General features: G+C 32.4%; 1 protein-coding gene across 1 annotated transcript; it reads left to right on the forward strand.

The window, feature by feature from the left end:
• The first annotated feature begins 613 nt into the window (after nucleotides 1–613).
• On the forward strand, nucleotides 614–47,677 carry LOC139518667 (cyclic AMP-inducible protein BP74-like). The gene is made up of 4 exons (XM_071310141.1): nucleotides 614–620; nucleotides 1,743–1,974; nucleotides 46,333–46,670; nucleotides 46,998–47,677. Exons 1-4 carry the CDS (start codon nucleotides 614–616, stop codon nucleotides 47,675–47,677), a joined length of 1,257 nt encoding a protein of 418 aa, XP_071166242.1.
• Nucleotides 47,678–72,089: the final 24,412 nt, after the last annotated feature.

Consider the following 72,089-nt stretch of genomic DNA (forward strand, 5'->3'; position numbering starts at 1 on the left):
ATTGATAATTTTTTAATAAGAACTCTTATAGTGTTTTTCATATAATTAGTACTATCATTTTATATTTTTTTTTTATATTTTTACAAATAGTTTCTTTGAAAGCGATTTTGAAAAAGTAATTTATTAGATTTTGAACTCTAGAAATATTCTACAAATTTAACATGCAGTTTACGGTATTGTAAATATGTACATGTATGCTTTTAAAGTGTCTCATAAGTCAAATGTTTGGCTGGGCATTGATTGAATTTTAAAGATGTTACTTAATTTATATGTATATATGTAGTGTATCAATCGATGTGTGACACTCAAATAAAATATATATTTATTTATTTATTTATTATGCATTATTTGTGTTATTTTAGCCCTCACTATCGCTCGGGCAAAAATAATCCCGAATATAATACATACCCAATGTTAAAACTACAATAAAGTTTAGCTTGCATCAATTATTTCTTAAATAGAACTAAGCATGAAAACGGTGAATATGTCTTTTATTGCATTATGAATCTTTTAGGATTGGTATTAGCATTATTAGCAGCCACTAGTTTTGCAGTTGTATATGAGGTTCTTGCATTTTATATACAGCTCAGGGAATCTTTGATACAACAACGGAATGGCAAGTAAGTACACAATTATCTGTAATAACAGTTATCATGATTAAACATATTTTTTTTGGTGTCAAATTTAAACCACACCATACTTTTCCTATGAGTAAAATTCCATCTAAAAGTAACTGCAAAAATAATGTATTTTGAGAGATGTTTCTGGAATCATATAAGTGAAGTTTCTGGACCTATATCTCGTTTTGAGTCTGAATAAATGACTGACAAACATAAAATAACTCATAAAGTGATCTTTATTAATTTTGCTGAATTCTTTGTATTCTAGTCTTCGGTGGAAAGTTGTTACATTGGAGACAATACCAAGCAAAATTGATATTCATATTAACTCTTTTTATCATTCAGTTCGTCATCTGTCTTACTAGAATAACTTTAATTGCACAATAACTATATATATGAAAGAGTCATCGGGTTCAAAATGAAAACCTACACAGAAGTGTATTATTTATAATAAGTTTTACAATTGAAGGCCGAGTCAAGACATTAAGGTTGCACTTCATTCAATTTAGACAAGTCCATATGAACTCCCTTTTTCGGCTTAAACTGTGCCAATTTTGCTATGAAGTTTCGTAAAAAAATTATATCCTGACTTCAAAAGTTATATATATATATGAAATGATATTTTTTTTCAAAAGTAAAAACATAATTTTCAGTATATCGAACTCATTCACGCTTTTGATGAGTTGAAAGTTTTAATCCATATTTGAAAAGGATATGTTAAAACTGACTGTTTTTTTTCAAAGCGATTATGAACAGGTCAACAACATTACACTTCAGAACTAAATACTCGAAAATGCTTGTAAAACGCTTTTAGAAAGGTTTTGATAAGTTGATAAATGACATTCAAGCTATTCTATTATAATTTACTGTAAATACAAAATAAATTGAAGAAAGTCACTTATTATTTGTTATTGAGACATTTAAGTTGGCTATGATATATATGCACAGCCTTTCAATGTGACCTTGTATTTTAATGCTGTTCCTTCTTTATTTCCAGGTACACATTTAAGTCGTTTATAGGAACCCATTGTCTACTGTCAGTCGTCCGTATGCTGAAACTGTTTGTCGGGTACCTTTTAATGATGTGTATTATGTCTTACAACATATGGATGTTACTTTCAGCAACGCTTGGTGGGGGTATTGGTTATCTTTGTGCTAGGCCTATCATCAACACATGTTTCTTCAGAAACAGATACAGCTACAGTGTAACAGCAAATATTCGAACAGACCTTTTACCTATACGTCAAAAAGCAAGTGAGGATTACGTCCCCTTTGGTTTATACTTCAACACTTCCGACCCATGGAGCAGTGCATCAACCAGACCAAACAGTATCTATGAACCGGAAGTAACCATGTACGTCTCTGTGCTTTAAAAGATCGTGATGATGTAAAATATTTAACTGATGATAGATTTTGTGTTGTATTTGTTTCATGTTTGTGTTGTACTTGTTGCATGTTAGTGTTTAATTTACTTGTTGCATGTTCGTGTTTTAATGATCAGAAGTTATGTAGTGCTAATATGTATAATAAAACTTTTACTGCAGTTAAATGTGTCTGATTATGTCATTTCCTTAACTTTTTTCATTGGTATCTTCCATTGTATATCCATCTGAAATGAAATCTGCTAATTGTATCTGTTTTTTACCACCTGTTTCTTATTTCCTGACTATTTCCGGAATAATTTGAACAGTAATTACTGCACCGACTGATCTACTCTACGATCATTATCAGAAATTTATCAGAAAGGATATGTCTCGTAAAAGCCCACAATAAGTAATGATTTATACATGACCTGAATGTAATTCATCCTTATTAGTAAACGCGGTATAATATTAATGGCAATAGCACATTATATTGAACTATAAAAAGAGTTTTACTTGTTAACTCAATTATACTAGGTACAATACCTCGTCAAGTCATCTGGGTACTTTTTAGCAAACTATACAAATCAAGGCTGATCTGATTCTACTAAGTTAGTCTAAAACATATTCTAAAGGTCACATTACCTTTAAATGAGACAACATGGTGTTAGTGTTAACTATTTATGAAATGATATTTAAAAGCTTTAGTTTACAAAAGGTATAAGACCATTATGCTTCTTCATACCTTGTTTTGCAGATGTCTTATGTTACCATCTGTTATCTCCCTTGTTTTGCAGATGTCTTATGTTACCATCTGTTATCTCCCTTGTTTTGCAGATGTCTTATGTTACTAAGTTCCCATCTGTTATCTCCCTTGTTTTGCAGATGTCTTATGTTACCCATCTGTTATCTCTCCATTGTCCTTGACCATAGTTTTATGATTAATTTGTTTAATAAACGATTGAAAGATTTTAAGAACTTGCACAGAATGGTCTGAATGTAAACGTCACATAGGTATAGTTTTAAATAATTTTGTCGTTCAAAGTATGAAAGAATATAGTCAACTGTTCTTTTAGACATACCCTTCTGCAGATTGTAATTTAGAAGTTTACCTTTCCTTCTTGCCGCTTGTCTATTTTTTTTGTAATTATTTTATTTTTGATGATGAAACATGTGAAATTACATACTACAGTATTCGATATGCCGCTTGTCTATTGGCTTATTGTGTATTTTTTCTATAAATGAGCAACGTCATTGCGTATTAAAGAAACCTGAAATGGCATATAGACAAAGCATAAGCAAATATGAAAGACCAGAATACAAAAATTATAATAGAACAATAACGCAATAGCAGAATATTTAAGTACAGAGCTACGTCATATGTATCAAAATAACACAAAAAGTCACACGGACAAAGCAAAAATGAAAGATAATACAAACAACAGAATGACGGGATGCATAAGTACAGAACCACGTCAAAAGGATTTGCCAAAAAAACAGACCAAACAGTAAAAGTAATGTTAATAAAGACAGAAAAAAGAACACTATCATACGTATTAAGATGATAAACAACGACAGTATGCAGAATCTATACTTCAAGACCATCGTGTATTTTTTGTGAAGTTGATACGGAATATTTATCAACAAGGTCTTGGTACCTTCCGATGAACTTTTTTAAAAAGGGACGAGACGTTCTTTAACATACCCTTGGTTCATCAATTTTCTGCTCGGGAACTGGTGACGTTTAACACACTAAGAGTAGGAACAGAAAGCTCTTGAATACCGAATAAATTGGAAAATGTGTATCCAATATGCAGGTGAAGTTCGTATATTGCTTTTAAAGTGGGGAAAATTGATAATTTCAAAATTAAAATTGTCTCGTTCTAATACTGAAATGACCGTGTATGTCAAATTCGAGGTATAAGTCTAAAAATGAGGCGGATGAAGTCGTGTCTGTTGTTTCTTCAATTAATTGTTCTAGGGGATAATTATATTAATGGAATCAGAAAAGTGAGGATTGATAATGGAAAGAACATCATCAATATATCTGAAAGTGAAGTTAAATAACCTGGCTTCTTTTATTTTTCTTGTTTTTGACAAGTGTCTGAAGGAACTCCGATTCTTATGAAAATAAGAAGAGATCGACAAGGAGAGGCGCACAGTTCGTTCCCATAGGAATGCCGACAATTTGTTGAAAAAGTCTACCTCCAAATTCAACAAATATGTTGTCGATAAGAAACTCCAGCAAACGGATCATTTGTTTCTCTGTGTAGCATGTTTTACCCTTTTGTTCACTATTAACATACTGTGCCGTATGGTATATCAGAGTAATAAATTAATAGCGTATGCTCCCATTCTTTGTTGACAGACATTGTGGATTATTTCTTTTAGGCGATGTTTTAATTTTTAAAGATGTACATGTTGTACAAGTAGGATAAATCCGACATGACCTCATTTTCATAGTTCATCGGTTAATATCAATTTTTTGTGGCTATGTCTGGATCATAGATGCTTTAAACAATTATATGTCATCTATATCGAATGTATTGAGTTTTTGTGAGGCGAACCTTCAGTCTTCAAAGTTCAAATGACGAGGTGTCATGCAATATACTAATGTGTATGATACATGTTTTACTCTAAGACTATTTTACATCTGACCAATGTGACTTGAAAAATAACAATAAAAAATTAAGCTCATGTGATGCTAATTATAAAAATTGTTGAAAAGAGGGCTTCTGAGAGCTCGACCAAAATGATCCCTACCAGCTTTGTTTTTATAATATAGAGTATAAATACAAGTTTCTGTGTTTGGTTAATGAAAAAAAATTGCTGAACAATTACAACAGAGACATGAATTACTTTGAATGTGCTGTACGCTAGCACCAATTACATCACAAAACCATGACAGTGCCATTAACATTATTTAAGAATAAACGCTCTTAAAACTTTGTGTTGCGTATGTACTGAATGGGTACATTCGCGACAGTATGCACTCTGTTATAACATAATGTCTTAAGAGCTAGTCCACGCGTGACTGTTTTATAATTGCAAGAGACAACTACATGAATACATGAGAGTGCATCAGAGTGCATGTATCACGAAGATAAATTATGGACAATTAAAAGTAAAACATACGACATTCATCATTAATCAAGACCTATAGACTTTACATACATGTACTAACACCTTTAGGGAAATAACCTTTGGAGATAATAAAACCGCTAAGTTTTTTACTATAATCTGAATTTCGTTACATGTAGGTTGCATAATAACAGTTCATAGGAGAACCGATGGCATTACAAATGTACCAGTATTCCCAATAAAGACACATCCAAGTTACATTTAAACGGATATTTTTGTGCAGAATGTTGATAACGGCCTGATTTATAACAGCAACAACTAAAAAAAACCGAACACAGACATAAACCAACGAAAACCACTATACTACAGACTTCTAGCTTGAAAGCATATGAAGAATAAGGCAGGGTTAAGAAATATGTTTGAGCGTTCAACACTATTTTTAACCCGAGACAGTGGTGTAACAGCACAACACGAAAACGTTATCAACAAACTATAGAAATCAAACGCCATTGGTTGAACTAAAAAAAAAGGTAATAGACACAAAGCATCGAAGTAAGAGTACTCGCAGTTACTGATCAAAGCATACAGTAAGTTTAAACCTTAATGAAAAATTCAAATGTAAAACAATGTATATGAAAATAAACATAAAAAACTGATACAAGTTATTTTTGCATAGAAAAGCGATCCTGACAGGTATGTTTTTTTCTTCAAAATTTAGAAATAAAGGCAACAGTAGTATACCGCTGTTCAAAAGTCATAAATCGATTGAGAGAAAACTAATCCGGGCAACAAACTAAAACCGAAAAAGAATCATTTTTTTGGCGATAGTTCGTGATGCATTTGAATACTTTCAAAGCTGGAAAATAAGCTGACCTATAGAGTTTAATTTTTGTGCCAATTGGGCTTTTGTGGAGAGTTGTCTTATTGACAATCATACCACATCTTTTTTTTTTGGATATAAACAAACTTTATAATATATAACATTTGATAGTTATCAAATAGACCAAAATGTATTTAAAATATCATCTGCATGTTAATTACTTCAGTATAAAGCTTTTATGAAGAAAGTATTGTCTATTTTTATAAAGAAGAGTTATTTTTATAAACGTATGTATCATACAATTCAACATACACCTAGATTGCTGCTTAATATCAAATCCGTATCTATATAGGTTACAATGTACCAAATAAAATTACATGGGCGCAGCCATTTTATGAATAGAACATGACATAGAGATAAAAATATATGGCTCTCTGTGATTGGTTGTTATATCATTTATGTATATTTTTTCTGGAAAGCATAATGAATAAAGTTTTATGCAAGAACATATGTGTCCTTAAATGTATAGGATGAAGGGTAGGATTTTTTTTTTAATGTTGATCAAAATTACGGAAAATTTAATGCAAAATCGTAAGGTATCGTAAAAAAACCCAAAATACATCAAGAAAAGCCATGGGACCATATATATTCAAGTGCGGTAAAATCACAAATAGATATCGAGCTTCAATATTTTTTCCATAATTAGTTTATTAAAAACGCCATTTAAGAAAATAATTGCTAAAAATAGCATTGCCGGTAATGGGGCCCCCATTTAGTACTTTATATTCTATAACATACCAGAGAGCTATTTTACATACTTTAGGAATGAGGTAAAGTGCTATCACAACTAAGCTATTTTGTCGATGTGACTGGTTGTTTAACGGAATGCCTTTTAGTTTCCCTAAATTTAACTTTAGAATGAATTTTCCACCGAACCCTTATAAGTATTACATTAAGTAACCTCTTTCTCAGTAAAAAACATTTTTCACTGTACAGTGAAAATGCTGTAAATACGTGTGTGCATATATTTTAGTTCCAAATATGAATATTTGTGTCGTCAAGCGTTCAAATTCGTTCCTTCCAGAATTATAGATGTGTTTAAGATCAATTTTATTATCCAATAGTCCAACTTTAATCCGTATCTTAGAAATTAATATTTAAACGATTTGAATAAAGTGAAACCCAATGTCCACGGCTTCCCTCTTTATCTTCGCACAATTACTATCATTGTTTTTATAGAACAATGCAAGTTTCATGTTCGGAACCATATTGAAGTATGTTGATTTAACTAATGTCCTGCAATTATTTTATCACAATCGTTGTAATCTACAAATATGTTTAAAAAGTTTGTATGATATACATGTATGCTATTTATAAATTATACATGTTTGCATCAATCCTACACTAATCTAGATTTTAGGCGGTATTTTTCATATGATGAATAAAATATTGTTATATAGGTCCACCATCATTAGGGATTGTCCTACAAATGTATATATTTAAAAAAAAAAAGTTTATTGTTCCTTTACCTTGGTCGATGTCAGAATATCTGATAAATATCTGTGCCTTTTATAAACAATCATCGGTGTTTTTGTGAATACTTCGTTGCACACCTCATTATCTCGTATGAGATGCCAATGTTTCAGAAGGTGTTTCCGTAATTTGCTTATGCAAGGATTAAATCTAGTAGCCTTTACAGGAGGGACATGAAAATGCCTACCAAGAGATAGTTCTAGTTATAACTACCATAGTATTCGTTTACATTGTAACTCAAACTACTCCAGTGAGTTATACAAAGGAACGATTGGAATTATCACAAGTTCTTGGGTCATCGTCATGCCATTAGTTGACCTCTTTATGTGAACTATGAATTTGTGGTTTGGGCTATGTTAGAAATAAACGTGAACATAAAATAAGACTGACTTGGTGCCTCGATAGAACACGAGTCTCCTGTCATCATGGTCATGAGCGAAGTTATAAACGCTGTGCAATTCCATAATCAGTATGACGTTATATAAATTATTTATATAAAATCCTTTCTCATAAATGATATTTTGCACAATATGCTTATTTGTAAATGAAATCAATTTGCGTGTAGAAATTAAAATAACCAAAGATGAAATATTCTATCTACAATTTTTAAACTCTTATATTGATAACATGGCAGTTAAAAGATTATTTTTAATACAATCAGACATATTTATGACTTCAAACACAAAAATTACACCAGTCTAGATGAAACATTATCTTTTTCCTTTTCTGATTGAAGGGAGTAACTGTTGACTCTTCATTTAAAAACAAAATCATAAAAAGTATACAAGTTTATACCTCAAGCTTTGAATTAATAATCATTACATTTAGACATATCATTCCAAGACCAATACAAAAACAGTGTCAAAAACTTTTCTTTATTTATAAAAACCTGTCACAAACCCGATGTTTCTTGATTATGTATTTAACACAGGGATTGCCTTGTGCAATTACTAAGTGCAAAATGTGTTGTTTTGTATTCGACATAGCAATAAATCTTTCGTTATAAATCCATGTAAAATTGAATGAACTAGCTAGAAGGATTTGTGATAATAGCCACTGAAGTTTTATTTAATTCAAAGCTCGAATATTGACAGACAGGAAATTCCAAAGGCTATATTGAACATTCATTAAGAATATTGCTGTTATGTTTTAGAATTTTTTGTTTGGTTCAACGTATTTAAATAAATTTTGAATGAAACTGTTGAAAAAAGTTCGTCTAAAATTATATGCATTTTTTTTATTTTTTTTTTTATTAAAGTCGACATAGAACTGCGACATTCACAATATGAAAATAACCTATATTAGAAAAAAAAAACCTCAAAATTAATTCAGTCACTCATTGGAAATTATCTGAATTTTTTAAATAGATATAAGAAAGCCTGTTTTGTTCTATGATTGGTAATGTCCTATTTTATTTTTATTTTTTAATTTCTTATTTTTTTTATCATTTGATTATATTTTATTGTTGAAAGTATTTATTTGACTATAACATTTTTTTAAATGATTATATGGCCAGCGGTACAAGAATAGGACCAGAGTCAATCCAACAGACATACCTTAGGAAACACCTGCATGTACCAGTATTTGCTATTTGCCAGGAATGACAGAGATGATGTCGGATAGGTTCCTAATGTCGTAACTACAATCCCGTTACCTTTTCACCAATGTGACCTACTGATTAAAGATTATTACCGGTTTTTTTTTTAGCCATGGCGTTATCAGTTTATTTTCGATCTTTGAGTTTGAATGTCCCTCTCGTATCTTTCGCCCCCTTTCCAGCAAATTTCAAATACAGGTGCAATGAGGTAAAAGATAGTTACATAGAAAGGATGAAAAAAGAGATCGGACCAATAAGAAGGCGTCAAATATATCATCAATGTCAGATCAACATTCACGTGTGCAAATAGAACGTGACAAAACTGCAAACAATCCACGAGGTCGTCAGTAACAGAAAGATATGCCATATGCAAATGGATCATGGTCATCACTAAACAATTGATAGCAAGACACATAACAGTCATAAAACATTGCACTATGTTATGATTATAATGACTAGACAATTCAAATTCGTTTTGCTTTGGAAAAAAAAGAGTGCTCGGTTTAACCTTTACTTTCTGTTGACATCATACAGTGTATCAAATCGGAATAGAAAGTTGAAGATAAAAACAACTAAATTTGTGAATTCACAATATTAAAAGCTTTGATAGAGTTAAACATTCTTATAAGAAAGGTACATGTTTAGCTAATAAACATAGTATTTGTTATTATAAAGCCATGCCAATTCACAGTGGCCATCGGTAATGCCGGAAACACTGCAACATTGTAGATTTATCTTATTCATAAACTCCAAACAAATGTGAACTAAAATAGTAGTCAGATCTCTAGGAACTATATTAACCAGGGCATCATTTATGTTTATAAGAAAGCCAGTCACATTTTCAACCATTTAATGCGTACATTTCATTCCACCACAACAGTTGACCTGAATATTCGAGAAGACGATACTCTTTTGAAGAAAGAGAAATTATATCCTGCTTAAAGATATCCGCAGCTCTTACGACACAATAACTTACATTTATTGAAAACAAAATTATAGGAGAAAATCAACAATTTACAGAGTTTCCGGCAATGTTGTACGTGCTTAAATTATAAATCAAAATATATACGAGGTGAAAGATATAGAAACAAATCTAAGTTCTTAAAGGGAAAACAGTAGTATTATAGAAATGATATCTTGCATAGAGATATCCGCAGATCTTACGACAATTTTTTATTGGAGAAAATCAAAATATTTTAGAGTTTCTGGCATTATTGTTGTACGTGCTGAAAATTATAAATTAAAATATCTACGCTGTGCAACATATCAATGTCCTTAAAGAGAAAAAAAAGTAGTTTCACATTTTCCGGGATTTAGGTTATCCTAGTCAGATGAAGGAAGTAAATTTTGGAGCGATGTAGTAAGACGTAGAGGCACGATGGGAATATAACTTATTATTAATCTATGAATAACTGGAATTTTGAAACCAATAGAAATATTTTCTTGAGAATTATTCAAAAACACTTCCAATTTATTATAAATCTGGTGTAAAGTAGCGATGGGTATCGATAACATAAACAAGCTCCTGATGAAGTTGGTCATGACACTATGTGACTTCAATTTCTAAAATAGAATAATATATAATAACGATAGACGAATAGAACAGTCACATGAACCAGCTTAGATACATGTAACATTGCAATCATAGAAAAAGGTATTAAATATTATGATATGAATCATAAATAATAACCAACGGTAGTTATTATAATAGAATCATACATTATAAGGACTAACGGTAGAAAGAAGAACGTTTTACATTCGGAATTTGATAAACAATTGTTCATGCTATTTAGTCACAATGCAGGAGAGGGTATTGCTTGTTTGCATTACTACAAAAAGAAGACCAGTGCATTCCACAATTGGGATCCGAAATTAACAAAATTGACTGCATGATAAATTTGATACGAAAAAACAACTAATAATAGCCACTGATGTTTTATTTAATTCAAAGCTCGAATATTGACAGACAGGAAATTCCAAAGGCTATATTGAACATTCATTAAGAATATTGCTGTTATGTTTTAGAATTTTTTGTTTGGTTCAACGCATTTAAATAAATTTTGAATGAAACTATTGAAAAAAGTTCGTCTAAAATTATATGCATTTTTTTTTTTTTTTTTTTTATTAAAGTCGACATAGAACTGCGACATTCACAATATGAAAATAACCTATATTAGAAAAAAAAACTCTCAAAATTAATTCAGTCACTCATTGGAAATTATCTGAATTGTTTAAATAGATATAAGAAAGCCTGTTTTGTTCTATGATTGGTAATGTCCTATTTTATTTTTATTTTTTAATTTCTTATTTTTTTTATCATTTGATTAAATTTTATTGTTGAAAGTATTTATTTGACTATAACATTTTTTTAAATGATTATATGGCCAGCGGTACAAGAATAGGACCAGGGTCCACCCAACAGACATACCTTAGGAAACACCTGCATGTACCAGTATTTGCTATTTGCCAGGAATGACAGAGATGATGTCGGATAGGTTCCTAATGTCGTAACTACAATCCCGTTACCTTTTCACCAATGTGACCTACTGATTAAAGATTATTACCGGTTTTTTTTTTAGCCATGGCGTTATCAGTTTATTTTCGATCTTGAGTTTGAATGTCCCTCTCGTATCTTTCGCCCCCTTTCCAGCAAATTTCAAATACAGGTGCAATGAGGTAAAAGATAGTTTCATAGAAGGATAAAAAAAGAGATCGGACCAATAAGAAGGCGTCAAATATACCATCAATGTCAGAACAACATTCACATGTGCAAATAGAACGTGACAAAACTGCAAACAATCCACGAGGTCGTCAGTAACAGAAAGATATGCCATATGCAAATGGATCATGGTCATCACTAAACAATTGATAGCAAGACACATAACAGTCATAAAACATCATAAAACATTGCACTATGTTATGATTATAATGACTAGACAATTCAAATTCGTTTTGCTTTGGAAAAAAAAGAGTGCTCGGTTTAACCTTTAATTTCTGTTGACATCATACAGTGTATCAAATCGGAATAGAAAGTTGAAGATAAAAACAACTAAATTTGTGAATTCACAATATTAAAAGCTTTGATAGAGTTAAACATTCTTATAAGAAAGGTAAATGTTTAGCTAATAAACATAGTATCTGTTATTATAAAGCCATGCCAATTCACAGTGTCTATCGGTAATGCCGGAAACACTGCAACATTGTAGATTTATCTTATTCATAAACTCCAAACAAATGTGAACTAAAATAGTACAGTCAGATCTCTAGGAACTATATTAACCAGGGCATCATTTATGTTTATAAGAAAGCCAGTCACATTTTCAACCATTTAATGCGTACATTTCATTGCACCAGAATAGTTGACCTGAATATTCGAGAAGACGATACTCTTTTGAAGAAAGAGAAATTATATCCTGCTTAAAGATATCCGCAGCTCTTACGACACAATAACTTACATTTATTGAAAACAAAATTATAGGAGAAAATCAACAATTTACAGAGTTTCCGGCAATGTTGTACGTGCTTAAATTATAAATCAAAATATATACGAGGTGAAAGATATAGAAACAAATCAAAGTTCTTACAGGGAAAACAGTAGTATTAGAGAAATGATATCTTGCATAGAGATATCCGCAGATCTTACGACAATTTTTTATTGGAGAAAATCAAAATATTTTAAAGTTTCTGGCATTATTGTTGTACGTGCTGAAAATTATAAATTAAAATATCTACGCTGTGCAACATATCAATGTCCTTAAAGAGAAAAAAAGTAGTTTCACATTTTCCGCGATTTAGGTTATCCTAGTCAGATGAAGGAAGTAAATTTTGGAGCGATGAAGTAAGACGTAAGTGCACGAAGGCAATATAACTTATTATTAATCTATGAATAACTGGAATTTTGAAACCAATAGAAATATTTTCTTGAGAATTATTCGAAAACACTTCCAATTTTTTATAAATCTGGTGTAAAGTAGCGATGGGTATCGATAACATAAACAAGCTCCTGATGAAGTTGGTCATGACACTATGTGACTTCAATTTCTAAAATAGAATAATATATAATAACGATAGACGAATAGAACAGTCACATGAACCAAATTAGATACATGTAACATTGCAATCATAGAAAAAGGTATTACATATTATGATATGAATCATAAATAATAACCAACGGTAGTTATTATAATAGAATCATACAGTATAAGGACTAACGGTAGAAAGAAGAAAGTTTTACATTCGGAATTTGATAAACAATTGTTCATGCTATTTAGTCACAATGCAGGAGAGGGAATTGCTTGTTTGCATTAAATTTTCTTGGCCGTGGCCAGGGGAACTGAATATGAGTCTAGAGCAGAAAGTGTCGATCACTGTCGCCTATATATGTTCTTTGCTTACTGACATGCAATTGTTGTCTCTGGCGTTTGATATCAGTCTCATTCAAGGTCCAATGGATAATAGCGCCGTTAAAAGGTATAGAAGAAAATTCTGATTTATTCTAATAAAAAGCAGAAAAAAACAGAATTCTAATGTTTTCTTGTAGACATTGGAGTATCCAGCTTTGCTTTCGGAGATTTCAAGATTGTTCTACATTTCTTGTAGGATTAAGGGTCTTGTTAATAAAACCTATTGAATTTGAATGTACTGATTTTATTTTTCATTATTTTATTTATACAGATTGCACTTTACAAGTTGGAAATTAAAAAAATTATACTGAAATGCAAAGATACGATTAAGACAAAATTTTGAAGTACAACTTTATTTTGTTTTAAGAAATAATAAAAGCTATGAATTATTATTTGGATTTAAGCATTGAGTATGGCCCGAATTTGTCACATTTGGATGAAGATAACATCGCTGATATATTATTGACCTGGAAGACAGTTTTTCAACCTAATTGAATCGATATTGTATTGACCTTCGATTAATGTCATGAACTAGAGATGTGTTACGCATGTAGAAGTCACGTTAAGACATCAAAAGGATGAAAATGTCAGCAATGGAAGTGCACAAGGTTCAACCGCTACTGATTCAATCTGCTAACAAAATCATTCTTATATAAGTAAAAACAACGATTAAAGTATTTGTAAACCTATAATTTGAAATCCAACAAACCAAGAACAAAATCATATGCTCACTATCTTTTTATGTTTATGTTTATATCGGAGGTCATATCGATTGCTGGAGTAGAGTCTAGACAATAATATTCTCGGAATACTTAAACATATTGAGTCCATGCATTCTTAATTGTTTATTTTAGACATTCTTTTTTTTAAATTCCATGTCAAAAAAGAAAAACTACCAAAACTCAAACAAATAACTTCCTGAACTAACTGACATTTCTCGGTTTTAGACATGTTAGTATTTTCACAAAAATATTGTCTGCTTATTGACAGGAAATATCAAATAAATCAAAAGCACTTTGTTTCTCTGAAAATGTAAATCATGGTATTTCGCCGACTGTTTTTTTCCCGATCATATTTCGGACCCCCAAATTCTAAGAAGGCGTGCCTTATTAATCACGCACGATTAACTTTTAGTAAATTGAACCTCAACATTAAGACTTACACCGGGCTAATAAGTTCGAGGTACAATAAGTAAACAAAATATATTCTTTGCAAAATGAGATCGTCCCAAGCATCGTAGATAATTATTTTGCCTTGAATAACAATAAAAAATATAAACTAAAACCGGGGGAAACACGTAAACTATAAGAGGAGAGTGCACGAAATACGAAATACACATTCAGATCATCATACTAATGATAAAAGCAATAATATATGCACAACACGGGTTTATTTCGAAATGTAAAAAAAACCACCAGCGAAAGTTTAATAGCAGATGCTCAATTCACTAGCAAATTAACTAAACAGTGTTATATTACCAGAAGCTACGATGATCTGAATTGTAAATCAACAAATGTCGTCTACAGTATACAGTGTAAACTCAACGGATTTGTTCATGTTGGTTAAACAAAAATTAAAAAAAGGCAAAATAAACGAATATGCGGTGATAGATAAGACATCAACAACAATGAAACCAACACTGTTTACAAGCATTTTAGCCAGTCTGTCATTTAATCCTATATGCAAGTTTGTATCATCGAAAAAATATACAACATGATTAACAATCTCCATCTTGAAACACATAAACAAAAAGAAGACCAGTGGATTCGACAATTGGGAATCCGAAATTAACAAAATTGACTGCATGATAAATTTGATACGAAAAAACAACCAAATCTTATATAACTTTCTTATATTTTAAAACACCTGCCTTTAGTTTTTAAAGTTAAATTTATTCAGTTTGATTGTCGTCATCTTGAGTTAAAGTATGAAAAGAAAACGTTTGATCAATTTGAGTTTTGATCGTTTAAACAGAATTCATGTGGGCAGACATTATGAGTAAAAACATAAGTGTATAAAACATTGGATTTTTTATGTAAGGAAAACATTTTCTGAGTATCATGCAGAACATTTGTGTATCATTACAGAATATGTTGATAGTAATTCAGTTGTCAATACTGTTACGTCTAAAATGTTTAGTAAATATGTCGAACAGTGGCAATGCAATTTACAGTCAGATAAAGCTTTATCTGGTAAAGGTGGCAACAAACTTCGTACATATAATCTATTTAAGAACAGTTTTGACACGGAAACTTATTGTAAAATTCCAATGCTATTTTCGCAAAGGAGTTCTTTTGCCAAATTTCGATGTGGTGTAGCACCACTAAGAATAGAAACGGGGAGATTTGAAAAAAATAATTTGAAAAGATCGAGTCTGTGATAATTGTATGAATATTTTAGAAGATGAAGCCCATCTTATTTTATCGTGTCCATTATATGACGATTTTAGGAAAAAAATATTTGATGAAGCAACACATTTTAATATTGATTTTATTTCTTTTAATTATAAACAGAAATAAGTGTTTTTATTTACAGATAATAATATGATTCGTAGCTGTGCCAAACCCTGTTATCTTATTTTAAATAGACGTAGAAATGTTTTATACTGTAGATAATGTTCTTGTCAATATGTTTTATAAGAGATAAAATTTAATGTTATAGTCTCTTGCAATTCTGTACAGAACTGCCCTCTTTCTATATCTATATATTTTTACATTTAATGTAATGTTGTATTATATATTATTGAGAGATGAGACTTAAATAAAATATTGAATTGAATTGAATTGAATTGAATAGACAAAAAGAAGACAAGTGGATTCGGCAATGGGGAATCCGAAATTTACAAAATTGACTGCATGATAAATTTGATACGAAAAAACACCCAAATCTTCTATAACTTTCTTATATTTTAAAACACCTGCCTTTAGTGTTTTTAGAGTTAAATTTATCAGTTTGATTGTCGTCATGAGTAAAAGTATGAAAAGTAAACGTTAATTGTGAAAGTTTGATTTTCTTTTTAAGGAATGACTGTTATATTTTTTCTGTTTTTGAAGAAACAACATAAAAAATTTGGTGCAAACTGAATAACGCGCGTAGCGAGTTATTTAACACTGTGCACCAATTTTTTTATGTTATTTCGAATAGACAGAAAAAATATTACAGTCATTTCTTATAATTTAATTTTAAATTCCATTTAAACCGTAGAAAACCATGAAAAAACGTTGATGTCAGACGTCATGGTCACATGACTAAATTATGTCTATCGGCTGATAACAAAATAACGTCAGCCAATCAGAAGAAGCGTTACAGGTAAAAGGTAAATTTAAATGAAAAATGGGAAAATCTTCAAAATTGGCCACTTTCGAACAGTCGTAGAAGATAAGGAAGTGCACTTTTTTTCTTCTTCACCAAAAATGTTATACGGTCACGGGTGATGTAAACCTAAAACAAATCGGGTTTGCACAAAAATGTTTAAATCTAGATTTGATTGCCTCCTCAGAGATGTACATCCTTTATATGATAGATTTGCTTACTGAAAATTTAATTAGATGATTAAATTTGTACTTTTGCTACTTGAAAGTCATTCCATTTATATACGTTTATCGAAGGTTTTTGCCTGTAGTTTTTATTAATCACAGTTTATGGTCAAACTCAGTAAATATTCGTTTAATTGATCAATTTGATAAAACTTATCGTACCCTAGATGATATTATTGCTTCAAATAATCAAGAATTCTATAATTATACTGTAGAAATGTACCACAGGGAACTAACGTTATATAAATTTAAAATCAACAGTTGTTATTGTCCTTTTCAAGATTTAGTTAATTCAGTTTCAAACGGAAACCTCTATGAATATTCTTATTTGATGTTCCTATTGTTCGTTCTACGAAGTATATATTTTCCAACTCATTAGTTATGCTCTTGTCTGAATTCAATGAACGGTATCTGTGTATGACTAATAAATAATTAAGTCAGGGGTTTCATTACCCCAAATCAGCAAAACCTTTACTAAATTCCGTCATAGATAAATAGATTTGATTTTCAAACTTGACTGTACTGTAAAGGCAATAGGCGAATAACTGTGCACAAAAATAGAAATCTTAAGACCGGGCAACACGAACCACATCAAAAACTTGGGTATTTTCAGGTGGTCCGGAAGAGTAAGCATAGTATTATTATAAAAGATGCGAATTCACATTAAGGTAAGGTTTGCATGAAACCTGGAATTTTTTCTTAGTGATATTATACCAATATGATACATCATTTTGTTCAGGGAGGAGTATCCAATCATTTAATGAAAAAAAATCGAACATCGCCCGTCCCGTTTTTTCAGGTGAAAAGCTCAAAATTCCGATTTTTGACGATTTTTAGGGAAAATTGTATTTGAATTCTTCTGAAATAATAATGTATGCGAGTGACTATAAAAAAATAAAACTAAATAAAACATGTATAAATAATTGTGGTCCATTCATTTATAATAAATTTTAATTAAAAATATCATAAAAAAGTTCCTAAAAACAAGAATTTTTAATTTTTGGGTGAAAAAAAAAACGTTGCCATGGCAACAAAAAGCCAAAAATATCCCTTTTCCGGGTCCACCGTTTTTGTAAAAAACTGTGAACTTAAGGAATTAACTATTTGCATTATAGTGAGCTAATAAAATTGGTATGTCTCCGAACTCGTTTTTACGGAAATGGCCGTTATATGTGTTCATCTTGTAATTTCTGTAAAAACACAAAAATATTTTTTTTGTTGATCTGCAAAGAAGAAAGTCATCTTAAATAGCATCTTTTTAAAAAGAATCATTTTGTCTTGTAACACTTTGGGATTGACCATAATCAATGAGAGAAAACAGTGATTTACTTAGGGATGACATCAAAAGATGAATGTAGGATAAACAAATTAATTCAAATAGTTTGGGGGTGGGGGATAAAAGTTTTGTTAATTTGACATCGATTTTACATATATCCATATCGGTTAATCAATTTTCCCAAATTAAGTTAAGAGGGGGACGGGGAGGGTCAGTGAACAAACTATGTGAATTAAGTTTTTTTTTATCCAACATTAAACTTTTGAATTGTCCCTTAACTTTTATGCCCACAACTATCAGTCGGAAAGGGAGGTGTTTAACTTTGGTCATACTTGTGTATTAATACATGTACAAGACTCTGATTTTGAAGGAAACACTTATATTCTTTCAGTGCTTCAAACTGTAATATTTTAAATCTTAGAAAAGCATTCAAATTGCCATTAAAAGTCATGAAAATTGCTTTATTGCCCCATGTTTGGTAAATTGTTTGTATGCAGCAATTGGATGAAAAGACATCAGTTTTGACTATAGTAAAGTAATTTACAGCAGCCGTGTTTATTTCATTCATTTAAATCTAGACATCAACAAATGTTATTCAAATATGATCAAATATTTATGACTAAGCAGGGTAAAGCCTTGCAGGAGAAGATAGATTACTGGTATGATTTGTCCAATTGTTACACATGATGTTTAGATTTAGGGTCTTTGACCAAACAAACAAACTACATGCTCCTATACATGATGAAAGACGAAACAGACGATGGCATCGGAATACAAATGACCAGCCGTATATGTATTGTTGATATTTAAAATAAGAAATGCAGTTATGTAGACCTATAATATGAAAATCTTCCACATACTTTCAAAAAATTAAAATCAGTTCAATGAAGTTTACAGGAGTAACGTAACTGTAGTTGAGGAATCCCACCGTCAATTGGCGATTTGATGTTCGCAAATGCAGTTTTACTGTCCATGCGTAGGGGAGACAGTAAAACGGAAATTTGCGACCGTCAAATCAAAATTGATTGTGGCTACTCTTCGACCACAGTAATGTTATTCCGAATAAAATGCATTACAAAAAGAAATAATACGTTAGAGTTTGGAATAAATGCGTAATGTGTCCCTGGGACACTGACGATGCCCCCTCTTACAAAAACATGAAACATTATAAAGCATTACGTATAAATTTTATAACATTTGGTAAAAGCAAACTAAAGTTGGAGAACATAAACGAAAATTTCAGAAAACGACCTCATAAAAATACCCCGAGCGTCATGATCTCTTGTAAACGGAGAAAGACTAGAAACTAACAATTTCCCGGATTTTATAGTGAGGCCTGTGTAGAGACACATATTACCATCCTTTTTTTAAGATAAATTGATTCAAAGTTTACTGATATGCATAGAAGTTTGTTTGATTAGAGGTTGTAAAATGTCCAGTGGCAAATACTTCAGGCATGTTCAGGATGACACAATACAATAGTTGTGTCTTAATGCATCCATTAAAAATTACTATTAGAACACTCCGTCAGTTGTAAAAGCGATGATAATAAAATAAAATATATTTCAAATGATGTAAACGTGTGCGTATTTGCGGACAAACCTTGCAAACTATACATTTGAAAAGACCAAGTTCAACATTCTGTCATTCTTAAAAATTATGCAATAAAAATATCTGAGAATATATATGCATCCTCTATAAGTAAAACACATGGCGCATTATATAAATTTTTAAACTAAATTGACTAAAAGTTAGTGTCACAAAAATGTGCCGTTTTTCTTTCAATCCTGCGTTTCTATAATTTGTATTTATACTCTAAAAAGTCGGAAACGGCGTGCATCAGACTTACAAATTCAATTAAAGAGACAGCTTAACAGTCAGTGAAAAAGCTACCGGAGTTCTTGAAGCAGAATAAACAACACTTCTATCTTGCGAAAGGACAAGACGGGGACAAGCCATAAAAACACAAGATATTAGATCGAAATCTATTGAAATGAGTTTCCCAAGCATTAGTTTTTTTAGGTTTTACGGCGGGAGACAAGAGAAAGGGGACAGGAGAATGGAGAAAGGTATCCAGTGTCCGACCCCTCATAAATCTAGAACTGTAAAAGTGACATCAAAATTCAAATCTATTCTGTGTTTTTGTGGCAAAAAGCATTGTGCATAAGTTTTATATCAGTTGGTTGAGGAAAACTAAAGTTAGAGAATGGAAACCAATTTTGTAAAAACGGACGTACACTATGATACGTACATTCGGATCTACGTACAAACAGACAAGGATATAACTCAATGCCCCCTTTGCTACGGCGGGGGCATAAAAATGTACATTTATGAAATAAAATAAAACTCCGCGAAACTTCATGAATGGTTTTTGCACAAAGACGTTATGACTAAACGTGACGTCATATAAATGAAAACTAACAAACTGAAGGTCATGACGTTACTTGTACGATTCAAATTTTGATAAAATTACATCAAAACGGCGATTTTGAGGTAGGTGTTGTTTTATTTTCGATAATATTGTAGTTATCGAACATTGGTTAATCAAAGCAATTCAAAATGGCGGGTCCCTCCTTTTTTCAATTATTTGAATTCGAGTTATCTCCCTGTGTACGCAAACCTTACCTTAAGGAAACATTAGTATATCGCTGTTTAACAGTAATAAATCGAAAAAAACGAACACAAATGTTGTTTATAAAACACGTAAATTAGAACACAACCAATGTTAAGTAATTGATTCTCCGAAAACAAGCCATTTATTGTACAATATAGGATATCATTTAACGCCGTCGGAAGATCTTTGAATACTGTTTTTATCGGTCGATTTTCATTGATTAGCATAATTATATATATATTGCTACACGTTTTTGAAACCTTAAGCTCATATATGTTCTGCCGATATTCTGTACTTATTTTTGGCATTTGAAGAGTTTAGGAGTACATTATTTATCTAATAGTTGTTATTTACTTTCAACTTAATTTCAGTAACTGCAATTTCTCTCGTTTTTTATAGTAAGATTTGTGATTCGTGTCAATATGAGGAGTCGAGCCATGTTTAATAAATTTTTATATTTTATAGTTTGTTTTTATGCGGTGCTGTTAAAGCTTATGGAAGGGTTGTGTGCTGACATGCATGTTTAACCCCACCACATTCTACATGTGCCTGTTCCTAGTCAGTAGCCTGTTAGTCAGTGATTGTGGTTGTTTCATCTGTCTAATTTGTTGAATAAATGTCGAATAGACAACAGACCACATTTCATCTTATTTATATTGTGTTGTCGATAGAAAATTACTGTTTATATAGAAATATACATTATCTTACCTCTTATACGTTTCTAGGAATGTGATTAGTTAAAAGAGTCCACGTGAAGACCGTGTATATTTGATATTAGGTTAGTAGGGAGGCGGGGCTTATTTCATATACGGTTAGTAAAATATAATGGAGTTACGTCCCTTTATATTCCATATTAGGTAGTAGGGAGGCAGGATTTATTTCATAAACGGTTAGTGGTGTTACGTCCCTTTATAAAAACAAAACGGAACTGAGAAAAAATCTTGGAAGATTTCAATAGACGAAGAAATTGATGATTAAGATTGAAATAAATTCATAAAACACATTTCAACCCAACAAGTTGTGATCGTAGGCTATTCTTGTAGGATCAATGGAAGTAGTTTCTTAATGCTAACAGTATTGAAGACTGGCTTGCTCATTTTGATAGATCACAAGTCTAATTTTTACACGTTAAGATAGTCGGTATGATAAATTCGTCACATAGTGTGCTAGTGACGTAATACGGTATATATGGGATCAGTAAATTCCAAATGGGGATTCGAGCTTTTACTTTTTCGGAATTTACTGACCCCATATATACCGTATTAAGCCACTAGCACACTATGTAACTAATAATTCAATGCAAAATGAAAATGTCATAACTTTACTCCAATCTTCATTGCAAATTTAATACTAAATATTAGAGCTAAAAAAACTCGAGGCTGTGAGTGTTAGCATGAACGATGTGTAATACTTTAATTTCCATAAACCCCTTTCTTTCTTTTTTTTTTGTGTTGAATATTTGCATAAAGTATATCTTCTGGAAATTATATTGATACGATTAAAATTACCGATATAACGATGAGCTACTCTTTTAAATTTCGTAGTTTTCTTGTTGTATGACTACGGGCAAGTACTGCATAAATGTATTAGGAATAGAACAAATTAGACAATTTTAGGTTAGCCTTTAGGAAGGATCTTAAAAGTTGATCAACAGTGTTGCTATTAGTGGGATGACAATTTTAAATATAACAACATAAAAATCAAATTAACACACAGAATAAAAGTACTATGTATTTCAATATAACCTAAGCATACTTGCGTTTGATTTTACATAGACTTGGAGAAGAAGACAAACATTTTTTTCTTGATTTGATTAGCAATGAAGCACTTTGTGTAACTGCATGGTGTGCACTTGATATGTGTATGTTTGTGTTTTATAAAACTCTTCAACCGATCAATGCATAAGAAGTAAAAATAGAAAGATATAACACAAACCTTATTTTCACCATTATCGATACCATAAATTCAATGTTAGAAAGACACATTATATATCCTTGTGATTTTAGTGTATTATTTAACAAAGAACAGATATACCTTCAATGCTTCAGAAAGTATGAAGTAAAAATAATTAACATTTACGTAGCTGTGAAGACCACATATATGTGACCTTTTTATCCCCGTTTGTTCTATATAGAGATATCTCCTATTTAGATACCTGATTACAATTGAAAACCGTTTGTCGACCTGTAGAAGCCATCTATACTTGTTCTGTCGTTGTGTTGATGTTTCGTCGATACCTACAACACATCTCTGTTTATTTTACGAGATAGTGAAATTATAATTAAACACTCATAATTTTGTTTTTGACTTAAAGACACTCTCTGTAAGTAATTACGTTAGGTGAGTTGAAAACTTGAGCCTTTGTAAACGGTCCTGAAAATCAAAATATCGTAGCTCATGAAATGTTACAGAGTTTGCAAGATGTTAGTTTAGACACAAATAATAAAACAAACTATTTTGACGGCAAACAGTACAGACAAATAAAAAGATGTGAGGTATGCATCTTTTTCTCTCTTGTGTTCCTTTTGCACAAGTTTATTGTCGAACAACTCAATTAACCTCAAAAGTTATTAGAAATGCACTGTATAAATGAACATTTATGGTGATGAGACTAACAATGCACAGGGTTTTCTCTATATATTCTTTTGCAAATTGGCAAGACAGTAGTCTATGCTACGTAATGAAATTAGCCCACATGGTTCTATTTTATTGCAAGTAGAAGAATTTATTCTCTCAATGCATCTTGTATTAACTGGTGTCTTGAAAACAATATAAATGATATATGATTGGCCTTAAGCGTCAAATGAAGACGGAATAAAACAATATTATCAATCTGGAATCAAATTTCATACTTTCGTTTCATATCTAATCAAATCTATACAGTTGTTTTTACTTTTTCCTTCGTGAATGACAATCATTCAAGTCCCTATTGATGCTTATATTTCAGGAGAAAACTATTTGTGTTTAATGGAAATCTTCAGGGATTAACATATGATACTGTATAATTCTGCTTCACTCCTCTACAATTGCATAAATTATTGTGAAACATTCATCTTGTACGTTGAAGAAGGTTAACCAGATGCACACGAATTAACATCATAGAAAAATAGCTAAATTCTATTTAAACAGAATATGAAAATGGACGCCTACGCATCAGCTAATGTAATCTTTTTACTCTTTAGGTTTTGAGTCTTCAAATACATGCTACAAATCCTTTTTTACGAACGAATTGTTTTGTTGGTTCGTAAGGGTTAGCTTCAGTGTTAACACAAAATAGTGTAGCTTTTTCCCCCCTATAATAAAATCGTTTTTATTGTGACAATTTAGTGTTTTGTATTCTTGTCTTTCATTTTTGCTAATATGCTTTGTCTTTATGCCTTTCTATGTTTTTTTGAGACATTCGTGAGCTATTTGTTTTCGCGATTTTCTGCGAGAAGAAAAAATAACACGAATATAGATAGTTGCGAAAATTATAACTTGATATCATTCCTTATTAAACTATATTAATGATTCTGCTTGTTTCTCAATATGGTATATACAGGATCAATAATTATATACGGATCTAGAGCAAGCAAATCTCGAACCCCATGTTGAATTTACTTACTGGGTTAGGGTTAGAGTTAGGGTGGGGTTAGTGGGGTTAGGGTGGGGTTAGTGGGTTAAGGTAAGAGTTAGGATGGGGTTAGTGGGGTTAGGGTTAGAGTTAGGGTGGGGTTAGTGGGGTTAGGGTTAGAGTTAGGTTGGGGTTATTGGAGTTAGTGTTAGAGTTAGGGTGGGGTTAGTGGGGTTAGGGTTAGAGTTAGGTTGGGGTTAGTGGGGTTAGGGTTAGAGTTAGGGTGGGGTTAGTGGGGTTGGGGTTAGAGTTAGGGAGGGGTTAGTGGGGTTAGGGTTAGAGTTAGGGTGGGGTTAGAGTTAGGGTGGGGTAAGTGGGGTTAGGGTTAGAGTTAGGGTGGGGTTAGTGGGGTTAGGGTTAGAGTTAGGGTTAGGGTTAGAGTTAGGGTAAGGGTTAGAGTTAGGTTTAGGGTTAGTGGGGTTAGGGTTAGAGTTAGGGTTAGGGAGGGGTTAGTGGGGTTAGGGTTAGAGTTAGGGTGGGGTTAGTGGGGTTAGGGTTAGAGTTAGGGTGGGGTTAGGGTTAGATTTAGGGTTAGGGTTAGAATTAGGGGTAGGGTTAGAGTTAGGGTGGGGTTAGAGTTAGGGTGGGGTTAGAGTTAGGGTGGGGTTAGAGTTAGGGTGGGATTAGTGGGGTTTGATATTGATTTATGTCACCTTGTAACAAATTCATTTTACCAATTATCTAATTCTGATAACTTTGGACAATGTGTTGTATTTTGAAAACAAAACAGTGTTAACTACTGCCTACCGCGTATACGTATTAACGATAAACCACTCACACTGACCTTATATAATGCTACTAAAGAGGGGTTTTTTTAACAAATGACATTCATATAATAGAAGAAAAAGTAAAATAACAAATGTTGCATAATTTATGGAAAATTTAATACGGAAAGTCCTTTATTTTAAGTAGCATTGTTCAAAACAAGTACTGTAATATATTTGAAACTAATAATCAATGAAAACATGTCTGATAGCACTCGAAGCGAGGCACGAAAATGTCAATTTTCCACTGCAATGCTTCGCAATGCTACTAATATTCAAGGACAATGAACGATTATTGCTGTTTTATTTCCTGTTACAAAACTTTGATTTTTTCGAAAAACTAAGGATTATCCCAGGAATAGATTACCTTAGCCGTATTTTGCACATTATTTTTGGAATTTTGGGTCCTCAATGCTCTTAAACATTGTACTTGTTTGTTTTTATAACTATTTTGATCTGAACGTCACTGATGAGTCTTATGTAGAAGAAACGCGCGTCTGGTGTATTAAATTATAATCCTGATACATTTGATAACTATTTACATGTATTCATATCAGTCAAATACAAACGTTGAAGGTACATGAATCTCTGCACGCTGGCTGTACATCTATCAAAAATCATATGATTCAAAGATCATATTAATAACTACATGTAAGTGCCACAGTGTGAAAGCTTTGTAATAAACAATATCGCCTGTTACACAATTTTTTTATTCGTTAAACAATTCTTAAATATTGGTTAATGGTTGATGCTTTGTACTGAGAAGACAATTTTTATTTCTTTTTGTAGAAAGACTGAACATTTCGGATGACACAAGTTCCGTCAGATTTCTGTGTATGTATGCGTGGGAATGTATGTACAGTGAAATGCCTAGTAGCGACAAGAGCAGTTAAAATACACTTGTTTATACTGCTCAATTGAAGAACTACTATGGCCACTCACATCAATATATTTAGAATAAAGGCGAAATTAATTTACCGGTGTTCAAGTCTCGTGAACCGATTATGAAGAGACAAATCAAAGTAACAAACAGAAACTGATGAATTTCAATAGTAGCAAAAACAGGTGCAAAAACAGGTGCGTTGGTGGAATCTCTTGTTATGCATCACTCCTATATGTACGAATTCAAGCTCAGTTAACATGTCACAATCGGAATTGGAATCAATTGGTAAATTATAGAAATTATTAAATGTAAGCGCTCATTTAAATCTTGGAAATAGAGTGACAAGTCTAACAGTAGTTGTGCACTATTTGAAAACAACTGCCTGCTAAAATATCAATCCATATAAAAAAGAAGATGTGGTATGATTGCCAATGAGACAACTATCCACAAAAGACCAAAATGACACAGACATTAACAATGTTGATCGATATCTTTCTTCTTCATTGTAGTTGTTGTGGGAATCAGTGCACGTGTTTTTTGTTTTCGAAAAGTAAGATCTTTAATAAACAGTTGAACCTACTTTTTTTGTAGAAAAAGCTCTGTTAATTGGATGATGAAGATAACTTTTGAAATGTTTAAATACGTAGAACAGTTAGGATCTAAATGACATTCTTATTTTGCAATGATGCAATTTGTATAAATTCTGTTCAATATTACAAGAATCTTCAATGAACAGTCTTTACTTTGATGAAGTCAATGAAACTTCCAATGAAACTTCCAGTTCATCTTCATATACACATTAAACTTGACATTTAATATCCTTTCAGTTCTATTGTTTTTTTAATTTCCGATGTTTCTCCATTTTAATCTTTTTACGTATACCTGACCTATGTTATTTTTTATTTTCTCGTCTGTAAAAATGATTATTTGTATTTTAAAGTGTGCACCACATTTTTGATGTTATTTCTAATAGACAGAAAAAAATATTACAGTCATCCATTTTAATTTAATTTAAAATTCCATGTTAAGCATATGTAAATCATGAAAAAATATTGATGACGTCATGGTCACATGACAAAATTATGTCTATAAGCTGCTTGACAAAACACTGACAGCCAATCAGAAGACGCGTTACATTCAAAATTAAATTATTCCTTTATACATAATGCATATCAAAGAACTTCTATAAACAAACCCTTTCATAATGGTGTCCCTCAACACTCTTCAAATTTGAATTCTTTTTATTCAAGCGTCACTTAAAGATTACTTTAGCCGTATTTGGCACAACTTTTTGAAATTTTGGGTCCTCAATGCTCTTCAACTTTGTACTTGTTTAGCTTTATAATTATTTTGATCTGTGCGTAACTGATGAGTCTTATGTAGACGAAACGCGCGTCTGGCGTATCAAATTATAATCCTGGTACCTTTGATAATTATATATGAGCCTTTTGTAGATGAAACGCTCCCAGCCTGTGGTACAAATTGTTAAGACTTCTGTCTTTGATGAGTATTGAATGTGCATCTTCGGAGGCAACTCCTAATGTACGTGATGATTCATTATTATTCGTTTAATACAGATTGTCATGGGTTGCGTTCGTACAGTTGAACCATGAATATGATGCTCAGTAGTTGTCGTTTGTTGATGTCGTTCAAAAGAGTTTCCCGTTTCTAGTTTTTTTTATATAGATTAGACCGTAAATTTTCCAGTTTGAATGTTTTTATACTAGTAATGTTTGGGCCCTTTATATCTTACTGTTCGGTGTGAGGCATAGTTCCGTGATGAAGACAGTACTTTGACATATAATGGTATACTCTTATAAATTGGGACTTGGCTGGAGAGTTGTCTCATTGGCACTCATACCAGATCTTCTTATATCTATTTAAATGTTCAACGAATGACAAATTTTCTATATGCCTTGTATGCAGGGACTGATAAAACCACGAAATATGATAGCCACGAAAATAAAAGTTTTCACGAATCCACGAAAAATGATACCCACGAAAATTAAAGAAACAACAGTATATCTCTTTAATAAATTCAATAAATATCTGTAGCTACAAAACTGTCACCATATTTTGAAATTATAGTTATTTCGTGCAGATATTTATTACATTTTGCAACCAATTATCTTAGATGTAATCAATTCAGACATGAATTCTCCCGTAACATTAGTCCCTTTCTCGATTAACATCTCAGTAACTTCTTCTTGGTGTCATGATTGTCATAGAACTTTTATACATCATTATTTACAAGTTTTAACTAATGGTTTACTTCAGATTGATAAACATGTGTTATTGAGAAAACATGAAAATATCTATTAGATGTATACCAACACTTTAATCGGAGGACATACCATGTAATTGCATGGAAAAATAAAAAAAATAAAAATATTCAACAAACCAGTATAGAGAAAACAAAGACTGAACAAGACAAACATTAAGAAAACATCGGGATTCAACTCATTTAATCCAAAACGTCAGTAATGTCTTTTATTTTATTGGCACATTTTACTCTCATTACATATAGACATTCAATGATCAATGTTTTCTTAATGAAAAGATGTCAACGAGGAAGTATTTCAAAGTTATAACGAAGATAAATGTACTTAACCGTGGTCATGTATGACACATATATTCCGTGAAAGTCACCCAAGTGATTCAGCTGTTCCATAGATTACTATAACCTTTGTCATAACGAACCCTTAGTCGAGCAACTTCCTCGTAAACAGTAACTAATTAGAAACCAATTCTAATCTTTTCGACTTGGAAGTATATAAAACATAGTTAGGTACTTCTGTAAAAGAAAGACGAAGGTAACCAATGTAGTATTCAAACTCACAAGTCGAAAACAAATTGACAAAGTCTCGTTAAAAAAACAAATAAACGCCCAAAAGGTCAAACAACAGTACAAAAAATTCAGCATGTAGTAGTGATACATTAAGAACATATTATATCATATCGCCATGGTGGTCTAATTACTTAAACATTGCTGACTGCTATTATTGTAATAACCATTAAAACTATGAAATTTGGCGTTTACTGACCGCTCTTACAATATAAACCTCGTGGAACTCTGGTCTTTTCAACATCTTGTGGTTAAAAAACATTGTACGAGTTATAATATTCTATATTTTATATTTATTATGACAGATTATAATATTTCAGTCTTCAATACATTTTGATCTCAACTTTAACTGCAAAATATGAACATAAACCGGTAAAATAAAGGCAACAAAAGTATACTGCTGTTCAAAAGTCATAAATCGAATGTGAGAATACATATCCAGGTTACAATCTGAAACCGACAGAAAAAACATCCACTCTAAAACGGAAAACAACAACACAACAAAAACATTGAAGTGCAACACAAAGCAACGCCAACATACATGTATATGTAAGAACTTTTTAATTACAACTACCATATTCCTGACTTGATACATGACATTTTAAGAAAACATTTAATGTACGTAACAATATATGAAGGTTGATCACCGATTATACATCGTCACATATACATGAATAGAGCAAGTTTTCGTGATATGAAAGATGATATTTGTGAGTCATGTTTTCTAAAATATGGCTTCCTTCAGGGAATGAAATTGACATAAAATCACAATCCAATAAATGCAATAATAATATACCGCTGTTCGACAACAAACTTAATAGACAACTAAACAGACAACAAAGTTTGATAAATCTAGTCTGATTCAAACTAATTCAGGAAAGACAACGTTACATACCCTCACACGCACGCACACAATAACAAGAAAAATCAGCGTTGACAAAAGATTATAAATTTTATTGAACACGATAAAACTAAAACTAAAACACCAAAACAAAAGGCTTACGCTTAATATGTCAATAAAAGAAACAAAGCTAAACCTTAAAACCAAAACTATAAAATAAGATAAAACCAAACAGCAAAGCAAACTATATCTGCTGCTATAACACAATAACAGTTTATGCCAACTGTCTGGATTCGATCAATAAAAACTCTGTTATTTAAACAATACATCACCATCATTTATTTGGCGTTAAACTGTCATAATTTACGTTTCAATAACAGTTTTTACCATAAGATGAATAATAATTTGCATTTGTTGTCTAAATATTATGTAATGCCGATAACTTCTGAAAAGTACTTTTAGTTTTTGTTTCATTATAGTAATTAGAACTACGATGTAGGCGACAGACATTTCGAGATAACTATTATGTTTATTTAAAAGTGCATTATAAACATATTTTTTATACAATGCAGAGAAATCTGATTTGCAATGTTAACAGGAATTGGCCTTTTTTTCTCTTAAATAATTTTGTTTCTATAAACAATTTTGCTTCCATAAACATTTGTATCGGAATTAACAAAAAAAAAAAGAAAACAATTAAGGACAGTGACACTGTATTTAAAATTAGTCTTATTAGTTTTATATGTTTACTTGAAAAAAACAAAATACAAATCGTTACACACATCAAGACCAACAGAAGGAAACAAACGTGTACAAAACGATATACATCAGATTTTGTATTGATAAGACGAATGTTCACGTTGGGATTTTATGCAATTGGCGGATACAAATATTAACGATATAAAATTTAAATAATAATTGAAATCAGGTAACTGGTCCAAATAATAAATTTTGATTTTCTGCACTTGACCATCATATAATATTTGCATGACAAAATCGAATGTATCGATATCGCAGTACTGCTCACCACTGTTGAAAACAGCGACCCCAAAATATAAAAGGAAAAAATGATAATTAACCGAATATATGTATGTTAACAATTACCGGCAAATCAGTTCTAACAATCTAGAGTTATAATATTGCAAAATCGTCCAATGGTGCTGTTGTTTTGGATAGACAATTTTTAAAAGGCAAAAGCTAATTATATTTATATTGAAAGACATTTCAACTTTAGAATCACCTGCGTTTCAAAGATGAAGGCGGACAATGTTAACTTGTTAAATAAGAATTTTCAACTTTCTATTACGTAACTCTCAAAATAACTATTGGAATTAAAAACTAGAAGAAATAATACAATTATTGTTAGCTGTTAACATTTTAAAAGGTGGGCCTTAAGCAATCTATAAATGAATATAATATATTTATATATATTTGCCCCTAAGATGTTGATATCGGCATCTACACAATGTAATGTCTTAGACTGCAGATTTTCCCACATTTCATTTTATTTTCATCTAAAACAATTTTGATTAACAACGGTCCATACTCCTATTATGTGGTCACCTGATGACCTTTGAAAATGCAGCAAAAGTGCATGTCAATAAACGATGTTGTTAAATAGATCTGATCTTTTCGTCGCCTACTTGTTGTAATATAACAAGTATCTAATTGTTTGATTCTGATTAGTTACATCTTTGCGTGAGCAAAGTGTCATGGCTATTGTAAATGGGTTAAGTATGTTGAAGACAAAAAACATATTGCCTGAATATACATTATAGAATTTGATTTTCAAATATGAGAATTTGATTCAACATGTCGAACAGGTATTGTGTTTGCAGCATTTAAAAAAACCTACACGCTACTGGATGAACCCACTTCATACCTTTGTAACAATGGTGAATTTACACGTCATCCGCTGAATTCATTATTCCAATACTTTACACCCCCAATACAAAAACAATATCCATTCAAAGCCACTGTTTTTTCTACACAGAAAGAATGAATGGTGATTTTGTGTATATACTATATATAATTGAATGCCTTGTTTGGCCAGTTTATCTTTTCAACTATCGATAGACCATGTGGCTGAAAATACTTTCGTACCCTATGTGAACACAGTGTTGATTTTTTGTAATCTATTCATGCTATTGATGCGCGATACACATGTATACAATTGAAAATGGAAATGAGGAAGATGTAAAAAGAATAACAGAGAGTCAATATTGAGATTAACTATTAGTTACGACATGTCCATTGTTGATTTGAAAGCAAAACATAGCCAATGAATAAAACAGTTTTGCTATCGGTTTGCCAATGGTGTGGTTAAGAATATAAGGATAACACACATTTTTTTTTCTAGTAGGTTTTGATGTCTTAGCTTGGTCGTTTACTCAAAGCCTTTGAAAAAAGAATATTCAAACTAAAAAGAAACAAACTTAACAGTCAAAATATAAAAATATGGAGATATGGTTTGATTGCCAGATGTATTTAACTCATACCAAATAGTCAAAAGGTAAAAAGTAAAATAACAAACATACAAAACTAAGAGGAAAATTCAATACGGAAAGTATAAACTTTAACGCAACAACCGAATTGACAACAACTGTCATATTCCTGTCTTGGTAATGCATTTTTTTGCTGAAGAAAATGGTGGATTAACCCTGTTTTTTAGCTCGCTAAACCTATAACTTGCATGACAGTCGCATAAAATTCCATTATATGAACAACAAAAGGTGAACAACAGTTACTCCTGGTTTCAACACTTCCTCAACAATAAGGAAACCCATATAGAAAACCATAAATAGTCTCCAGATAACAAAATGGGAAACAATTTATAAAGTGACATTCGGTGACAACTAACATTCGGATTTAAGTTACTAACATGGTACGTTAAATACCAAAATTTATGACAAACGCGATGATTTTAATTTTCCTATGGTCAACTTTCCATTTCTGTGTAGAAACATCCACGCGGCACCAGCATATAGAGAATATGTGTCTCAATTGATACGTTACTCTAGAGCTAGCTCGAAGAACGTTGATTTTGTTGAACTAGGAATACTGCTTTCTCAAAAGTTGCTAAAACAGGGCTATGTGTCAATCAATTTAAGGTCATCACTCAAGATATTCTACGGTCGCCATCATGAACTAATTGGCCATTATGCAAAAAGTGTGTCAGAAATCATATCTGATATTTTCCTCAGTCATAATAACCTTCCACTTTTACCGAATTGACCAATGAAATAACACGACGGGTGCCGTATACAGTGCAGGAAATGTTTCCCCTTCCGGAGCAAATCTGATTTCACTCCCGGTTTGTAGTGGAGTTCGTGTTGCTTCTCATTTATTATTTGTAACTGTCGATGTAAATGTCTTTTGGTTTTATGAGTCTTTGTTTACTCCTTGGTTTTGATTCTTATTGTCATTTAACCGAAAATGTTGAGGACAGACGGCTACAATATGTAGCTTTACCGTCTCATAACTGTATTGAGGGGCTTTCGAATTTTAGAGTTACCATATTTTTTATGTATAACGTTTGATTTATTTTACCAATGATGATACATTAAAAATATTAAATTGTTTGCGACTCTTATGTAGTAAGTAATTAGATGTTCAGTATTGTTTAAATTTAGTTCATGAAAACACTCGTGATTATTAATAATGGGAACTTCCTGTAGTGTTTTGAATCATCACGTTTCTTTCTCTCAGTGATTAATATTACTAAACAAAATTCGAATGAAATCCGTAGTGAAAACCTACCAGAGGTTATTAAAATATTTATCTGACAGACAATTGGTCATTGACATATACTTTGATAATTGTATATAGCCTTGGTCGTAGTCTCAATGTCAAGTCGATTTGAATTAGCATCTTCTCCGATTTTTCGCCCACTCAATTGGATACTTGAAGTCGGTAAATAAGAAACTGATATTTGAAAAACAACATGAAATTCAAATATTTTTTTAAAACTGAAAGTTATGAGGTTGCTGGTTTTTTTTATAGATTGACCAAGGAAAAACTGACAGAAGTTAAAAACGAAATTAGAAAACATCAAACATAAGAAAAACATACTATTCACTAAATAAAAGCTAAATGAAACATTTAAACAAATATACCAAACTCCCATAAAAATACGGCGAAGATACTAGTTACATTTTGTTAAAGCATCAATTGTCATCTCTGTCCAAGTGACAGATTATTGTGTTTGGGGGTGGGGGGAGGTGGGGGGAGGTCTCCAAAATAAGCAATAATTTCACCGCAAAGATAAAGGCGAGTAAACCGTTTTAGGTTTAGGCGTGTTTGAGTTAACTATTATGTCTTGAAAAAGTATAAAAGAAACATATTTGATACATCATCTTGCTTCGATTTCTATCGTGTTTTTTTTTTTAAATATTTAAGGTTGTAGATTGATACAATACCAATAGAAGTAAAACATGAAATTTTTGGGTCGGGTGAAATACCTTTTCATTAAGTTATAACTCAAAGTAGGTGTGTTCGAAAAATATTTTTTCACTAAAAGTACTTGACGTCAATATTTTCGTTTTTTTTTCTCAATGTACAATTATTAATTTTGTGAAAAATGTGTTCTAACTCCATGACAGTATACCTCAAAACAACGTTATTTTCATTTATTTGTGAACGATATTTTATTTTGCGGCTTTTTCGTCAAGGTAATGGTTGTATTTTTGATATTGCTTAACGAGTAACCCCTTATTCTATTGATTTTGAATTTACATTGTCATAGATCTTTCAGTGTATCTTCACTTGTTTTTGTTAATATGTGTTTTGGTTGGGTTAGGGTGGTATGGGAGTTTAAAATAAAAATGATAGAATTTTGTCATACTTTGCCAAAACGTAACATCTACTGATAAATGTTCAAAAATATAATAAAAATGATAGGTCACCGCGCATTTTCTCAGGCTACAGATTGTGACAAAATGACACATTTTGTATTGATTGTACAGGAAAAAACAACATTTTGTGATTAAAAACTAAACAAAATGATAGAATTGTAAAATAAATTAAAAAAAGATAGTTTTCAAACTATTATTTGAGAATATCGAATGAAATGGCATCGTACGTTTTCTCCGGCTAAAATACAAAATAGGAAAATTCCATGTAGATTCTTTCAAAAAATGCACTTTTTTAGAGTTACCTCTCTTTAGAATGCCAATTTAAAAACATTTAAAAACAACCCAAAATAATTTACACTTGTAAAAATATTAATATGTATAAGTTATATTCTTATAAATAGGTTCTTTTAAAAGAAAATTCTAATTGAATATCTGCAATCCTGCATCAAATTTTGCTAACTTGATAGAAAATCTGGACCTTACGTTTTCTGGTTTTTACAATCCAAGATGACGGAAGTCACCCAATCCACATTAAGCCATTTCAATTGATATTTCATAGTGTGCCTTTCTATGTTGTGATGTTACACTACTGTTTCGTGTTAGGGTGAGGGTTAGTTCCTAATAAAACGTTTAAACCCACTGCATTTCGTTTGCACTTGATGTTCAGTGCACGTATTTGTCGTTTGTTTATGTGTTTAACAAGTGTGGCTTGTTTTTATATAGATAATACTGCTTGTTTTCCTGTTTGAATGGTTTTACACTAGTAATATTTGGTGAATTTATGTCCTGATTGCATTTGTGAGCCTATGCTCCGTGTTGAAGACCGTACTTTTAACCCCTAATTGTTTAATTTCACCTTTTGTAACTTGAATGGAGAGTTGCGTCATTGGCACTCAAACCACATTTCTTATATCTATTGTTGAGAAATAGCAATATTACTTTTGAAATTTCGAAATTTGTCTTGGTTTACCTTTTCAAAAATCGCGTTAACCGAAGTATTTGAATAATAGAGTAGTACAATTATTTCACAACGTAAGGAACTAATAAAGAGAATTGATAAACACTTTTTTTTTATCTTGAAGATTTATTGAGGTCTTTGACAGTTGTGTATCTTTTTTTAATTTTAGTTTAGTTATATGTTTTGGAGTTTAGTATGACGTCCATTTTATTGGACTAGTACACGTTTTGATTTAGGGGCAAGGTGAGTCCCAACTCCTTGTATTGGATTTTCTCGCCACGTTGTAGACCCATTGATGGCCTTCAGCTGTTATCTGCTCTTTGGTCGGCTTGTTGTCTCGTTGACATTATCCCAATTACTATTCTCAATTTTTTCTATTAAATTTTATCAATGTAGTACAATAACTCAAATTTGCAATAATTTTGTAGACTTTTGTAATTTTACACTAAATTTTAAGACACAAAGCACCCCTTACATCTTATATCTATTGTTGAACCTTTTGGATTATAGCTCTTCATCTTTTATATAAGCTTTGAATTTCAAATATTTTGGCCGCGAGCATCACTGAAGAGACATGTATTGTCGAAATGCGCATCTGGTGCAAGAAAATTGGTATAGGTTCAGCACATTGAAGTCTAATTTTATTACAGTTTGATGTAATTATTTCGTTTTCGAGCTTTCAATTATTTATTAATGAGATTTTATAATTCAGATTTGCGGCTCAGTTCGGTGCATTATGTGATCATACTTTTCAGTAGAAATGTAAATTTTGAATGTATATGCTTTTGTAACTTAGGTTGCTGGATTAGAACTGTCTGTTCAACTATCGCTGCTAATGACAAAGACACAAACCCATAAGGTACAAAGTAGTAATAAACATACATTGTAAATTACCTGCTTACCAATCTAAAGCAATCATAGAAATTTTAACAGAATTAAAAACAAAATTACACACTGTTATATTGCTTTTCATAATCAATTCTAAAGACAACAGATCCAAAAATTCCAAAAAGTTGTGACAAAATACGACTAAGGTAATCTATGTCTGGGATAAGAAAATCCTTACTTTTTCGAAAAATTCAAAGTTCAGTAAATAAGAAATTTATAAAAATGAACATATAATTGATATTAATGTCAACACCGAAATGCTGACTACTGGGCTGATGATGCCCTCGGGGACGAAACGTTCTCCAGCAGTGGCATCGACCCAATGGTGTAAATAGTTATCAAAGGTACCAGGACTATAATTGAATACGCGCGTTTCGTCTACATAAGACTCATCAGTCATGCTCAGATCAATATAGTTATAAACCCTAACAAATACAAAGTACAAAAAAATGTGCCAAGTACGGCTCAGTTGTGTATCCAAAGATTTAAGAGAGAATGTCATTGGCATCATGTTTAATTAAATTTTCAACTTTTTATTACAAAAGTCTTCAAAAATCTACTGGAATTTAGACATAATTCAATAACTGTGTGTTGTTAACATTTAAAAAAAAAGGCCTCAAACAATCCATTATGAATAAGTATAACACTATTCGCCCCTTAGATGCTTTATACCACCACGTACACAATGAATTGTCTTGAACAGCAGATTGCCCTACATTTTATCTCAACACATCTAATATTTCTATGATAAACAAAGGTCTATACTTTTATTATGGTGTCATCTAATGACCTTTGAAAATACAGCAAAAGTGCATGTCAATAAAAATGGTGTTCGATAGATCTGATAGTTTCGTCGCCTACTTGTTGTTAAAAAAATAGCAAGTTCAACAAATATATATTTAATTGTTCAATAATTATAGATTACATGTTTGCGTGTTAGGTAATATTGCTAATGTAATTGAACTTTATCTTTTAAAAAGGGTAGACCATTATTATCAGATGATTAGATTCCGCTTGCAGTAACTCAATTACGGTTGTGTTACATTTGTGATATTGCCTTACTTTGACATCGATTAGTTGATAAATATATTCATCATGAATGAAATGTTTTATTTTTACTAATTGATTATTAACTTTTTTTTAAATTTTCAATTGAAAATATTACATGCGCATGAAGGATATGCTAATGCCATCGAAGCATTCTCGACTTTGTAACAGAGCAACTGTTGGTTTGATTTAAACGGTTATAGGGAGTTATGTCACTTGCTGAGACAATATTTAACCCCTCTTCCGATATTTTAAACCCTAGAAATGTCGTAGGTTTGGCACACATGTAGCAATTTTCATATTTCGTTTGTCATTGGAAAATTGTTTGATTTCCCCTATTTTTAAAAGGACGTTACTCCATTATGTTCTAGGATAGTAAGAGTGGGATAAATGATGTTTGGAGGGCTTCTTATTGACTTTGTGGACTAATAATTATGTATTTCAAATGCTTCTGATAGTATGTTACGTTATTGCTTCTTCATTTCGATTTTGATATTTGTTTACATCGTAAATGGACTATACGATTACTTTACCGTAGATATTAAAGCCTTATTATGATTCAGATAAAATGTAAATTCAAACCCGAATCAGACAACAGATTTATGTGAGCAATTTAAAGATAGGAACAAAAAACACAGACAATATTCAATACATAAAGGCAACAGTAGTATACCGCTGTTTGAAATTCATACATCGACTGAGAAAAAAAAAACAAATCCGGGTTACAAACTAAAATTGAGGGAAACGCTTCAAATATAATAGGAGAACTACGACACAACAAAAACACAACATTAACATGTAGCACACATAGAAACGAACTATATTATAACAATGGCCATTTTCCTGACTTGATACAGAACATTTTTAGAAAAAAAGAAAAAAAAGTGGATTCAATTATGTGACATATACATAATCAAGGTAAACAAAAACTGTCAACATGAATCTATATATATATATAAAGAGACGAGAAGGGATACCAAAATGACATTCAAACGCATTAGTCAAAAATAAACCGACAACGCTATGGCTTAAAAGAAAATAGACAAACAAAAGTCATTTGATTTTAGTTCCGTGCAGGCAAATTATTACGACTATCCTTTTTGTCCATATATTTCAATCAGTTTCTCAGTTAATCCGATTGATTTTTAGATTACCAGCTGAGAAAACCAGTTTGACGAATCATCTTTGTACGCATGCACGTTGTTAAAACATAATTATTATTTAATAAACGATTTATATGTTCTCAAACGGTCGGCAAACTTCTAACCTCGATTTAAAATATATAAGTTAGGAAAATATGCTTTAAAAAGTGCGTTATATGAAAATGCCTTTATAACTGTGTTCATACAATGAGATTTTGATAGGTTATTTTAAATTTTTCCTAAAAGTTTTTATTTTGAAATACTTTAAGAAATTTCATTAAATTCATTGTTTTAGATACATTATACATTTTATTGTCCTCCAAAAAACTGGTTACACAGACCTGGAAAAGTTATTTTTGCAACTAGTTTTTGGTTTAAGCTTTTAGTTTGACGTTTTGTTTTTTACCACCAATACAAATAAAACAGACAAACGAAGTCTGGTAAGAGAAAAAAAGTTATTTAAAAGTAATCTTGGAAGAAGTGCTCCAAATAAACGAATCAGACATCAAATTCAATGACGTCAAACGATAATCTTTCTCTTTTACAATGTAAACTTAAAAAACCCTCGTCTGTGAATGTTTACATTATTATCAATGTCACATGATTTGTCTATTTGTTGACGGCGCTAGTAATAATACATATAAAACTCATATACGCTTTGTTTTTGTTTGACGAAAGGAATTGGCGTGTTGTATGAAGAGTATAGTCGGATGAAAAAACAAAAATATGATGTATTGATGCTTGCTCAAAATATAGTTGGAAATAGTATATGCATATTCTGATCGAACGGAAATATATGAATTTTCTTATAAATAGGGACAAGTAATTTTTTTATAAAATTAAACAGGTTATAAGAATGTTTAATGAACAAAATGTGGAATCATTTTTCACGCGTCTTGTTCCCATAACATTTATTAGTGGTTGCTTAATACTTTATTGAAATTTCTTTTTCTTGTTCATGACAGATTTGGGGCATGTATATAGACTTTTAATTATCGAACAGTTCTTGTGCAACAATTCACAAATTTTGTACACACTTGTCATTGAAATACCCTTTTAACTTTATTACAATGTTTTGGTTAGCATAAAAGTGATGCACTAGTTTTACATTAATACATACCAATCTTTACATACCTAACAATATATGTTTGACATTTTTATTTTCCTATATTAAAATTAAATGTAGTTACAATTTGTGCCAAAACCTGCTATCTTATTTTTATATAAAAATCCAAGTTTGTATTCTGTTAAAAGTCCTATAATAAATGTACAAAACATTTATAACAATATAATATACGTTTAAGTATCTTATGAAGCTTTTATCGTATCCCATAACTCTGTTTGTAGCAGCTTTGGAATTCTATAATAAATGCATGTTTTATGCATGTGTACATTTTTGAAAGAAAGATGATACGTTAATTAAATATTGAACAGCTTGTGAGTACTAAGGGCTCAGGGACTCAACCTGTTTATAAAATGCGCAGTATTGTGGGGTTTTCTGTGTGTACGTTATGAAGAATTTCATTGATGTCTTAAGTTACTGTACACAAAGTTGACTATGACGTTTTATGCATGTGTGCATTTTTGAAAGAAAGATGATACGTTAATTAAATATTGAACAGCTTGTGAGCGCTAAGGGCTCAGGGACTCAACCTGTTTATAAAATGCGCAGTATTGTGGGTTTTTCTGTTGGTACGTTATGAAGAATTTCATTGATGTCTTAAGTTACTGTACACAAAGTTGACTATGACGTTTAAAATCATAATGAAACATCAAATTTATAACAAACAAAAAAAAAACAAAAAAAGGAATTTAATATCTTAGATCTACTGGAGTCGCTGAGTTTTACTATATAGCAAGTGTGCGTGAACCTTCTTACAAAGAAAATCAAATCTTTATTACTATACTGCTATCGAATTATTGCCTTCCTGTACACTATAATGCGCCGGTATTAACCCATATGAATTGACTTAAGCTACAAGACCTCACGTTAGAACATTGACTACAGCACGGCGCAAGTGCACACGGAACCCGTAATGAAGGAATGTAAATACATGTGATCTGGAAGTTAAATAGTAATAACCATTTTTAAAGAACAAATTTGATACAATTAAATCATTTTAAAAACTTTTTAAAGTTTAATTAACAAATTGGACGCATCGAAAACATGAAAACAAATATCCTCGAGCTCGGTCCGTCAATTAACTTATTTTATATATGCTCAATATCCTTCGTGCTAATTGTTCATCAATGTCACAACCCAGGCAAACGTCGGACCCAATATTGACAGCTAAGTTTCCAATCATCAATCCCTAAATAAATTTCTACTTGTCGAAAAAGCGTTAAAAATATGAAATGTTTTTAAAAAGACTGTGAATACAGGACTTAGTTTAGTACATATGCATGCATTGGCCCAATTAGGTCCATAACTTTAAAATTACAAGAAACTTGTTTTGTTTGACCTCAAATTTAGTTTATCAAAACATTCGTGATAATTTATGGGTAAAATTACAAAAACAAATCATAGAAAATTCATATTAAAGACGTTCTACGAGTCAATGGTATATTTGCTTAGAAAATAAATCGTCATTGACATACACTTCAAAGATTTAATTCAGCGGGTTTTTTTCAGTCCTAGACTTTAGTTTTTTTTAATTAGCATACGTTTTGACATTTTTGCCAACTCAATAAAATGATGGTTGGTTTACAAGTCAATGATACTTGAAAACAGTGTGAATATGTTTTTAAAAGAAGGTGTAATGGACTTTAATTATTTTTAACTGATGGAAGAAAAATTGACAGAAGTTAAAGCCAATTGCATTGAGTGTGTAGGGAAAGATAGAATTTTTGGTTTGATTGCTTATGAGCTAAACCGTGAAGTCATTATTAGGTAAGGTAAACTAGCCTCCTTTAAGAGTAGATTAGTCAGACATATACCTAATCTATCTGTCTGGAAGACTAGACTACTTCGAAAGGATGGTAGTATACCTTAACTAAGAAGGACTTCACGATAGAGCTCACAAGCAAGCTAACCAAGGATTCTACCTTTCTCTACACACTCAATGCAATCGGCTGTAACACGTTCACAATATAATTGTTTGTACAGCAGATCTTTCCATATTCTTTTTTACCATTACTTAATTTGTAATTTTGATTGACAAGGGTCCATGCTTATATTATTTTGTCACCTGATGACATTTGAAAATGTAGCAAAAGTGCATGTCCTCAAAACATGTTGTTAAGTTGATCTGATATTTTTGTCGCCTACTGTTTGTAATAAAGAAAGTACTTAATTTTCAGTTCATATCAATTACATGTTTGCGTGAGTAAAGTATTAAGACAATTGCAATTGGATTAAATCTGTAAATTTTTTTAGGAAACATGCAATACTATGGCGTAATTTGTGTTTATATCAACAAATTAACCATTATTATCAAATGATTTGATTATGTTTGCAGATCCTTCATGACGGTTGTGTAACATTTTGAAGTCGACTAGCTAGTAAATATGTTTGCGTTTACTGATTGATTACTGATTGTTAAAAGTGTAGTTGAAAATATAACATGCGCATTCAGGACATGCTTATATCAATAAAAATATACTAAGCTTTAAACCAGGGTGAAAAATTAGATTTTAGAACACAACGGTAACAAGAATATATGTGACCTACTGGGATACATTATTCTGATACAATAGCGGGTGTTTGGCACTACGTAGCAATAACCATGTTTTGTTTGTCTTGGAGTTTAGTCTTCTAGTTTCATTGGGACATTGCTTTGCCTTTCCTTGTTGTAAGAGGTGATTGCATCATTTCATTTTCTGGATAGTTAGATTGAGATAGATTTTAGAGTGTGTACGGCTTCTGTTTTGCTTTGCAGGTTAGGATGGGATAGGACTCACACTATGTTCTGGTTTTTATATGACACATCGTTGTCATTATAATGGAATGTAATACGACTGTCATACAAGTGAGAGGTTTAACTAGCTATAAAACCTCATAGGAAAATGTCTGTACCATTTATGGAATATGACAGGTGTTTTCCAGTCGTTTGAATGCTTATGAGCTTTTTTTTTTGCAATTTGATTAGGAATCTTCCCTTTTGATTTTTTCCTAGAAGTTAAGTATTTACATGATTATACTTTTTTCCGTGGATGCGTTGATAGTACAAAATTATCATCATTTTGAGGTTAATATTTGTTTTCAATTTTAGCATTAAAGACTAAGCACCACCATCTTAAATCGTGCATAATGCATAAATAACTTTGTCGTAGACGTTCAGCATGATTAACACAAATCAAATCTTTTTTCTCGAGAACACATGAAAAATAGTAACAAACAAACATGTAATATATAAAAACAATATAATGGATGGAATTATGTGACATACACATGTATATGAAATTGGAAGTAAGAAAATACGATTGACATTAAATATACAAACGATCATTTGATTTTGGTTGCATGCATGCTAATCATTTATTATCCTTTTTGTTAAATTAGTTTCCAAGATAATCCAAAAACGTTATGGATTACAATCTGAGAAAATCAAGTTGATTAATGATATACGTACATGTAAACGTTGTTTCGATGAAGGTCAAACATTATCGATATTTTTCTAAAAAAAACAATTGTATACGCAGAAGCGATAACAAACTTATTATCTAGATTAAAGAAAATACATGGTAGGAAAAACAGGCTGTTAAAATATTTATCATTTTGTGAAACAACCTATAATTTCATATTTTTGTCCAGATAAAGAAACTTTGATAAGTTATTCTTAAATTTATAGCAGCTATAAATTGATTAAAGGTTTAACGACCTTTTACTATGAATACTATAAGAAATGTCCTGAATTTAATATTTTCGGTCCCCTAAGAACACTGTTTTACAGAAATGGAAAGCATTTTTTACAGAAAAGGGAAGCTGGTGTTCATACAACTACGTATTGTTTACACGTTTAACTTTTAATGTCTTTTCTATGAATGTAAAGCTAGCAGACAATGGTGGTCTGCTAAGAGTTTTGTAGAAGAAATATTGTGAGACGTTTTCAAAAAAAACGTTTCAAACATCAACCTCAATGCCGTAGAACGTTAATCTTCCGTTTTTTTACAATGCAAACTTAATACATCTCGTCTGTGACTGTTTGCACTATTCTCATTGTTTTTTGGTTCATCACTGTTGTTTCTTGAAACCAAATTGACGTTTTATGTAAATGAGTTGTTTCGGGGAATTTACCGAAATGACAGGTGTTGCTTTGTCGTTTGAATGTGTATGAGCTTTTAATTTAGTCATTTTGCCTTTTGACTTTTCCTCGGAGTTCAGTTCTTTCGTGATTTTACTTTTTTCCGTGGATGCGTTGATAGTACAAAATTATCATTATTTTGAGGTTGATTTTTGTTTTCAATTTTAGCATTAAAGACTAAGCACTACCATCTCAAATAGTGCATAATGCATAAATAACTTTGCCGTCGAAGTTCAACATAATTAACAAAATTAAAATATTTCTTCTCGAGAACACATGAAAAATAGTAACAAATAAACATGTAATATGTAAAACAACAAGATAGTTGATGGAATTATACAATCACATTGTATATGAAATTGGAAGTAAGAGAATACTGTTGACATTAAATATACAAACGATCATTTGATTTTGGTTGAGTGCATGCTAATCATTTATTATCCTTTTTGTTAAATTAGTTTCCAAGATAATCCAAAAACGTTATGGATTACAAGCTGGGACAATCAAGTTGATTAATGATATAAGGACATGTAAACGATGTTTTGATGAAGTTCAAAAATTATTGATATTTTTCTAAAACAAAATTGTGCACGCAGAAGAGATAACGAACTTATTATGAAGATTAACGCTAGGTTCACACTGCCGATCAGATCAACTCGATAAAGCCCGATCAAGACAAGTTAAGTGATCGGGAGACTGGTCTGACTCAATCGACAAGTATGTTCAGGATAGAGTACCTTGCTCGTCATCGATCTGAATTTCTACCCGAGAACTTTTGACATGTCAAAATTTAAAACATTCGAGTAAGGATTGAGGCGAAAGTCACTCGAGAAGATATCGAGAATTCGTCGAGTAGCGGTCGAATTGATCGGGAAAGGATCGTGTAGAGTTCGAGTTTGGTCGGAATAAAAAAAAAATACCAACTAGCACTCGATCATTTCGACCTTTGTTCAACTAATGTCCGATTTTTTCCAGATTACCTCGACCAATGCCCGATCGCTTCCCGATCACTGCGACTTGTATATTTATATTATCCCAGACCATCTAGAGCAATACCGATAACTTTGCGACCACATTCGACCACTCTTCGACCTCTACTCTGCCATACACGAGAACAAATGACTGCTACACGATTCTCTAAAAGTGTGTGCAGATCTGATTAACTCTCATAACTCTGCTTCCGCAAAAATATATTGACAACATTTTTTTTAACTGTACAAAAATTCCTCTGTGTACAGTACGTGTCTTTACTTTTGCAAGGAGAGGTGACATTTTTAAAGAAAGACAAAAGACACCAAAGGAACAATCAAACTCAAAGGTCAAAAACAAACTGTCACAGCCATAGCGAAAAACGGTAACCGACGAGAAGACAAACAGCATTCCACATAACACAGAAAACTAAAAACTTAGCAACACTTAACCCAACAAAACCTGAGGAGATGATCTCAGATGTTCGGGAAGGAAATCCTGCGATTTTGGCTGGCGGATTTTTCAAATATTAAAGTAATTGTGCAATTATATTCATTGTTAGACTGCTGATGACTAAGTTATCTGTCAAAGTTGGTTTATAAGAACATCAAGATTATATTTTACCTGTTTTATGGGCTATTTTCTGTTTTGTCTGTCAGTATTTTACGTTTGTCCAGAAATGTTTGTAGCATAAAAAAAGAAGATGTGGTACAATTGCCAATTGACAATTGACAATTGACAGCTCTTAACAGAACACAAAATGACATAGAAACTATCAATAACAACTATTTTTTTATTTGGTGCGAAACAGTAACGATACAAACTGTTCAGTGAGCACAAGTTTTAATCATTTGATTCTAACATAGTTTTGCAAGTTTGCATAAACTTTGACAAACTATACACGCGCTGTAAATACGTCTACAGTTTGTCGTTCGTCGTTTGTTAGTTCAAACGAAGCATTTTCTTCTAACTTTAGCATTAAATCAATTATCTAAACCTGTTCTTGCTTGTCATAACTCAAAACATTGTCTAAAATAACTCAAAATTTTAATCTTCTCTAACCAAACGATGCATTTGTTTCTACTTCTGTTATATTACGTTTAACAAACTATAACAAACGGCACACAACGTTTACCAAACTTAGAAAGAAATGTACTCGTGCATGCTCTATTGATAGATATATGTAAAGTTGTACACTGTTTTAGAAAAGGTATCACTCCAGGGGATTACCATATAGATATATGTAAAGTTGTACACTGTTTTAGAAAAGGTATCACTCCAGGGGATTACCATATAGATATATGTAAAGTTGTACACTGTTTTAGAAAAGGTATCACTCCAGGGGATTACCATATAGATATATGTAAAGTTGTACACTGTTTTAGAAAAGGTATCACTCCAGGGGATTACCATATAGATATATGTAAAGTTGTACACTGTTTTAGAAAAGGTATCACTCCAGGGGATTACCATATAGATATATGTAAAGTTGTACACTGTTTTAGTAAAGGTATCACTCCAGGGGATTACCATATAGATATATGTAAAGTTGTACACTGTTTTAGTAAAGGTATCACTCCAGGGGATTACCATATAGATATATGTAAAGTTGTACACTGTTTTAGTAAAGGTATCACTCCAGGGGATTACCATATAGATATATGTAAAGTTGTACACTGTTTTAGTAAAGGTATCACTCCAGGGGATTACCATATAGATATATGTAAAGTTGTACGCTGTTTTAGAAAAGGTATCACTCCAGGGGATTACCATATAGATATATGTAAAGTTGTACGCTGTTTTAGAAAAGGTATCACTCCAGGGGATTACCATATAGATATATGTAAAGTTGTACACTGTTTTAGAAAAGGTATCACTCCAGGGGATTACCATATAGATATATGTAAAGTTGTACACTGTTTTAGAAAAGGTATCACTCCAGGGGATTACCATATAGATATATGTAAAGTTGTACACTGTTTTAGAAAAGGTATCACTCCAGGGGATTACCATATAGATATATGTAAAGTTGTACACTGTTTTAGAAAAGGTATCACTCCAGGGGATTACCATATAGATATATGTAAAGTTGTACACTGTTTTAGAAAAGGTATCACTCCAGGGGATTACCATATAGATATATGTAAAGTTGTACACTGTTTTAGTAAAGGTATCACTCCAGGGGATTACCATATAGATATATGTAAAGTTGTACACTGTTTTAGTAAAGGTATCACTCCAGGGGATTACCATATAGATATATGTAAAGTTGTACACTGTTTTAGTAAAGGTATCACTCCAGGGGATTACCATATAGATATATGTAAAGTTGTACACTGTTTTAGTAAAGGTATCACTCCAGGGGATTACCATATAGATATATGTAAAGTTGTACACTGTTTTAGTAAAGGTATCACTCCAGGGGATTACCATATAGATATATGTAAAGTTGTAAACTGTTTTAGTAAAGGTATCACTCCAGGGGATTACCATATAGATATATGTAAAGTTGTACACTGTTTTAGTAAAGGTATCACTCCAGGGGATTACCATATAGATATATGTAAAGTTGTACACTGTTTTAGTAAAGGTATCACTCCAGGGGATTACCATATAGATATATGTAAAGTTGTACACTGCTTTAGAAAAGGTATCACTCCAGGGGATTACCATATAGATATATGTAAAGTTATACACTGTTTTAGTAAAGGTATCACTCCAGGGGATTACCATATAGATATATGTAAAGTTGTACACTGTTTTAGTAAAGGTATCACTCCAGGGGATTGAAATTCTACTTTGGGTCAAATTTTGGGGAAATATGTGACATCTTTGCCACCTTTATGCTATATTTTTTGGCAAATACATACAGGTTGTTTCAATACAGCAAAAATAAAATAAATATCTTTAACCATTAAACTACTGGAAATCAAATCTATGAAAAATACTAATAACATACGTATGCACATTGTTTGACAAACAGTATGCTTTTATTTGTAGGAAAGCAAGGAAATGGTGATGGTAAAGTTTATGTATATTGCTATCTAAGTACTAATCCAGTGACAAATCCCATTTTGTGGTGTCATTGCCAAAAGAGAGCAATAAAACTACTATTATCTATCAGTGTCCACTATGAGGAAGTTTTTATAACCATTGGGTTCCTCTTTAATGAGTTAGTGCAAGTCTCTCAAACTGCCCACCCAGTAGTCGTCGTCTCAGCCACTGCCTTACCTAGATTTCGCGGCGCCTGTTGATGTCTACACCATCTTCGTCGTCCTCTGTGCACTCTACAAGCTGCGTCACAGCTATAAACCTGTCTCTCTGAGCTCTTACCACCTTGCCAACAAATCCAACTGCTTTATTTCTATATAGATATTTTAAATGTATGATTATACTCGGACCTTCTACTAACCAAATAAACGGAGAATGTGTCCATGGGACACCAATAATGCCCCAGCCAGCATATATTACATTATAAAGGGTCATGTTGGGACGTACGTGCGTAAGGACGGACAAGGGCAACACTTAATGCCCACTCCGAAACAACAGGGAACAAAAAAATTCCCGATTATCCATACGACCCATATATGATCACGTCGAATTGGTCTAGTCGAGATCAGGCTGAGATCGTCAATAGTTGATTTGGTCTAGCTAGTCGAGTAAAGATCGTGTGAAGATCGCCATTTGATCGGAATTATCGAATAGTATTCATTTTGTTGTCGGTTTGGAGTCGTCATTGAGTCGTGAATGGTCGAATTAATGTCGTGTACAGTCGGATGGCGGTTGGGTAGAAGTCGTAAACAGGCCCGATCAAGAATTTGGTTGAGCTTGGACATGGAAATGTGGGCAATCGGGATCATCGAGTTGATCGGATCGGCTGTGTGAACATAGCTTCGATCAATCTCGATCAAGACAAATTACTGGTCTGACTCAATCGACAAGAATGTTAAGGGTGGTTTTCCTTGGTTGTCATAGATCTGACTTTCTACTCGAGATTTTTGACATGTCAAAAACATTCGAGTGAGGATCGAGAAGCTAGTCACTCGAGAACAGATCGTGAATTCGTCGAGTAGAGGTCGAATTGATCGGGAAAGGATCTTATAGAGGTAGAGTGTCGGAATACAAATAATTTGCCTTTCAGTACTCGATCATTGTGATCTTTGCTCGACTAATTTCCGATCATTTCCAGACGCCAACCTATTCGAAATGTGGTCCAGATTAACTCGACCAATGCCCGATCGCTTCATGATTAGTTCGACTTATATATGTTGTTCATCCCAGACCAACTCAGCCATACACGATTCTCTAAAAATGTGTGCAGCTCTGATTAACTCTCATAACGTTGCTTCTGCACAAATGTATATTGCAACTATTTATTTTTATCTCTAGACGAATTCCTCCATGTATAGTACGCATCTGCAGTTTGGAAGGAGGTGTAAAATTTTAAAAGAGAGACAAAAAATACCAAAGGAACAATTAAAATCAAAGATCGAAAACAAACCGACACAGCCATAGCGAAAAACGACAGCCGGCGAGAAGACAAACAGCAGTCTACACAACATAGAAAACTAAACACTTAGCAACAAGAAACCTAATAAAACCTAGGTTGATTTCCTGTGTAGAACCTGCATTTTGGCTAAGAGGATTTTTCAAATATGAAATTAATTGTGTCTTAAAATACATTACTAGGCAGCTGATGACTAATTTAGCCTTCAAAATTAGTTTTTAAGAACATCAATTTTATATTTTACCTGTTTAATGAGCCTTTTTTTTGTTTGACTGTCCGTATTTTCAAAATGTCCAAAAAATGTTGTAGTATAAAAATAAGAAGATGTGGTATAATTTCCAAAGAGACAACTTTTTACAGGACACCAAATGACACAGAAATTAACAAGTTTATGTCACAGTACGGTCGAATGTTTACAAACACTTTTTTTCATACGCTTTTTGACGCAATTTTATAAAACAAAAATGAGACGAAAGACAAAAGATTTGTATTTCAATTCGTGATAAATATATGTAAAATCTTTTTAGAAAAGGTATCCTTCAGGGGATTGAAACTCTTTTTTTGGTCAAATTTTGGGGAAATATGTGACATCTTTACCCCTTTATACGTAACATATTATTAGTTAAAAAAAAAGCAGGTTGTTGCAATTGATACACCAAAAAGAAATATCTTGAAACATTCAACTATTGTGTATCAGATCTAGGAAAAATACTGATTACATACAAATGCACATGTATGACAATAAAAAAAAATGTATCATATGTTAAACAACCTCTAATTTTATATTTTTGTCCAGATAAAGCAACTTTGATTAGTTATTCTTAAATTATGTCCTTTTCCTTTAAATACTATAGGAAATGTCCTAAAATTCCATGTACAATGTTGTATACAATTTTCGGTCCCCTAAGAAAACTGTTTTACAAAAATTGAAAGCTTTGTTTTACAGAAGTGGTAGGCTTATGTTCGTGCAACTACGCATTGTTTACACGTTTAACCTTTAATTTCTGTTCTATGAATGTAAAGCTAGCAGACAATCGAGGTCTTGTAAGATATTTTAGAATAAATCGTGTGAGACGTTCTCAAAATAAACGAATCACACATCAACTTCAGTGCCGTAAAACGTTAATCTACCGGTTTTTTTACAATACAAAATTAATGAATCTCGTCTGAGACTGACTACACTATTCTCAATGTTTTTTGATTCATCAATGCTGTTTCTTGAAAACAAATTGACGTTTTATTCAAATGAGTTTTCTAGGTGAATTTATCGAAAATATGATTGGTTGTTGCTTGTTCTGTGTCACATATTGTATGCATATTCCGATCAAACGAAAATGTCTGTATGGGTTTTATCAGGTAACTTTTATAGTGATATGTGTATAAAAGAGGGACAAAAGATATTAGAGGAACAGTTCAAACTCATAAATCGAAAATAAACTGACAACGTCATGGCTAAAAATGAAAATGACAAACAGACAAACAATAGTAAATATGACACAACATATAAAACTAAAGAGTTTAGGTTACAAAGGGAAGGTTAAATAAACAAAGTGTTGTGAATCGCCAACCTGTACGACAACATCACAAAACCTCTCCACATTGACAATGAATTTGGAACAAATATATTTTTTTTCTTTAAAATTTCAAAGCAATAAAATTTGATAATGAGAAATGGCTTGCTTGCTATTTGGACCTCTATCTACCAGTAACTAACCTAATGACGACAAAATTTGGATTTGGTTTCAGTGCCATTGGTGTATATACCATCCCCCCTTTTTCATAATAGTCGCAAATTAAAAAGTTTTTGCCACGTGCACCTTAGACGCAGGGTCATAAAACAACAAAAGAGATGCAAAACATATCAAACGGACACACACACTTATTTGTAGTTCCATATAAGCCACTGGCATCATCAAGCAAGAAAAGAAATAGACCAAAAGATAATTAACAGTATATATACAAAATAAAACAATACATCATATAGAAAACTAAAGACTGAAATATGTAAACACAACCAAAAACCGAGATTGATTGCAGGTGCTCCGGAAGGGTATGTAGATCCTGCTCAAAATTTGACACCCCTTGTGTTGCTCCTGTATGTCACATGGTGATAAAATGGATAAGTTTCGTCAATAGGTCAAATTAGGGGGGAAAGAAGACAGGATTGGGGTAACGTCATTGAAACATTAGTAACCGTAGCTTGTATTTGACAAAACATTTCGGAATGTTTGATCCTCTGTGATCTGCACCTTCGTATTTTATTTGGCATTTTGACCCTTTAAACGTCTGTCTTAAAATATTTTAATTTTGCTATCTATGATAAGTTTATCTATATCTCCTTTTCCAATAGAATTTAAAAATATGCACGTTGGTGTTGAAAAAATGTAGTAAACGGAAATAGATTTTTTAAAAGTTTAATTAAAATGTCATTGTTTCTGTTCAACATGCAAAGGCATTAGTCGATAATTCATCATAAAAGATACCGTATATAACAAAACAAAAAAAAACCCAGATCAGACCTTTAAGCGGAGGTGTTTCTCTAATTATTGAAATGTACTTTTAAAGTATATAGGGTTTATAAATCTTATCTGGAAAATTAGTCATTAGCATTTACATATAAAAATTTAAAAAAAAAACAACATCCGAGACACTATAACAGACATGTCATGAATAATTTAACCGAGCCAGCCGGAGATTTGACATTTCTACTGAAATATCAAGCTGTAAAAAAGGTTCATGTCTTAAAAGCAAAATTTCTTGTAAAAGGTTGTTATAGACTTTAAACTATCTGTCAGTAACTGCGAGTACTGTCAGATCTGTACAGAACTTTGTGTCTTTTTGGTAAGGGATGTATAATAACCCTTCCATTTCGGGTTTTAACATTTTTTTTTTTTTTTTTTTTTTTTTATTTGCTTTTTTAATGCGATGCTGTTCTGCTATGTAACTACCTGATGGGTTAAGTCGTTTTGAATTTATTTTATCTTCTTTAACACGTTTGTTCCATGTTAAGTGAAGGTTGAGCGCTCACTACATGCTTTACCCCGCCACATTATTTAGTTTCCTCAACTGATTTGTTCCATGTTTTTTCTAGTCGGGCTTTTTAAAGTCGAATATATGGTAGGGGTTTTTCTCATTGTTGAAGGTCATGTGGTTCCTTATAATTGCTTACATCCACTTCATTTGAACTTTGATTGACACTACCTAAATTGAGTTTGTGTCAGTGTTACAAACCCATCTTGCACTGGTAAAAAAGATCTATTACAAATGTTGCAACATTTTTTAAAGATGAATGAAACCGAACGGTAAACTGAAATGTAAAGCTTAAACAAAATCATTTTGAAAATGGACAAATTTCAAATTGTGTCACTTCTAATAACTAAAAACCAAACAAAGTTCTTAACTTTAACAAAATAATACTTAATTGAATGATTGTTCCCCATTTGCGATTGAATGGGTACTCAACATGTCAAACACACTAGATTTAAACAAAGACTTCTGGTTAATTGTAATAACAACTTACGTACATACCAATCTGATTGAAATATACAACATGTGTCAGAGTTTCATTTATAAAGACAATACATGATTCTATTGTTTTGTCTTATGATAGACACCTTCCAAAATGTGAAGTTTTAAATTTCATATGATGTCATTAAATAATAACAAGAACATAGAGTACAAATGAGTGATTTCTTGTCTCTGTTAACGAAAAAGTAAAATCACTAAAATACTAAACTCCGAGGAAAATTCAAAACGGTAAGTACCTAATCAAAGCGAAGCGTCCACACTTGATATGTTTTAATATAATTGCATCCATATTCAGATTAAACAGCGATACTGGTGTAAAGATATTATAACTAATTGATATCACAGTCTCTGGTTGCATTTAAAAAGATATATACATTTAAATGACATTGTTTAATTGGTAGAATCCAAAATAAAACAATACGATATAAGGGTCCCCCTCCTTTAGCTATATATCAATTTCATAGTTTATTTCCCCTGAATTGGACCAATCACCAATTGATTTACGATTTGATCCTCAAATGATGTGTAATCGTTTCCTTGTCAAAACCAACATATGCAAAGAATGTGGTTGTATTAATATCAATTGAAGAGTAGTTATCAGTATAGCTATTGGCGTCACAAAGCATCACCAAGAAGCGGTAGACAAGATATGGTAATACCTATTTATTGTTGTATATTCGCAATCCATAAAATTGTTCTAGCAGTAATAAGTGATTCTACATAGCAAAATTTGTAGCCAGTTATGTAACATTTCTTAAATCATTACACTTCATCCACGAAAACTAACTCGACTACACTTACAAATAACACAAATGTGAAATGTATCGAACCGTAGTTGTTCGTTACTAACCTAGCTCCTTTGTACTTGTTCTAATCGATTTATGTCCACAGTGATATAAAGGTTTGGTGCTGCACTTGCATAATCTAGGGTTGACAGAGAGATATAGGCTGCATTTTTTACTTTCTTACTGCATTCTCTAAGGTAACCGTCTTAGGATTTGGAAGCTTTTATGGCAGTAACGTCAACATTATGTTTCCATTGTAAGTCCTCTCTGAAATTTACTGCTAGATATTTGCTTGTTGGAACAGTTTTGAAAGTGTGGTCATGTAATTTGGCTACGAGCATCACTGAAGAGACATGGATTGTCGAAATGCGCATCTGGTGCAAGAAAATTGGTTCCGTTAGTTTTATTGTATAACGTACTTCTTTTTGTACTCAACCTCAACACAACAACACATTCGCGGGATACATACGTACCAAGCCACGCCACGTCAAATAGATAGTACCAAACAAAGACTTAACAGTAAAATTTGATCTTTGTACCTTCCGATCAACTTTAAAACCTCGAACAAGAGCGAAACGTTCTTTGACATACAATGTAACCCTGGTTTATCAACTTTTTGCTCAAAATGAGTTGAGAAATGTCTTTTCTTACACGTCTCATTGATGTATCCGTTTACGTTGGTTTGCAACATGCTCATTGGTTGCGTTGAGCGTGAGAAATTAACATCGCTTGATATAGTTTGAGTAAATGTTTTTCATTTAAATAGTACTTGAACTTTTGACAAGTTTGTTATTATTACTTTTTACTCAAGCGAAATTCAAGTTAGTGTCATAGTTCTTATATAACTTACATGATATGATATATATAATATTTCTAAAACATTCCCTGATGGAAAAAAATAAGACATTGTTCAAATTCTCTCAATTAAGTTGACCTGAGTTTTAAATATATTAAATTTTCTGATGGAGGTGAATCCAGACAAGTGCCTTGAATGCATGAACTTTATAAAGTGTTATTTTTATGTACTAGCGCAGATGCTGATTATCAATAACAATCATCCAGAACAAGAACAGTCATCTCATTACCAGATGCTATGAATAATGAGACCACTGAAATTTTAAAATTATTAATTACTCCAACTTACTAGCAATATAAATGTCTGAGCAGAAAGTTGATGAACAAGGGTTATGTTAGAGAACGTATAGTTCTTTTTTTTATATACCTTCATCGGAAGAAACCAAAATCTTGTTGATAACTATTCCGTAGCAACTTCCAAAACACTACAGGATGGTCTTCACATGCATAGACTATATGTACTGACCTTGTTTATCATTTTAAATACATGCTATATTGTTCTGTTTATTTGTCTTTTTATATATTTAGCATTGACTGTTTACTCCCATTTTGGTAATATACTTTTGGCGTGGGTCAGTATTTTAACATCCTGCTATTGTGCTCTTGTGCTATGGTTATTTTTCTATTCTTGTCTTTTATTTGCTTATTTCCAATGTCATAGAGTGTCTATATGCCGTTTTGTTTTTTTTCTTAGTTGAAATAGCTATTTGTGTTTATCGTCAATGAATGTGACAAGATATAAAAACTTTAAGTGTTTTGTTCTTTTTTAAAGTACTAACTAAAGTTTTTCACCTGGATTCTTGTTAGATATCTCTTAGGTAATAATGCCCTCACACTGATTTTTTAATACGGTCACATATTTAAACCAATGTTGAAAAACGTTAAGTATTTCTGTTTTAATGCTTCAGGACCTTTTGTAGGTTCGAATAAATAAAGGCAACAGTAGTATACCGCTGTTCAAAACTCATAAATCCAGGGACAAAAAACAAAATCGGGGTAACAAACTAAAACCGAGGGAAACGCATTAAATATAAGAGGAGAACAACGACATAACACCGAAACGTAACACACACAGAAACGGACCAAGCATCAGACAAAACACCACGAGAATAACAAATATAACATGAAAACCAAATACATGAATTTGGGATAGACAAGTACCGTGCCACGTCTGATCTCAATATCTCAAAAATAAGAGAAAACACAAACGACTCAACGTTAAAATGCAACACACACAGAAACGAACAATAATATAACAATGACCATCTTCCTGACTTGGTACAGGACACTTTTAAAGGGGAATAAAAGTGGTGGGTTGAACCTGGTTTTGTGGCACGCCAAACCTCGCACTTTAAGGGCAAAGTTAAATATAACATTGAAATGACAACATAATATTACAGGACACAATACAAATAAACAGGAGAACACATTAGACAAAGAAAAACATGACCAATAGATAACAAAAAACAAGTTAATGGAATGAACAATGCTTATATTAACATATTTTTAAGTCGAAGTAATAGAATCGTTACGAGGGATTAAGTAATTATGATCGATATTTGATAACAAATACCTTAAACAGAATAGCAAAGAAACAAAAAGTCATAACTAATAAAAGCCGAAAATATACAAGGTATTAATTTATTGATATTTCAGTCACTTTCAGAACCATTGGCTACTTCGAGGCGGCAAATTGTTATTGGAAGATAAGCCGGATTGCACGGAGAGCAATGTTGTTGGAAGATAAGTCGGATTGCCTGGAGAGCAATGTTATTTGAAGATAAGTCGTATAGCCCGGAGAGCAATGTTATTGGAAGAAAAGTCTGATTGCCTGGAGAGCAATGTTATTGGAAGATAAGTCGGATTGACCGGAGAGCAAAGTTGTTGGAAGATAAGCCGGATTGCCCGGAGAGCAATGTTATTGGAAGATAAGTCTGATTGCCCGGAAAGCAATGTTATTGGAAGATAAACCGGATTGCATGGAGAGGAATGTTATTGAAAGATAAGCCGGATTGCCCGGAGAGCAATGTTATTGGAAGATAAGTCGGATTGCCCGGAGAGCAATGTTATTGGAAGATTAGCCGGATTGCCCGGAGAGCAATGTTATTAGAAGATAAGCCAGATTGCCCGGAGAGCAATGTTATTGGAAGATAAACCGGATTGCCTGGAGAGCAATGTTATTGGAAGATAAGCCGAATTGCCCGGAGAGCAATGTTATTGGAAGATAAGCCGGATTGCCTGGAGAGCAATGTTATTAGAAGATAAGCCGAATTGCCCGGAGAGCAATGTTATTGGAAGATAAGCCGAATTGCCCGGAGAGCAATGTTATTGGAAGATAAACCGGATTGCCTGGAGAGCAATATTATTGGAAGATAAGCCAGATTGCCTGGAGAGCAATGTTATTGGAAGATAAGTCGGATTGCCCGGAGAGCCATGTTATTGGAAGATAAGCCGGATTGCCCGAAGAGCAGTGTTATTGGAAGATAAGCCGGATTGCCTAGAGAGCAATGTTATTGGAAGATAAGTCGGTTTGCCCGGAGAGCAATGTTATTGAAAGATCAGCCGGATTGCCCGGAGAGCCATGTTATTGGAAGATAAGCCGGATTGCCTAGAGAGCAATGTTATTGGAAGATAAGTCGGTTTGCCCGGAGAGCAATGTTATTGGAAGATAAGCCGGATTGCCCGAAGAGCAATGTTATTGGAAGATAAGCCGGATTGCCTGGAGAACAATTTTATTCGAAGATAAGGCGGATTGCCTAGAGAGCAATGTTATTGGAAGATAAGCCGAATTGCCCGGAGAGCAATGTTATTGGAAGATACGCCGGATTGCCTAGAGAGCAATGTTATTGGAAGATAAGTCGGATTGCCTGGAGAGCAATGTTATTGGAAGATAAGCCGGATTGCCTGGAGAGCAATGTTGTTGGAAGATATATCGGATTGCCTGGAGAGCAATGTTATTGGAAGATACGCCGGATTGCCTGGAGAGCAATGTTATTGGAAGATAAGTCGGATTGCCTGGAGAGCAATGTTATTGGACGATAAGTCGGTTTGCCCGGAGAGCAATGTTATTGGAAGATAAGTCGGATTGCCCAGAGAGCAATGTTATTGGAAGATAAGCCGGATTGCACAGAGAGCAATGTTATTGGAAGATAAGTCGGATTGCCTGGAGAGCAATGTTATTAGAAGATAAGCCGGATTGCCTGGAAAGCAATGTTATTGGAAGAAAAGCCGGATTGCAAGGAGAGCAATGTTATTGGAAGATTAGTCGGATTGCCTGGAGAGCAATGTTATTGGAAAATAAGCCGGATTGCCCGGAGAGCAATGTTATTGGAAGATAAGCCGGATTGCCTGGAGAGCAATGTTATTGGAAGATAAGCCGGATTGCCCGGAGAGCAATGTTATTGGAAGATAAGCCGGATTGCCTGGAGAGCAATGTTATTGGAAGATAAGCCGGATTGCCCGGAGAGCAATGTTATTGGAAGATAAGCCGGATTGCCCGGAGAGCAATGTTATTGGAAGATAAGCAGGATTGCCTGGAGAGCAATGTTATTGGAAGATAAGCCAGATTGCCTAGAGAGCAATGTTATTGGAAGATAAGCCGGATTGCCCAGGGAGCAATGTTATTGGAAGATAAACCGGATTGCCAGGAGAGCAACGTTATTGGAAGATAAGCCGGATTGCCTGGAGAGCAATGTTATTGGAAGATAAGCCGGATTGCCCGGGGATCAATGTTATTGGAAGATAAGCCGGATTGGCCGCAGAGCAATGTTATTGGAAGATAAGCCGGATTGCCTGGAGAGCAATGTTATTGGAAGATAAGCCGGATTGCCCGGAGAGCAATGTTATTGGAGGATTAGCCGGATTGCCTGAAGAGCAATGTTATTGGAAGATAAGCCGGATTGCCTGGAGAGCAATGTTATTGGAAGATAAGCCGGATTGCCCGGAGAGCAATGTCATTGGAAGATAAGCCGAATTGCCCGGAGAGCAATGTTATTGGAAGATAAGCCGGATTGCCCGGAGAGCAATGTTATTGGAAGATAAGCCGGATTGCCAGGAGAACAATTTTATTCGAAGATAAGGCGGATTGCCTAGAGAGCAATGTTTTTGGAAGATAAGCCGGATTGCCCGGAGAGCAATGTTATTGAAAGATAAGCCGAATTGCCCGGAGAGCAATGTAATTGGAAGATAAGCCGGATTGCCCGGAGAGCAATGTTATTGGAAGATAAGTCGGATTGCCTGGAGAGCAATGTTATTGGAAGATAAGTGCGATAGCCTGGAGAGCAATGTTATTGGAAGATAAGCCGAATTGCCCGGAGAGCAATGTTATTGGAAGATATGTCGGATTGCCCGGAGAGCAATGTTATTGGAAGATAAGCTGGATTGTCTGGAGAGCAATGTTATTGGAAGATAAGCCGGATTGCCAAGGGAGCAATGTTATTGGAAGATAAGCCGGATTACCTTGAGAGCAATGTTATTGGAAGATAAGCCGGATTGCCCGGAGAGCAATGTTATTGGAAGATAAGCCGGATTGCCTGGAGAGCAATGTTTTTGGAAGATAAGCCGGAATGCCCGAAGAGCAATGTTATTGGAAGATAAGCCGGATTGCCTGGAGAACAATTTTATTCGAAGATAAGGCGGATTGCCTGGAGAGCAATGTTATTGGAAGATAAGCCGGATTGCCCGAAGAGCAATGTTATTGGAAGATTAGCCGGATTGCCCGAAGAGCAATGTTATTGGAAATAAGCCGGATTGCCTGGAGAACAATTTTATTCGAAGATAAGTCGGATTGCCTGGAGAGCAATGTTATTGGAAGATAAGCCGGATTGCCCGAAGAGCAATGCTATTGGAAGATAAACCGGATTGCCCGAAGAGCAATGTTATTGGAAGATAAGCCGGATTGCCTGGAGAACAATTTTATTCGAAGATAAGGCGGATTGCCTAGAGAGCAATGTTATTGGAAGATAAGCCGAATTGCCCGGAGAGCAATGTTATTGGAAGATATGTCGGATTGCCCGGAGAGCAATGTTATTGGAAGATATGCTGGATTGTCTGGAGAGCAATGTTATTGGAAGATAAGCCGGATTGCCAAGGGAGCAATGTTATTGGAAGATAAGCCGGATTACCTTGAGAGCAATGTTATTGGAAGATAAGCCGGATTGCCCGGAGAGCAATGTTATTGGAAGATAAGCCGGATAGCCTGGAGAGCAATGTTATTGGAAGATAAGCCGGAATGCCCGAAGAGCAATGTTATTGGAAGATAAGCCGGATTGCCTGGAGAACAATTTTATTCGAAGATAAGGCGGATTGCCTGGAGAGCAATGTTATTGGAAGATAAGCCGGATTGCCCGAAGAGCAATGTTATTGGAAGATTAGCCGGATTGCCCGAAGAGCAATGTTATTGGAAAATAAGCCGGATTGCCTGGAGAACAATTTTATTCGAAGATAAGTCGGATTGCCTGGAGAGCAATGTTATTGGAAGATAAGCCGGATTGCCCGAAGAGCAATGCTATTGGAAGATAAGCCGGATTGCCCGAAGAGCAATGTTATTGGAAGATAAGCCGGATTGCCTGGAGAACAATTTTATTCGAAGATAAGGCGGATTGCCTAGAGAGCAATGTTATTGGAAGATAAGCCGGATTGCCCGGAGAGCAATGTTATTGGAAGATAAGCCGGACTGCCCGGAGAGCAAATTTGTCACATACTTACGGTAGCACAATGACAATCCTTGTCACTAACGTTTGGGATTCGAACACACGCAAATCCTGTGTTGAAAACTAGTGGTACAGTAGTATCTATGTAAAAAGTTAAATTACAAAAGTACTGAACTTAGAGGAAAATCAATTCGGAAAGTCCATAATCACATGGCAAAATCAAATAACAAAATGTATCAAAAACGAATGATAGAAATAGCTAATGTCAATCTAAAATCAAAGTATTCAAATCAATGGCAGCTGTTAGTTTTCTATGAATGCATATTGTAAGTCATCTAAAAAAGATTTACATTTCAACAGTTATATGCGTTTAATGCAATTAAAAAAGTTCTAATATCTATAAAATAAAATTTCCTCTGAAATTGCCAATCGTTTACTTCGCTTAATCCGTTTGCCTCCAGTATAAAAAAAATCTTGTCATCGTAGAAAGCACATTAACTACTTAAACCCATGTCTTACATGTTGTTTTTGGAAACAGTCATTTTTATTTCGAGTGCTTAACCTAAATGAAAATAACGATTTGAAAACCTTTCATTTTCTACTTCTTACTAATGACATATAGAGACACATTAAGTTGTCTTCGGAATGGAATGTTTATGTTGTCAGTAATTGTCTGCGATCCAATGTCATTTAAATCATCCCACGTGTGACAAACAATTTAAGGCCTTGAACGAGATAGCGTACATGAACATGTATTACAGAAATGCATGTAAAAGGTAATTTAACAAAAATACCGAACAGTAGCAAAATATCAAAACGAAAATTCCCCTATCAAATGACAAAATAATAATCTCAAATACTCAAACAAATAGAAACAACTGACCTGTTTAAGGCTTTTCGTACGTAGAAAATTGGAAGAACGTGCTCAAAATAAAGCAAATAAAGCAATGTTAGTGTGTACAATCTTATAAAAGTTGTGACTTTGAATTTTAGGTCGGTCAATTCAAAGTTCGTTCTAACAGATTCTGTAAAACATATACCAATCTATTTGTGATCAGTATTATATATAAAGGCAACAGTAGCATACCGCTGTTCAAAACTCATAAATCCATGGACAAAAAACAAAATCGGGGTAACAAACTAAAACTGAGGGAAACGCATTTAATATAAGAGGAGAACAACGACACAACATTAAAATGTAACACACACAGATATGGACTAAGCATTAGACAAAATCCTATGAGAATAACAAATATAACATCAAAACCAAATACATGAATTAGGGATAGATAAGTACCGTGACACGTATTATAGTAATGTGAATTCACACTAAAAAAAAAAGAGAAAACAAACGACCTAACGGAAACACAACGTTAAAATGTAACACACACAGAAACGAACTATAATATAACAATTGCCATATTCCTGACTTGGTACAGGACATTTTTAAAGGAAAAAATGGTGGGTTGAACCTGGTTTTGTGGCATGCCAAACCTCTCACTTTAATGGCAATGTTAAATATAACATTAAAATGACAACATAATATTACAGGACTACAATACAAATAAATAGGAGAACGTATTATGCAAAGAAACACATGAATAAAAGATAACAAAAGGCATCAGGTTTAAAATTCAATACTCGTCCACACAAGACTTACCAGTGACGCCCAGATATAAAAGTTCGAAATTCACGAAAAGTACAATGTTGTACAGCACTGAGGATCAAAAGTTGAAAAAAGTTGTGCCAAATACGGCTAGGGTTTTCTGCTTGTGATAAGAACATCCTTATCATTTAGAACAATTTATGCTATTGCAAACAGTAAATTTTACAAATGAATATCAAATATATACATGATAAAACAGAAGTCTTAACTAATTACAGAAAACAAAACCCGAATACATAATACAAAGACCAACACAGAAAATAGAAACACCCAACTTCGTCCAGGCCTCAACGCAAAAAGTCATAAAAATGACGTCACATACGAAGTGGTGAAAAGGCACAACAATTACGTCACATTTGAATTCTGAAAAAGCACAAAAATGACGTCACATTCGTCACTCTCATTAATAGTATGGATTTCTTATTTTATATTCTTTTTTATTTTTCTCCTTGTTTTTAAATATTCTGGGTGTCGATCACATGAGTCAAACCTTTTGAAAATAAAAAAAAATGTGGGTCAAGGGCTGGGCTACCTGGAAATCGTATTGGATATGATGAAATAAAAAAAAACAACATTAAAAGAACAAATCCCTTTTACTGGAATAACATATGTATAACCACTGTACATAATCCGTTTTGCCTTGCAATTCGATAAGATTTCTACATTTATATATTAAGTAAGAAGGAAAGATCGATTACGGGGATTTGGTGAGTAATTCGGGTAAATAGATTCCATATAAAGTCCCATTCCAAATCGTACTTAATTATGGCCTCGGTTATAGCACAAACATATCATTCATTGTAAATTATACCTTAACGAATGCAAAACTTGTATAAATAAATGTCAAATGTGTCATGTTCGATAGAAAGTATGTTAATTGAGCATTTTCTAAGAAAATAATCAAGACTGGTGTTAAATTTCTGATATGGTGAAATAATATTGTCTATATTATATAGATGTTTATAGGAGTATTGCTATCCATTACAACACATAAACCGTTTTTACAATGAGATCACCGATTTTGTTTTATTAGTAATGTTTAACTATTGGCATCATTTTATAGTATATATGTCGTAAGAACAATGAAACAAACCAATAAAATAAAATGCAGACTTTACTAATTCGGAATCATTAATGTATTGGAATATAACGTGTTTAAATAGTAAAAATTCATATATGACCATAATAAAGGTCAAGCAAGCAGGAATACTTTCTCCAAATCAAACATGCTGAATTTCATTTTTCCAAAAGAACTTTGAATGACCAGATGACATTGCAATACAATAACAGTCGTAAAGGAATAGCCATTTGATTTTGTTGTGAGTGAAGCGGAATATTTTAAATAGCGATTCTCAATTATTCAATTGGAGCGTTATGGTCGTGCAAAAATATTTTTCACTTCTGTACTTATTATTTTATTCATTTCCTGTATAAGGTTGGCTAAGTATTCATTTTCATTTTCAATTGGGCAAGGTTATATTTTTCTCACTAAGCCATTTCCAAAAACCTCAAACAGAATGTAAAATAAATAACAAATAGTCGTCCTCTTTATTATCATTCTACCTGCAAATAGAACGTTTCCCATTAAATTTATATATAGGAAATATTTGTCTATCCTATGCTATAAAGCAGTGAGTGTTATGTCGTTAAACATTTTAAAAGAACTATAAAACATTGAAAAAAACATTCCAACTCAGAAATGTTCTTAATCTTACAACTTATTCAGTTAACTTAGAAATAAATGTTTGTCGATGGTATGATCAATATGGAATACTTACGTGCCATCAACATGACTGACGACTTCAATTCAAATTAATTTTATGGGGAGACATTTGAAACCTTGTTGTCGTGGTGTTGTTTGGGATGGTTTAGTTTGTCTCTTAAATAGCTGTAGTTTCACCAACAGCTTATAAATTTTAACTAGAACGATTACAACTGTAAGCTGGTGTTACAATAATACTAATTTAATTAGTAATATCAATGCAATTACAAACAAATTGGCCGGCAACTCGAAAAAGGTAAAGTTAAAGATTGTATATGTAAATACAGTGTATTCGCATGTTTAAATAAAATATATGTAATATAATGTATATACGGAAGGTAGTTCTATATTGTTAGATTGATTAATTTGTTTCTTATCTTTTTTCAAAAGATTACTTTATTCTAATCAAATGGTTTTGATAAATACGGCTCGATCATCGGTATTGAATGATGCAGATATGATTCAAATATCAGAGTAAATGGAATACGACGATTGGCTAATTTTTGAAATGGTTATCATATAATCATTTTGCCTCCAGAGAGAGAAAAAACAGAATACAATAATAAGTATTGCAAGTCACTGATAAAAACAATATATTTTGCGCTGAATGTCGTGTTTAATCTAATTACAAAGTAAACGTACCGTGAGATATCAACCTCCGTTTTTCGTCATATTGGCATTCAGGTGAAATAATATCTGAAATGAATTACATAAGACGCTAGTTTCAAATGTCAAAAAAAGATTAATAAACATATACCAAGATTTAAGAATGAGGATTGTGACGTGTATCATGTAAATCAATCCAAGATGCATGATATTCTTTGTTACTTAGTGTGTTAGTGACCTTATACGATATATAAGGGGTCAATTCCATATCAGATGAGAGCGAAGATCGAACCCTATGTGGAATTTAGTTTCCCCATATATATCGTATTAGGTCACTAGCACAATATGAAACAAATTTATCTTACCGACTATCTTAACATGTGGTATTTAGACTAGAAGCCTATCAAAGGCAGCATGTCTTAAATACCATTGATATAAAGAATCTACTAACATTGGTTTGTACAAAAACAAATACCAACAATGGATAGTTGTCTACTGGGCAATCATACCACATCTTCTTTTTTTATAATAATAACATGTTAGCTTTAAATGTGATTAAGGAATTTATGTCAATCGTTCATCATCTGTTGAAAGCTTTAATATTTTTTCTCAACACCGTGTTGTTTTAAAAAGAGACGTTACACCACTACTTACCGTGTATTAAAATGAGCTCCTCCTTCTAACCCAATATTGAATCCTACTAACCCAATATGAAATATACACGGTCTTACGCGGTAGCTTATAACCAATTATATTCTTCGAAATCTTCAGGAGGTAAAAATATCTATTTTCAGTCTAATCTTTGGTTTTGTGTTCAGTATAAGATTATCAACAATTATAAAATAATTATGACACATCAATTTACGAATGTATCAATGAGGATTTTCAGCTGTCACATAACTTTTCGTTCGTTTTCTTGAAAATTGAAAGTCAGAACAAGAAATACCAACAATGCCTCTAAACTAAACTTCCAGACATTTTGTAACAAAGCATAGATATATGAACAGTGGAACATGTCTATGGTAAGCGGATCACAGTTAGGAGGAATCATGATGCAGTTGTATATTTCATTAATGTTATTTTTTAGTTTCAGTTATTTTTTTTTAATTTAAATTGTTCGTTAAAAAAAGACATTTGTACTTTGAAAACTCGCCCCTTCAAATTTACTGCATTCTGGGTAAATACTTTCCAAAGGGTACACCAAAACGTTATAATGAATATTCAACTTAAGATTAAACTATACAACTGCATCATTATTCCTCCTATTTATTTTCATTCTGGTGTAAAACCAACGAGATTACCCATAGTCGTGTACATTCTAAAGAGTCTAATTGTTGTGTAAACAAAATTGAACTAGTGATTTTACTATTTCTTAAGTAAATAATGAGGAATACGTCGAATCAGCTTCTCTCTTTACTATGTAAATAATTATATCGCCATTTTTTCTTCTATAAATTGTCCTAGTTGAGATATTTGGCGAAGCAGTTGGTAGCCTTACTGTCTAACTGGAATCTTCGCCACTGATTTTACCAGAACAATATATATTTTGATAAACATCGCTATATTACAAAAATGATTTTTTTTATAAATGTAGTTGTGCAGCATTGAGAAACTCAAAAGATTAAATCAATTACTCAATATACAATTTGAGGATAACTTTATTTGAGACTTTAACATACCTGCAAGACACATGAGAAGCTCCAAAAATGACAAAAAACAGCAACATTAATATTACCATCAACCCTACTACCAGCGATAAATAAGGGCAAAAGTAGTATACCGCTTTTTCATAGTCATAAATCTATTTGATTGAGAAAAAAATCTGGTTCACAAACCAAACTTTATGTACCAACATCCACTATAAAGGAACAATAGAAAGACCGAACTGCTACAAAAACAATGCCAACATACAAAGAAACGGACTATGTGATTACAGCTGATATATTCCTTGCTTGGACTAGGACATTTTAAGAAAAAAAATGGTGGGCTGAACCGGGTTTGATTGCTAGCCAAACCTACCTCTAATATATAAATAAATAACAACATAACGTGACAGGAATACAGTACAAACATTTGCAAGAACACTTAGGACAGCAAAATAAATAAATAAATAATATAATAGTACATTTCAACATGTAAATAACAGAATAACAACGAACATCTTAAATTGCTTTAAGACAGAACACAAATACAGCACATTATAATTATGAACTGTGCGTCACATAAATATGAATAAAAGGTTTCACAAACACAAATAAAAACAAATAAATAATAATGTATCAAATATACTCGGAGCAAGCTTAAAGTACATGCTGATGTGTAATTATTCCATCATGTACTCTTATATCGGTGACTGTACTCCATTAGTAGATTTATCACACATCCAGGACATTAATAGTTCCTACATGTGGTATGAGTGCAAATGAGACATATAATGCCTTGAAATAGATTAGTCAAAGAAGAAAAATAAAAGCGACACTTTAGAGTTTCTTTTAAATTAAGGAAAGAAACAAAACGGCCAATCAAAACTATGAGACGAAAAACATCTGACAGCATCATGATAAATCCGCTAAATGGACACACAACCTCTATTCCTCTTAATACCAAAACAGAAAGCTTATTATAGAGCAAAATAAACCCAAACAATAGGGGTAAGTTCGAGTGATCTTCTAGTAGCTTCTGAGTTATACTAATACGTTACAATGCAGAATCTTTGACATATGCACGATAAGTATTGACGCGATTGTGTTGTTAAGGAAAATTAAAAAGATAATAGATAGAAACCGTAACATTCCGAACACGATCGAAGAAGGGTTGCTTTTAATATGCAGATTCAAACATGTGTTCGTGTTTGAAATCTGTTACCGATACCCAATTTACTTATTCTGAGATGCAATAAGTATCGTACCAATTGCAGCGGTTCTTAAGGGATTTTTATCACCTGTACATTATCTGTTTAATTGAAGTCGCATGCGTAACCATGTGAAAAATTGTGGCTCGTCTTCATTATATTTGTTTATAAATGTTTGTTTCCACTGTTAGCTTCTATTTTAATTTTAATGTTACTTATACAGGTAGCATGTCAGAATGGTTCATTATAGGATTGTCTTGTAGACGATTTATAGGACTTCAACAGGATGCATCAATATAATTGTGATGATACGACGGGGTTAAAAGGAAACAAAGTACCTTAAAAATTAATGCTGAATGTCTGCTATATGACAATGAATACTTGTTCTTCTCAGACCACTAAATCGCGGTTTAAATGTGTATTTGCGATTGATTTCGCAGTCTTGTTTGTCAATTTAAGAGTTTTAGAAGACATGACGGCTTGCTTCTACTAATAGCTGTGTTTTTTTGTCTTTAATGAAGACTTGTAATTTTGTGCGCTCATCAAGCTAAAAAGAAGATGCTTTTAGTTCTCAAGTGCAACTTATCTATACAAATAAAATATAAATGTGAAAGAAGAACTCTGTATTCCCGTCAGCTTTTAAAAATAGTTGTTCCCATTTTATTTAGACTGCAGAAATAATGTATAGATTGTTATAGACCGCATTTTGACCTCTAAGAGTGTGTGTGTGTTATGTTTTATTGGTTTGTTATCTCATAGCTGTATATTACTTTTGCAGTTTTACATCAGGCTGCTGTAAGGTTTGACCAATGGACAGAACAAACGATTGATATGAACAACAAGTATCAAATTTTTAATCAAAAGTCAACCATCACGATAATAAAGTAAATAATATATCTGTTAAAATTTGTAAACAACGGCATTAACATTGTTAGTGACACTTTGTTTGAAGAAATTACCATGTTTTTAATAGAAAAGCTTATAGAGTACATGATACACTTTGTAGTCGACGTCATATCAAATACATTCAGCAAGCTCTGGTGATTGGGTTAGGGTCCCGCTAACATGTTTAACACCGCCAAATTCTGTATGTATGTGCATGTCCCAAGTCAAAAGCCTGTAACTAAGTGGGTTTTTTGTTTTTGTTTACAGCGCACTTAACTGTATTTTCCAAAACTCAATTCTAATGCCTTTTTGGTAATATAATAACTCCATTCATTTTAATTCAAACGTTTTATTTGTGAGGTAATAGAATTACAATCAACAAACGGATGATTAAATGGACTAATGATATATAGTATGTCAAGTACACTTTTTCGAAAAGGTAAAATGAGACTACGCAAACGACACGTGTTTGATTGCGTAAAATTTAAATAGTCTCCAAATTTCAATTTTTTTATTATAAATAAGGAGATGTGATGTGATTGCCAATTGCAATGAGACATATCTCCACCAGTGAACAATGGTCAGAAATTGAAAAAAGTTATGTTAAAATAATAATTAAAAATACAAATCGAACGACAACATATGAATTACGCGCTCCTGAATTTGGAGGGACATATAAATATTGTGGTGGGGTTTGTATACGCTATCTTTACCTTGGATAGTACTGTTCATTTTATAGCACAACAAAAACAAAATGTGATACAAACTATTGATACAGCCTTGACTCATACTAAGCACACATCAAAACTCACAATAAAAAAGTTGTATTGACCTTGCAGTAACTGTACGCTATGTCATAGTCAATCCACAAAAAATGAAGAAACGAAATGTTTGCATTGTGCTCTGAGAAGTAAAAAGTAAAAAAGTAGGCGTATTTACTGTGCTTTAAGAAAAAATGTGCCATTCTTTAATCCAAACTATGTACAATCCCTCAGCCGTTCTATCATGTAGTAATTGACCTATTCAGGTATTTATATTTGAATTCTTTGGCTTTTTTAATAGGTTTGAGTGTGCTTGATTATGGTTTATCTAGAAAAGTGCTCAAACGTACCAAAATCAATCATTGTATACCGATTTAAAATACATATTAACTTTACATAGAAATTTAAACCATTCATGAACGAAAAATTGTATATGATGTCTCGTTGAAGTCTTTCCTAAATATCTGTTTTTGTTTACATTTTGAAAATCTTATAAAGAGTTATATATCCATTGTGTAATAGGTCAGATGTATAAGTTCAACTCTCTTTTTTGAACGTAAAATTCAGAAATCGTGAATATAAACAGATTACATTTGGTGCATCTGCAGCACTTTTCTTGTTTTATCATCAGGAGGAAGGATTAAATCTAAATCTTTGAAAATCATGATTATTTCTAATTAAACGACGAATTTAAGAAAAGTATATTATAAATCATTTTAGTACCGTAGTTTGTCCGATGCGAATACCCTAAACCTGTACACTGTCTTATATATAACGGCTTCATTACATCAACTGTGTTCAATGGCACATTTCTTTATGCTTTTTTACTGTCACGTAGACAAGCTTCTTCTCTTTTATATTCCATATGAAAAGATCAACAGTAATGAAATATCGTGAATAAATAGATGCTATATTCACCTAAAATATAATATATAATATGTGAGTTAAATTGATCTTCGGTGCAGCCATAAACTTACTCGATTTCTTAACAGTCACGGAAAGAAAAGTGTTCTCGATACTGTTACCAAGTTTTTGTATCTTTTAGCAAGGACTATACTATCTAGACCAGATTCTGTAATTCTCAAGCTTTAATAACACAAATTTTAAAGTACATTTACCTAGATACAACTTCAGAAATTTTTGCGAGGTTTAAATGTTCACTTGAATGCCACATGGGTTAATATCGCATTAATTCAAATTCTGATAAATTATCTCTTTTTATTTAGTTGCTTATCAAGAATTGCAGAAATATTTATTGTTTGTCTTAGTTTCTAAATCTACATAACGAACAGTATTATATTTGGCATGCAATTGCAAATAATGAAAAAAGATAACACAGATCAATGATTTAAATTTACTCGACTACACCGTTTTGTCAAACATTTATTGTCTGGATACAAGAGACAAGAGTATTGTGTTTTTGATTAAAAAGTTTTCTCCTATCGTCGTACAACTTTACAGTTATTGTTTGATATAAGAATGTTTTGAAAATAATTGAAAAAAGAAAAATAGTTTAAGATACAAAATACGTTGCAAATTCAATTGTGACTGCAAGCACATGTTCTCCACACTTAATTTGAATAAGAAACTAGTTTTTATTTCCCAACCGAAACAAAGGCTTCATATTCGTATCTCCTTTAAATTGAAACTACCTATATTTTAAAATGATATGTTATGTAAGTTGTACTATTATGTTAACTTATATCCGCATATTAATATATCACAAATGCCGATATGTTTGTTAATGCTAAATTAATCAATCTAGACAGTTTAAAGTTTCTACTTTTATGAGAAAATAGATCTGTAGAGTAAGTGAACAAATGAGAAACAAATCTTGCAAATCAATAAAGTTACATGAATATATGTAACAATGCATCACTTACAGAAAACAACTTCTTGTTTAAGCTTGTACCATATCTATGAAATTTCATAAACATTCACAGTGGCAAATATACTTTTTCAACATCTCTCGACACCGACTAATGACACCTACAGTTTACAGGTACATTTTGTAAAATGGATGGGTTGTCTCAAAGACAAAAATCATCATGATTATTATTACGAAACATACTGGATTGGCGGTTATATACTGTTTTGACTATAAAGCTTAAGAATATATAATATTGATTTTTAAGGTCGAAGGAAAATATAACATCGGTTGAGTACATTATGGAGGCACCAAGGCCAACACTAGCAGACATAGTGGAAACATGTGCCGCCCTTGTCAACATACATAATCATTGTTTAATCAAATATCAACTAAAATAAAACATGACTTTCCAAGATTCCACCAGGACAGCTAGAAGCTAAACGTCCAAAAAGATGAAATGTGACTTAAAATCCATCATTTTCTTTATAATAAATTAAAAAATCCATGTCATTTGAATTCTGTAGGAAAGTTGTATCATTGTCAATGAAAGCAATAAAATCAATAATGATTTTTGAGACGACCCTTCACATTTAACCTGTCGTAGTCGTTCTCAACTGTAGGTGCGGAGAGTTGTTGAAAAGGTCTATTACAATCATGATTAAATAGAGACTTGGGATAACAGCAATATCAGTCTACCTGTGTTCAAATATAAAAAAATATCAATTTATAAGACAAATGGACGTTACCAAAAAAGTATGAAGTCTTAAATGAGCTTAATGTTCGGTGTGAGCTAAGGCTCCGTGTTGAAGGCCGTACTTTAACCTATAATGGTTTACTTTTTAAATTGTTATTTGTATGGAGAGTTGTCTCATTGGCACTCACACCACATCTTCCTATATCTATTAAACTGGTTCTTTGACATTTTAATGTTGCACGAGACCTATATTTGTGTGAATTTGAATATGACAAGCATTACGTTTGCGCGAAGAAATAGAATTTCAAAACGTGTGCACGAATTCGAATATGACCAGCGAAAGGTTTACGGGAAGAAATTGTGTTACAATACTTGTGCACGAATTTACCGGTAAATTTACACTAGTATTTACCTTCGATTTAATCCTGAAAACAACCTGATTTGCACGTTTTTGTTTCAGGACAATTAGTTTTTCCGTTGGTTGTTTGAAATTTGGTTTTCGTTGATTGTTTTTAACATAAATTGGTAATCATTCCACATCTTATATTGATAAATATATATTAGAAAAATCTTTATTCGTTCATATAAACATTTAAAAGCACTACATTTATGTTCGATAATAGTTCTGAATAATATGCAGTTAATATTCTCGAAAGAAACATTTTAGTTTTATTTTTTTTATTTTAATTTTCCAAATTGGGAAACACGGTCTTGTAAATAAAGGCAACAGTAGTATACTGCTGTTGGAAATTCATAAATTGATTAAAAAAACAAATCCGGG

Source organism: Mytilus edulis, chromosome 4, assembly GCF_963676685.1.
Source record: "Mytilus edulis chromosome 4, xbMytEdul2.2, whole genome shotgun sequence".
Lineage (NCBI taxonomy): Eukaryota > Metazoa > Mollusca > Bivalvia > Mytilida > Mytilidae > Mytilus > Mytilus edulis.

Excerpts from the sequence above, each read along its gene's own strand:
- LOC139518667 (XM_071310141.1), top strand. Across the intron at positions 1,975-46,332 it reads TATGAACCGGAAGTAACCAT|AAAAGGTATCACTCCAGGGG; the intron begins GTACGTCTCTGT and ends ACACTGTTTTAG. Across the intron at positions 46,671-46,997 it reads GGATTACCATATAGATATAT|GTATCACTCCAGGGGATTAC; the intron begins GTAAAGTTGTAC and ends GTTTTAGAAAAG.